This window comes from Grus americana, chromosome 22 (assembly GCF_028858705.1).
Source record: "Grus americana isolate bGruAme1 chromosome 22, bGruAme1.mat, whole genome shotgun sequence".
Taxonomy (NCBI): domain Eukaryota; kingdom Metazoa; phylum Chordata; class Aves; order Gruiformes; family Gruidae; genus Grus; species Grus americana.
In genome coordinates this window covers 5,736,231-5,795,381 of record NC_072873.1, presented here as the reverse complement: position 1 = coordinate 5,795,381, position 59,151 = coordinate 5,736,231, and the positions used below count along the sequence as shown (strand labels likewise).

Sequence of the window (59,151 nt, the reverse complement as noted above, 5' to 3'; positions counted from 1 at the left end):
TCCAGACCATGATATTTGAAAAATCTGTCATTATTGTAAAGTTATGGCAGACTGGTGAAGTTCCCACTGACTGGAAAAGGGGAAACATAACCCCCATTTTTAAAAAGGGAACAAAGGAAGACCCAGGGAACTACGGGCCGGTCAGTTTCATCTCTGTACCTGGCAAGATCATGGAGCAGATCCTTCTGGAAACTATGCTCAGGTACATGGAAAACAGAGAGGTGATTGGTGACAGCCAACATGGCTTCACTAAGGGAAAATCATACCTGACAAACTTGGTGGCCTTCAACAACAGGGTGACAGCATTGATGGATAAGGGAAGAGTGACTGATATCATCTACCTGGATTTGTGCAAAGCATTTAATACTGTCCCACATGGCATTCTTGTCTCTAAAATGGAGATGTGGATTTGATGAGTGGACCAGTTGGTGGATAGGGCATTGTCTGGATGGTCATACTTAAAGAGTTAAGGTCAACAGCTCGATGTTCAAGTGGAGATCAGTGACGAGTGGCATTTTGGGTATTGGGACCGGCGCTGTTTAACATCTTTCTCAGCAACATGGACAGTGGGATCGAGTGCAGCCTCAGCAAGTTTGCAGATCATGCCAAGCTGTGTTGTGCAGGCGACACGCTGGAGGGAAGGGATGCCATCCAGACAGATCTCGACAGGCTTGAGACGTTGACCTGTGTGAACCTCATGGAGTTCAACAAGGCCAGGTGCAAGTCCTGCACCTGTGTTGGGGCAATCCCAAACATGGATACAGGCTGGACAAGGAGTGTATTGAAAGCAGCCCTGCCAAGGACTTGATATTGGTGGATGAGAAGCTCAACATGACTCAGCAATGTGCGCTTGCAGCCCGGAAAGACAACCGTATCCTGGGCTGCATCAAAAGAAGTGTGACCAGCATGTTGAGGGAGGTGATTCTGCCCTTCTACTCCACTCTTGTGAGACCCCACCAGGAGTACTGTGTTCAGTTCTGAAGCCCCTAGCACAAGAAACACATGGACATGCTCGAGTGAGTCCAGAGGAGGGCCATGAAGATGATCAGAGGGCTGGAGCACCTCCCCTATGAGGACAGGCTGAGAGAGTTTGATTTTTTAGCCTAGAGAAGAGAAGGATCTGGGGAGACCTTACAGCAGCCTTCCAGTACTTAAAGGGGGCCTACAGGAAAGATGGGAAGGACTCTTTATCATGCAGTGATAGGACAAGGGGTAACGGTTTTAAACTGAAAGAAGGTAGATTTGTATTAAATATTAGGAAGCAATTCTTCCCTGTGAGGATGGTGAGGCACTGGAACTGGCTACTCAGAGAAGTTGTGGATGTTCCATCCCTGGAAGTGTTTAAGGCCAGGCTGGATGGGGCTTCGAGCAGCCTGGTCTAGTGGAGGTGTCCCTGCCCGTGGCAGGAGGATTGGAACAAGGTGATCTTTAAGGTCCCTTCCAACCCAAACCATTCTGTGATTCTATGATTCTATGTAATGTGGATTATCAACAGACTGCTGTCCCTTCAGGGTATATATACTACTTTGATTTTAGTGTCCTCTCCCACCCTACCCCCACCAAAAGTGTGTCTCCAGCCTGTATTGGCTGCTCACTCCTATTTTATACATTTGATAAGGAACACCATGTGCTTCTCTGAATGTGTAAAGTTTTGGTGTGCAATTCCCATGACCCTGACCCACATAGACCTGGTAGTTTGCATTGGTTTCAGAGCTGGGTGAAACATATTTTGACTGACACTTGATAGTTCATTATCTCCTCCCACAGAGATCACCCTTGCAGATAACTACTGATTAAACCAATTTATGCCCGTTAGAAAAACAGGCTTGTATTCAGAAGGATTCAGATGGGCCAGAGAAATGCTCTGAAAGAAATCTCAAATTTAAAAAATTCACACACAAAGTCTTATATCTGGGATACAATAACACTGTGTAACAATGCTGGGTGGGGGCTGTAAACAGTTACTATCCAGTTTTGCAGAAAAAGATCTGTGTGTCCTGGTGCACAAGCTACGTGTGTGTCTACAGTGTGTCCTTGCAGCAGCTAAGGCCAACTGCATGCTCAGCTGCAACAGCCAGAGTAGTCAGCACATCTAGGGAAGTGATCTTTCTTCTCTGTTCAACACTTGTGAGAGCCCATTGGAGTAACTTCCCCACTTGCCTCCCCAGTCCAAGACAGACATGGACTTATTGTAGAAGTCCAATGGAGGACAAGCTAAGAGAAATGATTTTGTTCAACCTTAAATGGAGAAGGCGAAGAGAACTTATTGCTGTCTTCCTCTGCCGAATTAGAAGGGTGTAGAGAAGACAACCAGATTTTTCTCAAAGGTGTACAGCATTAGGTTGAGGGGCATAAGACACAAGTTCTACCATGATAAAACCCAACTCAGTTTTAAAAAAACACCTGTCCTTTACCAAGAGTGGACAGGCACTGGAATAGGACCCAGAGAGGCTGTGGCATTGCCACAGAGATGCTATGAGATAGGCCAAACTTGACTGGATAGGTCCCTGAGCAATTTGCTTTAAACAGGAGGCTGGAATGGGAACTTTCAGAGGTCATTTCATCCTACATTCTGTAATTTGCTGATTCTGTAGTGGTGAGCTGACAAATGGATTATTATTACTAAAGTACACATACCATTAATCAACACAATTAATGAGCCAAAAATGTATTGATTAGTCAGGTTTTACCTATTGACTACCGATATGATCCTGGTATGTAACTGTACTGTAGGGAGTCACATAAAGTATTCAGGCTCATGGAGCTTAGCACAAAAGGACATTTGCTGAGCATCTTGCGCTTGTGGGTTTGCCATCTATGGGATAAAACAAACCATGAACTTTTTAATTCATTCACTTATGACACAACCCCTAAATCTCCCAAACAATACTGTTCTGCTTTTCTTTTTTTCTTGATACCATTAGTAAACCTCACAGAGACCCTCAGAGAGAGGGTCTGAGATTAACAGCTGGCATAGTGCAGTCCTCAGAAAACATAACGGAAGGAAGATTCAGAGGACAGACAACACCTTGTTCAGTATTTTCTCTCCATGCTTTTCTCCATAGTTTATGTCATAACTTGTCTGAGGAACTTCACCATCGTTGTCGCGGTCTTTAGTGACCCATGACTTTATAACCCCATGTACTTTCTGCTGGCCAGCTTGGCCTTTCTAGAAGTCAATGACTCCTCAGCCAATGCTCCTAATTTATTCACAATGACTTTCTCAGACTTGATGGTTCAACAGGTGCAGCAACAGGCTTTAAGTATCCTGACCTGTCTGTAACATCCTTCTTTGTAATCCTTCTCTGTTGTCTCTTCTCTCCCCTCTCCAAAGGTTTAGCTGCTTGTGTTCAAGGTCAGCACTGATATAATGTGGTTGTTTAAGCTTGTATCAATCTGGTGTGAAACATCTAAGTTATGAGAAGGCTGTGGGAAGCCTCATCTGGAAACTCCATTCTGCCAATTGGTTCAGTTTAAAGCTTAGGTCCGTGTCTTGTTTCTTGCCCTAGCTATGCTGCAGATATGCTGTGCGTGTGCTTGTATCTTGCTGGTTTTTACCTCACCTTGACTACTAGAGTTCCTGGCCTAAATTTCAACCTGTTTCACTACTATGGACTTGTCTAGCTGACATGAGAGTATCATGACCTTGTTTTGTCCAAGGGCCGAGTTGCAGTGCAAACAGGAGCTGGATGTAGTGAGCCATGGCAAACAGGACAATGCAAACAAGATGTGAATGACCTTGGATCAACAAGTGACAACAGAACAATGTCTGAAAGTGCTGGAATGATGTCATTGTGGACTTTCTGATTGGTAGCCTGTGCTGACATCTGCTGTAGTAAATATAGGAGGGTAACATTGCTATGGTGTGCAGATGCAGAGCACCTGAGAAGAAGCTGTCACATGCTGCTGCCAACCTGCCACCCAGGAACCCAGTCCTGAGACTGGCTGGAGAGCATCATCTTCTCCTGGGCTCAACTATGCTGGCTCACTGGAATGGTAATTTTGGTAAATCTCAGTTAATTGTGTGTTTGCATGTATGTATGAGTGCAAAACTTTCCCTCATGCAGCTTATCCTCCTCTTGGTCCACTTATCAGGTTGAGTTTAGCGGTGTCATGTTCCCTGGCATCCCTTTCCCTCTGGCAATCACCGGGCTGTTGGCTGACTGGTTACTGTCAATGATTTTGCTCTGATTATGGTTTTATGTGTACTGTAGGACTGCTGCCTTTGCTGGTGAAGTGGGCTGCTCGTGTCTGCCTCGCTGTCACTCTCAGCCCCTGGCTAGCCTTCCCTTGCGGAGTGGGCAGCTATTCCTGCACCCTGGCATCTCTGTTTTCAAAGGAAAGTAGCACACAAACCGTGACCAGCAAATTAAACAAGTACTGCTAGACACAGCATTTGTGAGCATAATTTTTGTTGTTTCAAATGAAAATCCCAATAGAATAAGGGAGGAATAGATTACTATAAAATCTTTATTGACACAGCCATGGCACAAGCCCAAATTCTCTGGCAATCCCTGATTTGGTTTATCCTATGATTTCTCTCTGAATGAACATCTGACTCTCCAGGCAAGGGGATGCACACACAAAGAGGAAATGTCCCAAATTCAGTCTTTGTCTATGCCAGCCATTCAGACAAACTGAGTCAAATAGGCTGACTCTGTAAACTTCAACCCCTACAAAAGAAAGCAAGCAGCAGCATGCAAGGCTTATTGTCCATAGCAAAAGAGAATCTGTCATCTGATTAGTACAGACAGAAACTGAGGTAAAAATGAGAGAAACATTTCATGAGGACAAGAAGAGTTCACAGGGATTCTGAGAAAGTGTGGGAGGAGTATAAATGATGCCTGGAGAACTGCACAATGCCTCACATTTTCAGATGGGAGAAATGAAGATTCTGCATGTTTTAGGGGGACATACAGAGAAAATGGAACAGGCATGAGGAACTTCTGCCTTCTAGTGGGTTGGAAACAGACTTGGTGAATGTCTGGCATGCTGAGTCACTGAATTTAAGAGAAAGAGAGAAACAGGGGCTAAAGTGCAGGATCCCTGTAGTGAGACTGAATGGCAAAAGGAAGTGGAGAGAAGAGAGGCTGATGTGAATATGAAATCTCTGAGATGTGACATGGAGTCCTCACAGAGACAGAAGGAACAGGGGGAATTAAAGGAGGTAGGGCAGAATAGAAGTCTTTCTGGTCCTGGAATGGGTGCTGGGCACCTAAAGGCTGTCAACAGTGATACTTGTAGGGTCAGGACATAGAATACTGGTCACATATCTTCTGACACCTGCAGGATAGGAATCCAGATATAAGCTAGCCTTTTGGGCTTCATTAGAGTCAGTGGTGAGGAACAGGCACTCCCAGAACATAGTTTGTCTCATCCTAGGGTAGGTATCAAGACTAGGACAAACTGATCACATTCTGCAGCTGCCATTTCCTCAAGAGGACTGCACAACTAGTTCACATACAGAGATTTAGGATGCTGAGGGCTGAGGTTGAGAGAGGTGAAGTTTGATGTATGCATCTAAAAGACATTGTAGGTGGGATCCAGGTTCCTAAATAGAAATGTCTGGAGCATGCCATCTGAATTCCAGCTGCCATACCTCAAGGGCATGTGTCACCCATAAATCATGTATGACAGTTTCCAATGCAGTGTAAATATCTTGGGTATTTTGGGACATATGAAATTAATTTGAACATTTACTTTTAGAAAGCCAGTCCCACTAATCATCTGTGGTGGGTTGAGCCTGACTGGGGCCAGGTGCCCACCAGAGCCGCTCTCTCACTCCCCTCATTCACTAAACAGGGGAGAAAAGGCATAACGAAATGCTTGTAGGTCGAGATAAGGACAGGGAGAGATCACTCACTAATTGTTGTCACGAGCAAAACAGACCAAACTTAGAGAGGGAATTCATCTAATTTATTACTAGGCAAAACAGAGTAGAGGAATGAGAAAATAAAATCAACTCTTAAAACACTTCCCCCCACCCCTCCCATCTTCCCGGGCTCAACTTCACTCCCGGCTTCAACCTTCCCCCCCTCAGCTGCACAGGGGGACGGGGAATGGGGGTTATGGTCAGTTCATCTCACGGTGTTTCTGCCGCTTCTTCATCCTCAGGGGGAGGACTCCTCTCATCGTTCCCCTGCTCCAGCATGGAGTCCCTCTCACGGGGTGCAGACCTTCAGGAGCAAACTGCTCCAGCGTGGGGTCCCCACGGGGTCACAAGTCCTGCCAGCAAACCTGCCCTGGCGTGGGCTCCCCTCTTCACGGGTTCACCGGTCTGGCCAGGAACTTGCTCCAGCGTGGGCTTCCCACGGGCCGCAGCTTCCTTCAGGTGTCTCCACCTGCTCCGGCGTGGGGTCCTCCACGGGCTGCAGGTGGAATCGCTACACCCCCTCATCCTTCCTCCATGGGCTGCAGGGGGACAGCCTGCTTCACCATGGTCTTCACCATGGGCTGCAGGGGGATCTCTGCTCCGGCGCCTGGAGCTCCTCCTCCCCCTCCATCTGCACTGACCTTGGTGTCTGCAGAGTTTCTTACATGTTCTCAGTCCTCTCTCCGGCTGCAAAAGTTCGCTCTCTAAGTGTTTTTCTTCTTCTTAAATATGTTATCACAGAGGCGCTGATTGGCTTGGCCTTGGCCAGCGGCGGGTCCGTCTTAGAGCCGGCTGGCATTGGCTCTATCAGACACAGGGGGAGCTTCTAGCAGCTTCTCACAGAAGCCACCCCTGTAGCCCCCCCGCCACCAAAACCCTGCCACGCAAACCCAACACATCATCACAGTCTGCTTAGAACCAACAAGAACTAGATTCACTCAGAGGATGATTGAATCTCAATTCAGGTATCTGAGATAAGTAGACCTGCATATGCTGGGTCCTCTCTGAATGTAAAGTCCAGGGCACACTCCCCTGCAGGATGTGATGAAGAGCCCAGTGGGCCTTGTAATAGCTTGTCTTTTCTCATTCTTCAGTTTGCTTGTCTCACAGTACTGGAGAGAAATTCAAGAAATGGGGCTTTCTTTTGTGTGCTGAAATGTTTTGTTGTTTGTTTTTTTTTTTTTTTTTCCTCAGGTTGCCTCAGCCCTGAAACAGATGTGCCTGCAGAGTAAAGACTGTGCAATACATCCTGTTTCCCTTTGGCTAACACAGGAGTAGCACAGTAAACACTACTACATCATAAAATACTCTAAAGTATTTATTTTCTTAATGGTTGCCACAGAAGGAATCCCTTAGTGGCTATAGCAAAAACATTTTTGTTCAGACCCAGGAAAGTTCGTATACATTTCATAGTAACTTTGTTCCTAGCACCTGCTTTGATGCTTAAACAGAATGATATATGAGTGGGGGTTTTTTATTATTTTTGTTTTTTCCCTTGGAGTCCTCTGTGGAGGAGAGGAATCAGGCAACTCTGAGACTGCAGACAAAGCAGTCCTGTATGGTATAAGGGCTCTTGATGTATGAATGGGAAAAGGTAATATTAGAGATAAGCACTGTAGCACCAAGGAGGGGCCAAAGCTTGCGTTACTGGGGAAACAGAAGTCTATTTATGAAGATAGCAACTAACTGTAAAATTACACAGGATTTTAAAGTTATAGATGCAGTGGAGCCAAACTGAAGATCAAAGAAAACAGTTTCCACCACTGTGAGGCTATCTCCACTGAAGAAAATTTCCACTGTATAGAACACGGATATAAGGAGGTTTCTAGGACGGAGGTTTCTGAGCCAGGGGAGGGGAAAGATCATCTCTCTTGGTGTTGAAAAACTTACTTTCCTCAGCCTCCCTTTTACATCGTTCCTCTCACAGGCACGCTCGTATGGTAACAAATGGAGCCACATAATGTAACCAATCCTGTCACAGAATTTGTCCTCCTGGGCTTCAACCACAGTCTTAAGATTCAGCAATTCCTCTTCATGATCTTCTTCATTGTCTACCTGATGACTTGTTTGGGAAACATCACCATCCTCACCACCATTATCACTGACTACCACGTGCACAGACCCATGTACTTCTTCCTGGCCAACTTAGCATTGACAGATATTACTGAATCATCAGTAAATACTCCCATTCTACTGTCAGGTCTCCTCTCCCAGAACAAAACTGTTCCATTCAAGGAGTGCATCCTTCACATGTTTAACTTCCATTTTATTGGTGGTGCTCATATCTTCCTTCTTGCAGTGATGGCAGGTGATCGGTATGTGGCTATCCATAAGCCCTTGCAGTACTTGACAATCACGAACCGTAAGGTATGTGTAGGTCTAGTGGCAGGGTCATGGGCAGGTGGATTCATTCATTCTGCAACACAGATTGCTCTGCTTCTCCCTTTACCCTATTGTGGTCCTAACACCCTTGACAATTTTCACTGTGATGTCCCACAAGTACTGAAAGTGGCCTCCATTGACACCTACATGACAGAGCTGCTGATGGTCTCAAATGGTGGACTGCTCCTCATAATAATTTTTGTCTTGCTGCACATTTCATACACTGTCATTTTAGTCAAGATAAGGAGGCAAGTCACCAAAGGAAAGCACAAAGCTTTGTCTACCTGCATGGCCCAGATAATGGCAATAAGTATAACATTCATTCCAGGAATATTCATCTATGCTCGGCCCTTCAAGACATTTGAACTGGACAAAGTAGCTTCCATCTTCTTCACTGTGCTGGTTCCAGTGCTGAATCCCACGGTCTATACCCTCAGAAACACTGAAATGAAAAAGGCCATCAGGAGACTTGTTTCTGTTCTCAGGAGAAAAGGGAATAGCTTAACTCCCTGCTGAATGGTCACCCTTCTTCTTTGTAACTATTGTAACTTAGTCATTACTGAAATACCTGAACTTCCAACAAAGGCACTTGCAGATGAGAAATCCATTCTGGAGAGCTAAGTCAGAGGAAATTCAACTTAAGTCCCTTTACATTAAGTGCAGTTCCCATCAATATGGTCTGTGAAGTCTAGGGCAAGTTGTATCTTGTTAACACTAAATAAGGTGTGCTGAACCTCCTCCCCCAAACCCCTGTTATTTCCAGGGGTAAAGAGATCCTGCTGGCTTTTCATTGGCATCATTTCTCCTTCTGTTACTGTGTCGAATGCTGCGTGACTTATCTTTTTTTGAAAACCAGTCACCTTACATCCTTGTCAGATAAGAACGTGTCCATGCTACAGATTGATTCTTCTTCAGGTCACTTAATTCTTAATGACATAACTCTAAGTTATACATGTACAGCCTACTTTTGTTCATTTGGAATATAGTATTCACAGCTTCACTGAGAAGTCTAATGTCATAAGAGATTCTTCCCAGGTTTAAAAATGCATCTTCCTACACTTTCTACCTTGCCTATGAGATGTTTGTTCTTCCTGCCATATTTGTTTTAGAGTCATATATTCTTTTCTTCTTTCCATTTTTTCCCCAGTAAGATTTTAGCAGTGTGTGTTGACAGTGTTTCCTAACGAATGTTTACGCCTGTAACTTGTGCCATCAGTAGCCACCTGAAATCCTTCCTTTGTATATTAAATAATACTTCCACATTTGGATGACTTTATTAAGACACCCAGAAATCTTTTGTTTCTCATGAACCAATTGTGACTGATTATCTACTAAGTTTTTGTTTACACTGTACAGTTATACTCTAAAGGAGAAATTAGTTCAATTTGACAGACAGTATCTGTCTTGTTTGTTTGTTCACACTTTGAATGTTATACTCCTTGTGTCTGTATCAGATGAACCACTATGGAAAAAGAAAAGATCAGTTTTCTTAAAGTAAATGAGCATGCTATGAGGATACATACTTATGGTCTACAGGTTAAGGAACATGAGGGTTTTAAGGTCACAGAAAATATCTGCTAGCCTGCAGCTGCCTCAGATACTGTCAGACTGATGGGATGAGTCAGAACGAAACAGCTATAACAAAGATAAAACTGTAACAGTCACTGAGTTGACTGAAACCAACCCTGTAATAAAGAAGTATAATTTATATTTCCGTAAAAACTAACTCACGAAATTTTAAAGATTTTGTTCTTTAGGGAGTGACCACAAGTAACATGTGTGGGCATATCCACCGAAAAAAGAAAAAGAACTTTTATTTTCTTTAGGTTCCACCACATCAACAAGACTCACCAAGAAATTTTAGGTGAACATATCTTATTTATGCTCTCTGTGCCATGACATGTGTCATCTTGACGAGGGTGATAGTATATGAGACAATAAGGATGCATGAAGATGTCTACTTGTGAGTTATCCCTACATTGCCATTGTAGTCAGGGACACTACTGGTTTTCCATTCAGTAGCTTTAAAATAGGCATTTAGTATCACTTGAGGTACTCCAAAGTCTCTGAGATATCCAGGTCTGAGATCTTCATCCTTCTGAGCTAGCAATTGAAGAATAGGCTGAAGTCTTATGAACTGGCAAATGAATCAAGCCAATGAATGCACTCAGTGTGATCACTGTATTTGATTTCCCAATTTTTGTTGTAAAATTATAGTTGTTTCTCTTTTGTATTAGAAAATAATGTTCAAAAATATGTACAAACGATGAGCTCTGCAAGAGGCAGTGTTTCAGAATAATAAAAAGCATAAATACCATGGAAATCTAGTTCATTAAAGAAGATAAAATACTACAGTGTTATTGAAAAAGAATAGTGTTCACAAATATATAATTAAGTCAAGAATCATCACTGAGTACCTATGGTTTGGTATTCAATTTATCTAATTTTGAAGTTCCAAATTGTAGATAGCTCCATTTTTCATAGAGACTCTCTTTAAAAATCAATGCAATGACATAAGCATTTCTAGGGTAAGCATCCTACAGTTAATATTTGAAATGCCTAGAGAAATCCCTTCCAAAAAGTGTCTGTTTGCCTTGACTCAGAAAAGAGATACAGAATGACTAGTTCAAGCACAGACATCAAACTACAGTGGTTTTGAAATTCAGGCTGCAGACTTCACAGACCGCAGAATCATAGAAGCACAGAAATGTTGGTGAGACAGTATCTCTGGAGGTCTGTCATCCAAATCTCCCCCTCAGAGGAAGATTGACATTAGATCAGGTCAGCCATGGTGTGTTTAGATAAGTCTTGGAAACTCCAAAAACATCCTTGGCAACTTGTTCCAGTGTCATACTACTCTGCTACTGAAGAAGTTATTCCTAATGTCCAAGCTAAATCTCCCAAGCCACAACCCATGCCCATTGTCCCCTATTATATTGTCTACTACTAGCAAGAAGAGTTTTATTCCATCATATTTGTAACACTTCTTCAAGCAGTTAAAAGCTGTTGTTAGATCTTGCTTAGTCTTTTCTTTATTGACAAACTCAAGTCCTTCAACCTCTCCCCAGACGTCATGTGATCTAGAACCGTGACAATCCCAGAAAACCTTTGCTGTTATTTACTAGATAATATTTGATTAAATGGCAGGTTAGGCACAGGCTTCATGTTGAAACATCTACCTTTAAGCACAGAAATTAAAGAAGATTCAGTTGTGCAAGCATAGTTATCTCAGTTTCATTTCAGAGGTGTCAAGGTATCCAAGACATACACAGACCATTGGCAGATCTGATACAAAGTCTACTATAGACTTACTTCTATCCATGGAATCTGTTGAAAATTGGGAAGGATAATCTACAGTGCCCTAAAATTACATGCTCAGTCATGCTAAGACAGCATATCACTCATACTAAAATTTCAGACACGGAGTGCTCTATCTGTTCTCAAGCTGTCAGTCTGTTTGAACAAGAAAACTCCCACAGGTCTTCTGCCACATCAGCCAAGGCCAACTGGACTACTTTGATATTCCAAGTGTACTTCAAAGAGGTTAAGGCACTTACGTATAAGCAATTGAATCCCATCCTAAATGTTTGAATCTAGAGCTAAAATCCACATGTACATTTAAGTGATCTCTCCTGCTCTCCTCCAACTTGCACTGGGTCTGGTCGGGATGGAGTCAATTTATTTCATAGCAGCTTGTATAGTGCTATGTTTTGAGAGGGCAAAAATGAGGAGAAGCTCTTGGGTTGAGACAGGAACAGTTTAATAACTGAAGGAAAAAAAAAACCCAAAACACAAGTGATGCAAAAGCAGTCTGTCACCACCAGCAGACCAATGCCCAGCCACTCTCAAAGCAATGGCTAATTTTGAAAAACTCCCTTCAGTTTTATTGCTGAGCATGATGTCAGATGGTATGGCATATCCCTTTGGACAATTTGGGCCAACTGTCCTGGCTGTGTCTCTTCCCAACCTCTTGCCCACCCTACGCCTACTTATTGTGGGGGCAGGACAGCATGAGAAACAGAAAAGGCCTTGGCAATGTGTAAACAGTGTTCAGCAATAACTATAATGTAGATGTGTTATGATGTTTTGGTCATCAGTCTAAAACACAGCACCATAGAGATTGCTGTGAAGAAAGTTAACTCCATCCCAACCACACCTAGTATATGTGTACAGTCTTAACTCTTGAGAAGAATTTTGTGTTTTGAAGCAATAACTATATTTTTATATTTAATTAGTAAATTGAAATTCAGTAGAAATCTATAAATAAAGAGAGGGAGGGAGGAAGGGGAAGGGAAGAGAAAAAGGGAGAGAGGGAGGGAGGGAGGGAAGAAGGAAGGAAGGAAGGAAGGAAGGAAGGAAGGAAGGAAGGAAGGAAGGCAGGAAGGAGGAAGGAAGGAAGAACGGACTTACATTCTTCTTTAAGGAACAATCAAAAATATTTTCATGTATATTGTGAGGTTGTATGTTCTGCATTTTTTTTATCCAATTATGAATATTCCACATGAAACATGAAGATCAGAAACATCCATACATAAATTCCCTATATTAGAAATCAGAAACTGGGAAATTAACTGAACCCTTAGTAGTGTGAGCTACCATAATAGACAAAAGGAGCCTTTTTGTTGTTGTTATTGCTGTTGATTTTTTTATAATGCATGTTCACTGTTTTATTATTCACAAACCATTTTGGTTCCTAAGCAGTTATTACCTTGACAGACAGCACTGTCATTCTAGTTGCATGCTAATTATTGTTATTTAGATTTCCTTCTTTGTCAAAAAACAAAAGTCAATTATTAAGTTGACAGTATCTGCTTTTTTTTTTTTTTTTTACATTTCTCTGTAAAAGAAAACCACCACCTAAGAAAGGAAGGACAGCTGTGAATTTCTCATTCTGAAAAAGATGTTGTTGAGTAATCTGCTAATGGCATTCTTCATCTCTGTGTTCCTCAGTGTGTAGATTATGGGGTTAAGCATTGGAGTGATGACTGTATAAAGAGATGACATGGCTTTGTCCACCACAAGCTTTTGGAACGGACGTGCATAGATGAAGATGCAGGGTACAAAATGGATGCTCACCACTGCAAGCTGAGCTCCACAAGTGGAAAAGGCTTTGTGCTTCCCTTCTGTGATATGCGTCCTGATTTTGACCAGGATGACAGCATATGAAACAATCAGGACAATGAAGATGAGGATTGTAAGCAGTCCACTATTAGACACCATGAGTAGCTCAACCACAAAGATATCTGTACAGGCCAGTTTGATTATCTGTGGGACATCACAGTAGAAATTGTCTAGAAAATTGGGTCCACAGAACGGCAACTGAGTGATCAGTGCTACCTGCACGATAGAATGAACAAACCCCCCTACCCATGCTCCTGCTACCAGCCCGAGGAGAACGTTGTGATTCATAATGTTTTGGTACTGCAGAGGTTTATGGAGTGCCACATAACGATCCAGAGCCATCACTATGAGGAGGATGGCCACAGCACCTCCTGTGAAATGGAAGAAAAACATCTGTGTAATGCATCCCTGAAAACTAATGGTCTTAATTTCAGACAGAAGGTCCCATAGCATCTTGGGTAGAGTCACTGAGGATTCACTGAGGTCTATGAAGGCTAAATTTCCCAACAAAAAGTACATAGGCTTATGGAGCTGTTGATCTGTGATTACTGTGGTGATGATGGTGACATTTCCAAGCCAAGTCATTGCATAGATTATGAGGAAAGTTGTAAAGATAATATACTGCAGCATGGCACTTTCAGTAAAACCAACAAGGAAAAATTTTTTCACAGTGGTGGTAGAATTCTCCTGCTCCATTGGTACCCTGTAACATACAATAAACAGAGATAACAACAGATGAACTAGTTGACCTTTTTATTCAGAAGACACTATTTGATCTATTGTTATTCACCAAATATGATAGGTCATTGAATTTCTTCATCTCTTTTGCTTGCAAAACAGTTTGCGTCTGTAGAAATCCTCTTTGCACAACATCTTCCACCATGTACTTGAAGATAGTCAGCCATAAGATGCATCTCATCTGACTCAAAACAGGAGGATTCAGTTCAGAATTTCTACACCTAAATTTAGGTATCTGCATTCTAGGTGTCTTCATGTAAGCTATGCTTCTAATTGTTCATTGTAGCCAAAACAGGTAAGCATAATTTGACTAAATGTAGGGACTCAGTACCATTTTAGATGTCCATGCATAATCCATCTATAGTCACAGAGCTGAGAGAAGTGACACAGCATCTATGGAGCCAGCAGTGTGCTCTTATAGCCCAGAAAGCCAACCCTGTCCTGGGCTACATCAAAAGGAGTGTGACCAGCAGGTCGAGGGAGGTGATTCTGCCTCTCTACTCTGCTCTGGTGAGACCCCACCTGGAGTACTGCATCCAGCTCTGGGGTCCCCAGTCCAAGAGAGACATTGAGCTGTTGGAGCGAGCCCAGAGGAGGGCCATGAAGCTGATCAGAAGGCTGGAGCACCTCTCCTCTGAGGACAGGCTGAGAGAGTTGGGCTTGTTCAGCCTGGAGAAGAGAAGGCTCCAGGGAGACCTAATTGCAGCTTTCCAGTACCTGAAGGTAAAGCTGGTGAGGGACTGTTTATCAGGGAGTGTAGTGATAGAAGAAGGGGTAATGGGTTTAAACTAAATAAGGGTAGATTTAGATTGGATGTTAGGAAGAAATTCTTCCCTGTGAGGGTGGTGAGGCACTGGCACAGGTTGCCCAGAGAGGTTGTGGATGTTCCATCCCTGGAAGTGTTCAAGGCCAGGTTGGATGAGGCTTTGGGCAACGTGGTCTAGTGGAGGGTGTCCCTGCCCGTGGCAAGAGGGTTGGAACTAGATGATCTTTGAGGTCCCTTGCAACCCAAACTATTCTATGATTCTATGAAAACCTTTGCATCGTGGCTTTTTTTGAGCAGCAGCTGGAGACAGTTGGCATGTATCACCGTGAAATCTCATATGGCATTAGACATATGTGTTTAGTCAGCTGAATCTCACTCTGGGGATTTGTCAATAAAGTCAAGCAAAGACTAGATCATGACAATGTTCTCATAAAATAAACCACACTCCCTCAGTTATCCATGTTACAGCAAATATTCAGTCTATGGAATGGATTCAACTGGAATTTCTCCAATGTAGAGACAAGGATGTCATGCAGCATCCTTCCTTCCTTCCTTCCTTCCTTCCTTCCTTCCTTCCTTCCTTCCTTCCTTCCTTCCTTCCTTCCTTCCTTCCTTCCTCTCTCTTCCTCATTCATTCATTCTAATGATTCTCCGGGCCACTGCAGACCTACTCGATTTATGCCCCATCTTGTTACATAGCTACCTTTTTAATCACACCAAGAAGACCTCAAAAGGGCTAAAGAACTATTTTGATCCTTGCATTTATGTCATTAGGAAGGCTGAAATGACATACCTAGCAGATTCTGGAGATTCTTCTTCTCTGAAACTGGCCTGCTTCCTTGCCTGTGATATGGATGATGAACATCTGTGATGGGAAACCTTCTCTTGGTAAACCTAGCTTTGAAATCAGCAAAGATGCTGTGAGGTATGGATTTATCAGATACAAAATACCCATTTGTATTCTAGAGATGTTGGTTATTCCTTGCAGAATTTTTGTGAGGCTCAAATTTCTTGCTGATTGCTAAAAAAAAAAACAAAAAAAACAAAAAAAAATTGATTGCATTACATATAACACTTCACTTTTATGTAATACATTAGACACTGAAATCAACAATACTTTATCTTCAAGGACTTTATGAATATTGTGGAAGCTGGAAGTTATCTGTCCACTGGGTTACTTGTTCTTACTGGAAAATCAGAACTGTTTCTTCAGTCTCCATGCTCAATATAGATGTGCTGGCATTCGGGATTTTACTCCTGTCTTTAATGATGCAATTTGCCTGTCAGTATTTTGATACATGCAATGTACAAGCCTCAACTTAACTAGCTGCCTAAACTGCTTTCACGCTGAACACAAAGAAACAGTTATTTTCACAGAACAATGTTTTAAAAGTCTTTTGGGTGTTCACCCCAGAATAGTATGAAATCAAGCTCAGTAAGTATTGCTTTCTCCTCAGACTGAATAATCCCACCTGAGGACTTGTCAAAAATTGCAGAGGTGCAACAGGTAGCTGTCTTGCTTAGTAAAACTGTCAGAATTGAATATGTGATTGGCTGGTTAAAGGCATCAGGAAAGGGGGTGCATGCCACATAACTTAAGCGCTTAGCCACTTAAATTAGGAGTGCAGAGGGTGAGCGAGTGAGCAAGTACACAAGCAAGCAAACAAGCAAGAAAGAAAGGTTGTTCACTGAATTTTTTTCCAGGCAATGAGATCTGCTAGGTAGCACATTTAAATGCAGAGAGATAGGATTCATCTCGCTTACTTAAACTTAGGTGCCTAGAATTTAGTTAATAAAGTCTACTCACATTGTCCAGATTCAATGGGAGAAGACAGTTGTCTGCAAGGAGACTTTAGCTCATGACAGTTGTCCAAGACAGGTCAGATGAATCACAACAGCTACAGAAACAAATTCGAAAAAGGGGAGTAACATCCATTTATCAGAGAAGGATTAAGGGGGTTGGAGTTCAAATTTCTCTAGACCTGGTCTCGGAGACAAGCTATTCTTTATCTAGTGCATAGGACAGCAAATATTGGATTTACCTCACTGTCTTGAGGTGTTTTAACATTTTTCACCTTAGGCAATATCTACAATTTGCCAACTGAATTACCTGTGTGATTTGCCTCCAATGCCTCTTTCCTGGGATTACTCATGCTTCATGATCCAAGTCCCTTCTCGGGTGGGATGGTCTGAAGCCTGATGCAGTTCTGAGGAAAGTTCATTCCATTTTCAGTTTTGTACTGGAAGTAAGCTTGACGCAAGCTTTGACTCTTCCTCAGAAACAATCTTGCAAAGCTATGCCAGCTTTTGCTGCACTCTCAAACACTCCTACATGTCTTTGCAATATGTCTTGGACAATGGCACTTTTGTATTCAACATCATGTCTGAAACATATTTCTGGGTTGTGGTTCATACACTTTGAGACAAAAACCAATAATACCAAAACAAAAAACCAAACCAAATTTGAGCATATAACAATAATTATTATGCTTTTAAAAGCTATACGGGGCTCAGACGAAGATCTAGCTTAACCGGACATAACATGAATACAGAGCAGTGAGCACGAGCTGCACTGCCACATTTGTGTAGAAGGAAAAAAATAACTCCTTAGGACAGATCTTTATGTTAGAGGTAAATACATCATGCTGTCTCTGACAGCCCAAGTGAGGTAAGGATGATGCAGCCCTTTCACCTTGTCGAGTGCTGCATTAATTGCTTCTATCCCAAGGTCACATACATGCACCTCCCCACATATCAGTGAAATGTCCATACATTGAAGAAAATTTCCTCCAAACCACCAAATGTAGGAAGGGTCAAGGTTTATTCCACATAGAACAGGTACCTTGGCTTGGTTAGTAGCCTGGGCCTCATCCTGCAACATTCAAATTACAGTTTCCATATTGAGGTCAAGCAAAAGAAATCTTCACTACCAATGTGGTCATGCAGATCTTTGAAGGCTGTCTCTGTTAGGAAACAGTACAGGTTTCAGCTGACTCAGTTAACTGACAGTAAAGGCAGTAAAAAGGGGGGGGGGGGGGGGAGGGAGGGGATGAGATTTTTCTGTATAATGTTCATTTTTTTTAGTTTGCTTATTAAAGAGAAAGGCAATATAAGCCATCTCAGCATAAATACATTGCCTGACTTCAGAAACTTCACAACAACTAGTTAATAGCAAAGTGGTTAATTACATTTTGTAATGTTGTGTTTGTTTAGACCCTCTAGGGTGTTTAACTTACTTGTGCTTCATTGGAAACCTTTTTTCTTCATAATTAAAACAGTGGAGAACCAGAGTTAAGGAAGCTTCATTTAAGCTTCTACTGACTTTGCTTCTGGGAGCTGATTTATTTTTAACCCCATGAAAAGAGTTAGAGAATTTTTTCTTGCTTTATTCCTTGAAAAGGCAGGACTGAAACAAACCTTTCTAGAAATTAATTACTCAAATACAAAAACACTACTGTGATTAGCCTCAATCACTTTAAGGCACATTGCATTTAAAATGGTTAAAGCTTTGAAATTCATGCCTCATTTAAAGATGTTTCAGACTGTGGTCCAAGAGGAGACATCCAATATCATTCATCCATTTAGAATAAACCTTTTTTATAACTGCTGTAGGGCCCTCCCATCAAACACTACCAGCAACATACTGTGTTCCCTGAATTCACCCCTTCTGCTCCTTATTTCCATATGCCACATGTGCATGAAAGAGTCCAAAGGAAGAGCTGATAGAAACAGGAACTGGTGTGGTAGACAGCAAGACATGTCTTCAGGTAGTGTAAATCAGAATTTCACCTTTAGGAAGGAGCACTGTTTTTTGGTATCTAAGAAACACGGCCATTCACTTTTCTAGAGCCTGTCTCACGCTTATGCCATCCTGTTTCCTCTATAAAGAAGGGGAGTTCTGGTTAAATTATGCCATTTAGTGGACCACAGCTTCACAGGCTGTAGTCAAAATAGACCAAGGGAGCAGTTTGTGGCTGGATTCATCTCCCCAACCCTAATACATGAACTACTGATTCTAATATGCCTAACCTGATTTCAAGCTGGTATTAATTTTATTTATTTTTCCTGTGCCTTGAAGAGAAAAGCATGAGACTCTATAGTGGACATTCCCTTCATACATGTAAGGTTGATCCAAACTCCAGCATACAGTATTGAGATCAGATGAGGAAGACAGAGAAATTTTGGTGAATATGTCACAGAATGCAATATGGGCATTACCCTCAGGTAGCGCCCCCCAGAACCACCATAGCACAGACCTTGAAAAGATGGGTATTTTTCTTTGGATGCTGCTGTCCCACAGATAGTCTCAGGCCTCTCATGAACCTAGACAATGCCCATAGCTGTTTTCTTAGGTGCCTATCACCTAAGGAAATAATTTGAACCATTAGTTTCATTCAGAGTTCATGATAAGCTGTAACAGAGCCAAACTCTTGCTATGGACAAGAATAAAGAAGAAACATAAGTTGCAAAGGCATTTTGTTGGCTTCTCCCCATTCTTTGTATATTAATGCATATGTATGCATGTATGTATGTGCATCTGTGTGTGTGCATACACACAAAACCAAGCGCAGCACACTATCTAAAGTAAATAATGTACTGTATTTGTGATTTGTTATATAATGTTTGTAATGAATACAGTAGCAGATTTGGTTTAAAGAGACACTTAATAAAAGCAAAAAATAATAAAAAAATGTAAAAGGTAAGAAAGTCAATGTCCTTACATTACTAGACTGTATCTTAAAAATGTTTCACTTCCTATGAATGCATTTTTATGAAAGAATGCATTTTAACAAAAGAATACATTTTAACATTTCTTTCCATTCATTATTTTCAGAGATAGGAGAGAAATTATATCTAATTAGTTATCTTTTTCTGACAATAATTGGTACTGATCTAAATGATATGGTCTTGGGGTAAGGTTAACGCTTTTCTCAGGTTTCCTGCTAGATAACTTTTCAATGATTGCACACATCTTTTTCTGATTGTTCTTTTGTCTGTAATTTCTTTGAGTCCATGTATAGGCAATGCAGAAAGGTTGGTAGAAAAGGGAAATTCTACCCTGTAATATAGAAGGAGTTGAATTATAGTGTGGAGGTGCACATTTCTCTCTACTGAGGTTCTTACTGCTCTCCTGGGATCCAGTTAAAATTAGTAGGATTTTAAGTGTTTACAGAAGAGGTAGGTGTCTGTGATCCAGATCAAAAACATATTTAAGAAATCATATCCCACCATTTCCAAATGCCTTTGTTGATCTGGGCTGCTGAGCTCCTGATGTGCTGAGACAGTTTACGGCTCTGTCAAGATCACCTCCTTGTACCCTGCCGTTGGAGTAGAAAATTTGTCTGGGCAAACTTTGCACCTGTGTGAGCACAACCAGTGTCAAGTACAATGAGATCCTGTTCCTATGATTCCTTTTAGATGTTAGCACTGGTTTAGGCACTATAATATGAATCAGTAATAATTCACCAGTAATAATTTACATTCATAAGGAAAAATATCTGCTTTTATAAATAGATAACAATATTTGGCATCCAACCTTAGTTGTAGTGGGATATCTGATTAGCTGATTGAAGCTTCTTTTTTTTGTCCAGCTTTCTCATTATACCTCATTGTCACCACCATCCTGTTTTTCTCCTACAGGCAGTAGACAAGCAAAGTTTCCTGTGCCACAAAAATATTTCAGATTTTAAGCACTTCCCTACTCTATATAGACCAAAAACTATGTGTAAGTATGCATATCTATATATAATACAGTTGTTTAATAAGAGATAATGAAATAAATAGTTACATTTTAAATGTGAATCAAAAAAGAAACAGGTTGGGGACCACTGCTTTATATGTCTGCTGAACAAGTCCTAATGTGTTTGTGGGGATGGGGAGGAAGCTTAAAAGGGGTGGCTAGGCACTGAACAGGGTGGGGATTCATGAGGATTGAACATGTCTGCAGGTCAAGAGACCCCCACCTCACGCAAGGAAGAGCTCAGTCCTGAGTCTGACCAAGAGGCTCCCTGACATGGCCTCAGACCACAGGAGGACCATGCAGTATTACTGGGGCAATCCTTGGTCTTTGTGCTGTGCTGCAAGGTACAAGCATCACTGCCCACCCAAATGGAAGGCCAGGAATAAAAGTGAACTTCATAGAAATATATACATGGGGACAATAAGGAGTGTTAGTCTTTTCTAAAAAACACCAGGTGCCCATGAAGGCTCTTCCTTCATCATTGCAGGTGCAGAAGGCCTGGCAAGTTTCAGCAAAAGTGCAGCAAAATGGAAAGAATAAATTGGTGTTTACCACCATGGGAAGGATAGAGGGAAAGAGTGCTTGAGAAAACTACACTTTTCTTTTGGCCATGCCAAAATGGGCCATCAGGCTGTCAAAATTCTCAAAGATTTGGGATGTCCAAGAGGTTATTGGATTTTTTTTTTTTTTTAATGAATCATAGAATCATAGAATGGTTTGGGTTCGAAGGGACCTCAAAGATCATCTAGTTCCAACCCCCTTGCCACGGGCAGGGACACCCTCCACTAGACCACATTGCCCAAAGCCCCATCCAACCTGGCCTTGAACATTTCCATGGATGAGGCATCCATAAGTCTGGGCAACATGTTCCAATGCCCCACCACCCTCATAGAGAAGAATTTCTTCCTAACATCTAATCTAAATCTGCCCTCTTTTAGTTTAAAACCATTACCCCTTCTCCTATCACTACATTCCCTGATAAACCGTCCCTCCCCATCTTTTCCATAGGCCCCCTTTAGGTACTGGAAGGTGCTCTAACGTCTCCCTGGAGCCTTCTCTTCTCCAGACTGAACAACCCTAACTCTCTCAGCCTGTCCTCATAGGAGAGGTGCTCCAGTCTTTGATTATCTTAGTGGCCCTCCTCTATACTCGTTCCAACAGCTCAGTGTCCAGAGGATGGGGTCAGACTCTTTTCAGTGGTGCCCAGTGACAGGGCAAAGGGCAATGGGCACAAACTGGAACACAGGAAGTTCCATCTGAACATGAGGACGAACTTCTTCACTTTGAGGGTGACTGGAACAGGTTGCCCAGAGAGGTTGTGGAGTCTTCTGTGGAGACATTCAAAACCTGCCTGGACGCAATCCTGTGCAACTTGCTCTAGGTGATCCTGCTTTAGCAGGGAGGTTGAACTAGATGATCTCTAGAGGTCCCTTCCAACCCCTACCACTGTGTGATTCTGTAATCTGATTCCTAGAATCATAGACAAGTTGGAAGGGACCCATAAGGCTCATTGAGTCCAGCTCCCTGCTGCTCCTGTATGATATGCAAGGCTCTCTCAAAACCTTGGCAATAGAAAAAGACAAAAATCTTCTCCTAATTGATTGCATGTTATAGCAAAAATTTCTCCTCAAGCACCATGCCGTTCACCATGTAATATTCTGGTTTTGTATAAAGTTCTACATAATTTTGATTTGCAGCAGTGTTGAAATAAAATGGAGGAAATAATGTTTGCAGCTGAAAATCCCAGTGCTTGGGAAAAGCTGCTTAATTTCATTGGGGGGGGGGGGGAATAATTTAAAGTATTTATGAAACATATATTCAGGCTGGGAACTTGCATACATGTGCACTTTCCACCTTGGGTGAAAAACAGCATATCCAGTCTTTCATTTAGAAGCTAGGAAGTAGCCATCATGGCCTTTTCATTACTACAATAACATCAGCCAGGAGGAAAGTCTGGACAGAACACAGATGAATTACTTTTTTTAGGAGATAATTGACCCATTCTGAAAGTTTTCCTGTATTCATATTGCTTACATTGACAGTAACTGCTCGTCAATAACGAAAACATCCTTATGTATTCTAAACAACTATTTTATTCATACCTTTCTATGAATACATATATTAAGTTTTAAATATACGTCTCAATATATTTGAACACAGATGTAAATGTTATGTGCATGCATGTGTACATATTTATATCCTGGCTCCAAGAAAATAAGCAACCAATCACAGGGCATTATTTTAAAATCATATGGGGTATAATAGCATCAAAATCAGCAGCCCTGGAGGCAAGGAGCAGCAGGGTTACCCAGCCATAGGACTGAAAGACGGGCAGGACTTCCACATCAGGAGGGGCACATGGCTGTGAGTGTGGGGTGGGGTTTCCACTCCAGGTCGTGTCTGGACACCTGTCACTTCTCATCCTGGATAATGGTTGCATTTTGATTAATCATGCAGACAGGGCAAGTTGTACTGAACTGCCCTCCATCTTAAAGGAAGCCTCAGAAACCCTAGAAAACAGGTAAATGAATCATTTGACATGTGTTGCTGGTGCAGTATTAGATGCTTCACTACAGAATCACAAAATGAATCTTTAGCATTGTTGGATTATGCTGCTTATTTAATTTAGTTTCTAACATTGACCTTTTAAAAGTCTGTGTTGAGTTTAATTTTTTGTTAAAATTGCAAAGGGTTTTAATTAATATACATATATATAGTATATAATGTATAATATATATTAAGTAATGATATATAAATATAAAATGGAATTAATTTCACTTAACTGAAGCCATGTAGATGGTATATTTTTAAGTCTAAGCTACCCATTCTTTGTAGGTAGTGAAATGAAATAAGCACCTCTGAGTCCTGATTCATCTGACTCCTTGATATACTGCCAACACAAATTAAAAGAAACATTTTGGGGAAAGAGATAAAAAGAGAAAGGAAGGAAAGAAAGAAGTGGGGTGGTGGGAGATGGAAGCTGTTGAGTTTTACTCATCTTGAAAGTATGTATCTGTCAGTGGACTATGGAGAAATCCTGAATACTGATATAATACAGAAAATTAAGTGATCAGGAGAATTCTAGGTGATGGTTTTCCATCCTGTGCATTCCCAGATGAGAATGTCTACAGAATATTGGAAGTCAGAGGTTGTGGGTTCATTTCTTTCCCAGAAGCAAAGAGGTTGTCTAGATGACACCTGGTCCAGGAATAATACATGTTAAAATAAATAATAAATACTAATGAATAATTATAAGTAAAGTCATACACCTTAGAGCTTTTATTCAGACCCCTGGGCATCTGAGTTAGCACTCCACAACTACAGCTGCTGCCACAACTCTGTAACCTTCACTCTGGGAACCAGAAACAACCTGCACGCTCTGAAGAGACAAAGCAAGCATAATCTAGAAGATGCAAAGGGACAAAATCTTCTCCATCCACTGACACACCATGTTCTCCCTCTGTCATCAGGTGGTGAGTGAAGCAGCTAAGGTCACAGGCAGTCTGGTTGCAGTCTCTGGTGCGTGTGCTGATAATTGGGCTATGAGTGGGTCTGGCATGCAAAAGAGCCAAACCTCTGGTGCATGCACAGTGGTACTAAATACATGGGTGTGTGGGAGAGGATTCATGGGCAGAAGAGCAAGATTTCAGGTCAGAATGATGTGCTACCAACAGAGCTCTTGAAAGGGAGATGTATATTTAAGTTGTTACCTGTTGTTTGTAGGATTTTAAAGCTGGGGTTGCAATAAGTTTCAGAAATACAGAGTCTTGGCGTGAAGTGAAGCCAGGTACTTGGGAAGGACTTGGGAAGAGTGGGGATAAGAAATGTAGGGATTAGGGAAGTTGTCTCATATTCATACGCGATTCAGAGAGGGCTGATAAAACCAGTGTCAGTAAGAGTAACTTTGAGAGAGGAAGAAAACCACCCTAGGCAATACTGTACTCTTCTCAGTAGAGGGACTTGAGATATTGACTGCTCACCTTGCCTGATGAAGGACACTTGGCTTTGAACTATGGACAAGAAGGATGATAAAACTTCAAGGAAACTCTTTTCAGATACTAATTTCTACTAAGTTTATAAATAAAGATCTTAAACAGAAATTGGGTGTTAGTGTTACTGTGATTGGACTAGTAATGAGTGATTGTTATATTTTACTTAAACTTCTAAAACATTTATGAGACTAACAATGAAATTTCTTGGATCAGCACGTATTCTTTGATGCCCATGTCCAAATCGTGTAGGTAACAGTGGTTAAAAGCCCAGAATCTCACTTCACTTAGATCCACAGGTGGACATCAGTATTGCCCTAAAGAATGGTATGCCACCCTCTACGAGGATGTTAGCAGATCCAGCAAGGGTTTAATCATCATCCTCCTAGCAGCAGATGAAATTTGTTTCTGTAGTAGTTACAAAATCATTTAGGTTCAGGAATTCCCTATTAGTCAGAAATAACCAGGGGATAAATTCAGAGATTATAGGTACAATTAATCTGTCCAAAGATAAAGATATGATTAAAAGTCTGAGCTAGACATGTACAGCAGAATTCAAATAGTCAAACATAGCATCAAGTGCCATCAGAGTGGCATTAGAGTATCTCAGAGACCTCTACCAGATCAGCTGGTGAAACACAGGACCCATCCTTCTAGACCAGACACTGGAGGTCAGGCAGGTTATTCTGAAGTAGGTAAAATGGACCTGGGTTCCATTCCTACACTGCCTAAGAGGAACTGTATCTTTCCTTCCACTCTATCCCTCAGGTTGCTATGTCGACTTAGTCAGATGTAGCTATCTACACCAGCAGCGTTGTAAATTATGCAGTATGAACATCCCCATTATTAACTCTTGAAAAGATGGCTTCACTGTAGAAAAGACCAGAATGAGTCATCACACAGATTGTGATTCTTAGGTTTCCTGTAAGCTGTTTCTTCTTGAACGAAATCATTTAAAGGACTGAAAAGAGACAAATGAAGAAGTGCATTATGTAGCTTTCAAGTAAATTTGTTTCCAGTACTGAAGACAAAAATGCAGCAGGGAAAATAAGAAGAAGGAATAGAACTAAGTTGAGTAGCCAGTATTTTTCACTGTAGAATGGAGACCGGATAAACCACAATCTGCTGCTGAAGCGTGGAGAGAATCTGGACATAGGCAGACTGATAACATCAGGGAACTGGGTGGGAAAAGGGGGAAATATTTACCACCTATCTAAAGTGGTGTGGCAAGACACAGCAAAGAGAGAGTAACCTCAATCGGTTCTTTGCTGATTAGGACTGAACAACCTAGAGAGCAGTAAAGACTGAGCTATGTGGGAGAGTCATAGACGCAAAGCCATGGAAGTCAAGTGCGTCCACTGAAGTCTCTATACCCAAGTAGAAGTGAGGGGAGTGTTGTTTCTGCATGCACTGGATGAGTAGGATACGATACGATACAGGACAGCAGAGTGGAGTGGTAGGCTCCTGCAGGAATCTTTCTGTTGTGAATGAGATGGGAAGAGACTGGAGCTGAACAAGCCACTTAGAGGGAATTTAAAGAAAGGCAAAGAGAAGCTCAGGTCCAGATGGATAAGGATTCACAGTCAGCTGAGAAATTAAATGTTGGGCAATTTATACACATATCCAGCACAATGAGCCCTTCAGCTGTCCATTAAAGAAAGGAAGAGATGGAGAAAACAAAGAATGTAATGATTTTTTTTTTTCATTTCAAGGCATGATATAAAATTTTGACTTTTGACAAAAACATCAAAAAGTGACATAAGGATTTTTTTCTCTTACTTGTTTTTATTTCTTTCTTACTTTCCTTTCTTTTTTTTCTTTATTCTGAATTTTACTACTTTTTACCACTTTCTCACCCTCTCAGTTGTTTTTATTTTTTTTTAGTTTCCACTATCAAGAATGATTTCAGTTCTCACTAGTCTCAATAAGGGAACTCAACTAAGGCAGTTCTAAAACTAAGCAATGCTTACAGGTCTGAGCATTTTCTCTCATTAAAGCATTTTCATATTCTCTACCTCAACATTGCTGCAGCAATCTGCAGACACTATCATGCAGACAAATATACCATCTTTGTAGCAAAACGGAAGAAAAGTGTTAAAAAAGCTGGAGGCAAAAACTCATATAACTTTCTCCTGACCCAAAAGAAGAAAAAGAAGTGGGAGGAATGAAAGAACTTAGACAAACAGAAAGACTTTTAAAAGAAATATGACCAATTTTTATGGTTCTATTCATAAGGGATGTGTCAAAATCCACAGTTCCATTCAAATATATGTAAATGAAATTATTTGATACATTCTATGAAAAAATTTCAGTTTGTTTTCCAGACTGCTGTCACGCTGATTCATGGTGGATTAATTTCATAGAGATATTTAGATAATTGAGTTTTCTTTATGTTTCCAATGTTCTGTTGACTTCATTGGAAAATTAGACATCACTGTGGGATTTCTCTGGAGAAAGGTGGAAGTATGAATGTGATCTACACATCCTCAGCTCCCTTGAAAAATGATTGGGAAAAATGAAATATTTTGGAAAATACTTGAACTGATATATGCTAGAGAAAAATTAGGATGGAATTATTCATTTCCTGGGCTGGCTGTATTGACATCATTAAGTATAAATGGATTTTAAAGTGTTTAATGGCAAACAACTTCACAGCTGTCAGATTAATTCACCCGAGGGATTAATAAACTTTCTTCCAGATGTGAGTGATCTATACTTAGTTTCATTTTATAATCAGTGGATGTGATTTAGGTTAATTGTGTAACTTTAGCATGTATTTCATCTAGGTTTGTTTAGCTGTCTACCCTAGAATTTAATCTGTCTTCCCTGGAAGGACCTACTTTTGTTGAGAGAGAGCAGACGTGACTAGCTCAGATAAAGGCATCTACACCGTAAACCAGAAAAGTCAGCCTGTCCATGGAATAATGGACTAATACTTTGACCTATGTTCCATCCAGGTGCCTGTTCCCAGGGCCCAGGGAAAACAAAGAACATATGATAAAATGTGGAGATTTCCAGTTTACATTTCCAGTAAAATGCTCAAGTTAGTGGGAATCTAAATTACTGGCTTTCAAGTATTTCACCATTAGGAATTCCCTAAAACTAGAAATGTGAAAAGGGCATGCATTTTAGGCAATCTAAATAATGCCCCGGGTTGTTCAAACTTTTCTGGAGATTTGCACTGGTGTTTGGTTTTTTTCCCCTGACTACTGTCTGTTTTTCAGGGTTCTGCAGAGTGTAAATGGAGCATGAGAACTACACAGTAGTTACAGAGTTTGTTCTGTTGGGATTGTCCCAAAACCATGAAGTCCAGATGATTCTCTTCTTCTTCTTCCTGCTCTTCTATATGATCATTTTGCCAGGCAATGTCCTTATCATTCTCACAATTCGGGGGGATTCCCAACTGGGGTCACCCATGTATTTTTTCCTGGCTAATTTGGCATTCTTGGATATTTGCTACTGTTCTGTGACCCCACCCAAAATGTTGGCCGACTTTTTCTCACACCCTAAGACCATCTCCTACAGTGCCTGCATGGCCCAGCTTTTCTTCCTCCACTTCCTGGGAGCAGCTGAAGCTTTCCTGCTCATGGTCATGGCCTATGACCGTTATGTAGCCATTTGCAAACCTCTTCACTACACCAGGCTTGTGAACAGGGGTGTATGTTGTGTCCTGGTTGGAGCTACATGGGGTGGGGGCTTCATCCATGGCTTCATTCTATTTGCCTTCAGCATCCACCTCCCTTTATGTGGTCCCAACATCCTGGACAACTTCTTCTGTGATGTCCATCAGCTGGTCATGTTGGCCTGGGACAACACTTACATAGTGGAGCTTTTGATATTCCTCAACAATGGAGTTGTTATCATTATGGTTTTTACACTTCTCCTAATCTCCTACACTGTCCTGTTGCTGAAGTTCTGGACACAGTCCTCCAAGGTAAAGAACAAAGTAGCCTCCACCTGTGTTTCCCACATCATTGTGGTTTTTCTTATGTCTGGCCCAGCTATGTATATCTATGGTTTACCCTTCCAAGCTGTCCCAAAGGAAAAAGTTGTTGCTGTTTTCCATACAGTCATCTTCCCCTTGACTAATCCCATGATCTATACGTTACGTAACAAGGAGATCAAAGGCTCGATGTGGAAGCTGGTCAGCAAATATATACTTTGGTGTGGAAAATAAAAACAATATTTTGAAGTAAATAAGCAAAAGTTTTTTAATTTTTGTTTGTTAATACAATTTTCTTAGGAATAACTCTATAGTGTACATTATGTAGCAACATAATATATATTAAGCTAGCTTCAAATAATTTTCTTGTCATTATCAAAAAGCCTTAGAGTGACACTAAAACCTGCATGGAATAATTTAGAGGAGAACTATACTGTGTAAAGGAATTAACACAGTTGTGCTATGAAGTTCTACTGTTAAAATTCTGTATCTCTACAGACATTAACTGTCAGGTGTGAAGCATTTATAGAATCATTACTGAACTTCTGGTCCAGCTGCAGATAGATCAAATCAGGTAGCAAGCACGTTAGTTCAAGATTTCAGCTTATACTTGAATCTCAGACTGTTGACACTGACTGCTGTTTGACTCTCATATGACTCTGCTCCTGAATGAGTCAATTGCTTCTCCACAAAGGGAGAATGTGCAAGTCACTGGATGATCTAGGTTGTAGTCAAGCTTTGCCTTTTCATACAGCATAGGTAGGCCACTGAAATCAGACATCAGAAGTCAACTATCAAGTAAAAATCAAAGGCAATGTGCACATAACGTTATGGTGGGCACTAGCAACAGGATTTTTCTATCCAGGTATAGACATCTACAGCATCAGAATTAGTCACCTAATGATTTCTGCATAATCGATTGGTGTTTCTAGTGAGCGATTCAGTTCACCCATTTTTAATGTCTACTTTGGGAAGAAATAAACGATGACTTAGGCATTTTTATCTTGCCCTTAGTACTTGCTCTGTAATCTACTTCTCAGTTTGATTCCAAGGTGGAGTCATAGGCTATCTCAAGTTGGTAATAGACCCGTAAGTCCAACTCCCTGCTCCTTGCAGGACTAACTAAAACTAAACCACACACCTAAGAGCATCGTCCAGACACTCCTTGAACTCTGACAGGCTTGGTGCTGTCACCACTTCCCTGGGGAGCCTGTTCCAGTGAGTGGCCATCCTCTCAGTGAAGAACCTTTTCCTAATGTCAAATCTGAACTTCTTCTGATGCAGCTTCATTTAATTTCCTCATGTCCTGTCACTGGTCATCAGAAAGAGGAGATCAGCACCTCCCCCTCTGCTGCCTCCATTTAGGAAGTTGTGGACTGCAATGAGGTCACCCCTCAGCCTTCTAATGTCCAAGCTGAACAAACCAAGTCAGTCTTGCCCTTGAGGCCTTTCACCATCTTGGTCACCCTCCTCTGCACGCACTCCAATAGTCTGATGTCCTTCTTAGATTGAGGCGCCCAAACCTGCACACAGTGCAGCATAGAGAGGGACAATCACCTCCCTCGACTGGCTTGCTATGCTATGCTTGATGCACCCCAGGACATGGCTGGCCCTTTTGGCTGCCAGGGCACACTGTTGACTCATATTCAACTTGCCATCAACAAAACCCCCCCAGTCTCTTTCTGCAGGACTGGTCTCCAGTCTCTCATCCCACAATTTTTTTGTATAACCAGGATTATACCATCTCGGGTGCAGAATCATAGAATCATAGTATGGTTTGGCCTGGAAGAGACCTTAAAGATCATCTAGTTCCAACCCCCCTGCCATGGGCAGGGACAGCCTCCACTAGATCAAGTTGCCCAAAGCCACATCCAACCTGGCCTTGAACGCTTCCATGGAGGGGGCATCTACAACTTCTTTGGACAATCTGTTCCTGTGTCTCACCACTCTCACAGTAAAGAATTTTTTCCTTATATCTAATCTAAGTCTACCCTCTTTCAATTTAAAAGGGTAGATTTAAAAGGGATTCTTTCAGAACCCAGCACTTGCTCTTGTTAAATTTCATATGGTTGGTGATTGCCCAGCTCTCTAGTCTACCCAGATCTCTCTGTAAGGCATCTCTACCCTCGAGGGAGTCCACAGCTCCTCCTAGTTTAGTATCATCAACAAACTAAATGTACATTTGATTCCTGTGACCAGAGCATTTATAAAGCCATTAAAGAGCACTGGCCCTAAAATTGAGCCCTGGAGAGCCCCGCTGATGACTGGCCACCAGCCTGATGCAACCCCATTTACTATAACGCTTTGAGCCTGACCCATCAGCCAATTGCTCACCTCTCGTATTATGGACCTGAATCAGCCAAATAATTCCTTTTGAGGGAAAATCAGGATTTCAGAGAGGATGGTTTTCTTACGTTAGTGCATATTCTGTAGACAGGGTAGGTGCAGAGTAGACTAACTATGGCTTCACCCACAAAATCTTCCAATAGTAGCCCAGAAAGCATTGCACCCTCACAAATCACAGTATTCTCAGTCCTTGTGAAACCCTTTCTGTTGCATGCTATAAGAATCCAAATATAGTTGCACACGAAGTAGGAGTTTTTGTTCTTTATCCCCTTTCTTAACTGTCCTGCCTATCTTCTGGCAAAAGAAAATGAATGCCTTACAAAGAGTGCCTTCCTCCTGTCAAAGGCCACAAGCACCCAGCAACCCCCATCCCAGGAGTCTTCCTTACCACTCAGTAAAGTCTGCTCTCCAGCTGTACGTTCTTCATTGCTGCAAGGGACTTTGGCTACTGCTTCTGCTCTGTCTCTTCTTGCAATGCTGTTCTGGTTTTCTGGTGCATAGTCTGCTCACCTTATCCCATGACTCCTTCGCCTGGCAACTCGGTACCTTGACCATGGCTTGTTTCCCACACATGAAACTTACCATCCCTCTAAACCCAGTAAGAGGCACCTGCACCTGGACAGCAACATCCCCACTCTGGAATGGTGTCCATGATCAAGTCTTTGATGTACTGGGGGACTTTCTTAGCTAGGGCTGGCTCCATGATCCTCAAGGAGCATGGTTACCACCATTCTGAGCAGTCCCACACATTCTGGAGCAGACTTTCTGTCCCTTTGAACTCTTGTCATGTAATTGGCCCTGAAACCAGTCCTTCAGCACTCCTTCAGCAGTGAAAGACAAGTAGTCTTTGTCTATGTCATCTAAGAGATTTACCTCAGCCAACAGACCAGAAGCATTCACACCCATACTGCCCATAGCTAGCCCCTTTGAGGGGAGTGTGGCTGCACCCACAGTGTACAGAACCTTCATCATCACAGTACCTACCCCACAAACACTTTGCAGGGCCTCGTTAGCCTACCATGTGGGGCAGATAGGACACTTCTCTGACTTTGAGATCCAAAGGACTATGCTAATTTTGAGCGTGAGCCTCAGAATAGGTCACTTGTAGGTTAGGTGGTTTGATGCTCAGCAGCACTTTCTGGGGCAGTTCTAGAAACTTCTAAGGTTTCTCCTCCACTCAACATCCTCAAGGTGACATCAGATATTCCTGCAGACAGAATCTCCTCTTCTCTGACACTACTATAAAGACCCTTTGTAATTATATGACAAGCAGAAATAACAAACAAGTTTACCAAGCTAGCTTTCAGGTGTGTTAACCTAGAGATGAAACTACACTAGATTGATTGCTAAATAGAAGTGAGGAGAGAAAAGGAGAACAACAGTGGCATGGTTAGGGCCCCTAGCATGGTCAGTATCCAGGAGTGCCATGGTACTGTCTTTGCAGGTGATTTATTACAGAAGACTGTAATAACTGTAATTGGGCCCTACGAATTACACCATTCCGCACACTCCATGGAGAACAGGAAAACATGTGACTGACCTTCCTAAGATGATGTGAGGGGAATGTTGTCCCCATCTCACATTTAGAAATTTGCTTACTTACTAAATGAGCAGGAAACTCAGTGGTAAACACAGTTTTCTCATGGAAGCATTACTGTGGTGGGTTGACACTAGCTGGATGCCAGGTGCCCACCAAAGCCGCTCTATCACTCCCCCTTCTCATCTGCACAGGGGAGAGAAAATATAACAAAAGGCTCATGGGTCGAGAAAAGGACAGGGAGAGATCACTCACCAATTACCATCACAGGCAAAACAGACTCAGTTTGGGAAAATTAATTTAATTTATTACCAATCAAATCAGAGTACAGTAATGAGAAATAAAACCAAACCTTAAAACACCTTCCCCCCACCCCTCCCATTTTCCCAGGCTTAACTCTATTCCAGCCCATATCCCACCACTTTGGTGATAAGGAGGCTATGGGAGACTATGTAATAAAGTCAAGGTATACAACATTCACTGCCCTGCCTTCATCCACAGTTCCAGTCACCTCATCATATGAAGTTCGTTGGACATGACTTGTTCTTGGGATGCCCATTGTAACTCTTCCCAATCACCTTCTTGTCCTTCATGTGTTTAGCAATGAGCCCATAATCTTCCCAGGTGAGACTGATCAGCCTGTAGTTCCCTGGATCCTCCTTGCCATTTATGAAGATGGATGTGGCATTTGCCTATTTACAATCATCAGAAATCTCCCTCAATTGACAATTTTAAGATGAGAGAGTACAGCTTTGGAGTGACACGAGCCAGCTCTTTCAGCACTGTAGGATGAATCCAATGTGGTGCCATTGACTTGTACAGGTCTAATTGACTTACGTTATCTTTATCTCCTTCAACCATGGGTACTGTTTCACAAATTCAGCTAGAAAGCTCAGGGACCTAAGAGGCCTGAGGGCAAAGCTTACTATGGAAAACTGATACAAAAAGCCATTTCCACATTCCCTATCACTAGGTCCCCAACCCCACTAAGCAATGAGCCCACACTCTGCTTAGTCTGCCTTTTGCTGCCAATGTACTTTGAGAAACATTTCTTCCTGCCCTTCACCTCCGTTGCAAGGCTCAGCTCCAGCTGAGTATTGGCTTTTCCTGGCTCAGTTCCTATATGGGCAGACAACGTCTCTGTGATCTGAAGTACCCTCTGTTGGTGCTTCTACCTTCAGTGTAGGTCCTTTTTGTGCTAGAGCTGCCAGGAGATCTGTGTCCATCCATGCTGGCATTCTTTTGCACTTGCTTGACTTACTGCAAATTTGAATGCATTCTGTTCTGAGGAGGCTGACATTAAAGAACAGTTTTCCTGTGCCTCTTTACCCTCCAGGGCAGTTTTCCTTGGGATCATCCCAAGAAGGCACCTGAACAAGCCAAAATTTGCTTTTCAGAATGCCAGGGATGCAATTCTGCTGTTTATTTTGCTCAGTCTTCTGAGAATCTTAAACTCCACTGTCCTATGGTCACAACAGTCAAGGGTACATTCAACTTTCATTTCTTAATCCAGTTCAGTGTTCTTATTTCCCTTCTGAAATGACTCATCAATATATATATATATCATCAGTTCCTAATAATAATGCAATGGTAAATATTGCTGTGGAAATTCTTTCTGTTTGCTTGTGCTAACACTTTGTATTACAGTATCTTTCTTCACGTCTTTTTTAACACCCTCCCTACCCTGTTCCTGGATTGCCCTGACCCAGCTGCAGCACCTTGCAATTGGCCTTGTTGAACTTCATGGGGTTCATATGGGTTCACCTCTCTAGCTTGTCAAGGTCCCTCTGGATGGCATCCTTTCCCTCTAGAGTATCAACCAGCTTGTGCAGCAGCACCTCTGCCTGGAATACACCTCACCTAGAGCAATTACTTGAAGTTAAGCTGAGCTGAAGCTTGTTCATGGAGATGCAGGGATTCTCTGTCTAGAAATAGACAACAGAGTCACCCACACAGGACCTGCTTTCCCTAAGCTCCCACTCTTACAATTTGGGCTGGTCTGACATATAAGTTCACTTTAGGCTAGGTGGCCTGTGCGCTATCAAATAAAGGACGAGTGAGGTGGCTGTTTCAGTTCCCATCAGTCAAGAAATCTGGAGAGGGAATCTGCTCACCCTAAAGGGGATAGCACTGCGGTCAGGCTGCTCCTTGTTAGACTCATTGGACAGTATGGTTTAGCTCAGTCCCAATCCCAATTTCTTTCTAATTTCTGGTATTTCCTTACATTAGATGACTACAAAGATGCCTGCATCACAGTCCTTTTTCAAGCTTCTTTTCAGTCAAATAAATGGCATGAATTAAAATTATGGAGATAGTGCGTAAGGTTTTAGAAAAATAATGTTATAATATCCAATGAGTTTGGAGACACTGTGAGGAAGTTTTAAGAGAAGCAGGCAGCTGCCTACCCCCCTGCCCCCAGCCCAAGATGACTGGAGCCATTTCCCTGATGGGCAGTTACTGCTTCTATTTGGAGGGAAAAAAAAAAAAAAATATCTAATTTCTTACAAGGAAAAGACATATGCAGAATAAACCAGGAATTTTTTCTTTTCCCCTACAAATGAATAATTTATTCCGAAAATGGAATTTCAGAGAACTGTAGAGACCAGAACTTTCTGTATAGAGACTTTGTTTTAATTTTCTGTAAAAACAGAATATTTTTGCACAAGTATGGGGGGAGAGAAGAGAACACAATCTGCTTTTAATTAAAACACAAACTTTCTCTTTTGCCTCAGTAATCTCCCTAGCATAAGACTGAGTTCTGGTAAAAATCTGAAAGACAGAAATATAGTGTATATATAATATGTATTATTTTTTTATTCATGTACATTTGAAATATTTTTCATTTTTATGTAGTTCCCCAAAACTGAAAGGCAGGGATTCAAGATTCAGTACAGAATAAATATAATTTTTAACAAGTGAAAATATTTTTAATGCAGTCATACTGTTTGTGGTGAATTCATGCCCACTTTGTGTGCAGTTTGGGTTAGGGAGTGGTATCTCCACACCTACATATCCTGTTCAACAATGCCAATGCTGGTAATAATAAAAACAATCTATTACTGTCATGGAGGAGAAGTCACTTTCCTGTGAAAAGATATTTTTCAAATACAGGATGAAATCGTGCTTGGTTTTTCTCTATTTTTCCCCAGGAAGTTATTGCTGTGGGACATTTCAGGGGATCTTAACATGCAGAAAACTTGTTTTCTCTTAAGAAAAAGTTCTTGTGGTCAAATTGTCCCATTTCACTGCAGCAGTAAGCCTCCAAATGTTTTTCTGACCTTTGTCAGTTTGTCAGTGAGGTCATTCCAATAAAGATAGTTTGTTTAATTCTTCTCATGATTAAATACACTGAATAATTAGTTAGGCATAGAAATTGCAAGTGTAAGATCTGAAGGGGTTTTTTTTAATGCTCTCCTATTTTATTTCTAGGTGGTTAAAATCCCATAGTATCACAACAAATTTCCCAGCAGCACCTATGTAGGCAGGAGCTGGGAGTCTCCGCTGGAGCAGCAACAGAGAACTATACCTCACAAAACTCACTTCCCTGCAGAATGGGGCACAGTGGTGTGTGACAAAACGTGTCGTGGGAAAAGCAGTGAAGCTAGGTCTTCATTAGGCAATGGAAACCATAAGTACATCTTCCCCAACAACTTAGGGAAGTGCAGTTTAATCCTGAATAATTCTTCTGCAAAGCAAAAATAAGAATTTCAATGAGTCAATGATAGCAGTGTAGAAAAATGTAATTTTATTAATTATAGCAATGATCAGACATTTTTGGCAATGATCAGACTCTGTGATATACTAGAAAGAAAAGTTTAGACCATTTCAAGTGGGCAAGTTTCATTTCAGAGCAAAAACTAATATTTAGAAACTAAGTTTACAATAGAAAAGAAAAGAAACAAAAAGAAATGAAATGAAATGAAATGAAATGAAATGAAATGAAATGAAATGAAATGAAACAAAAAGAAATGAAACGAAAAGAAACGAAAACAAAAAAAAACAAAAAAAGAAAAGAAAAGGAGAAAAGAAAAGGAGAAAAGAAAAGGAGAAAAGAAAAGAAAAGAAAAGAAAAGAAAAGAAAAGAAAAGAAAAGAAAAGAAAAGAAAAGAAAAGAAAAGAAAAGAAAAGAAAAGAAAAGAAAAGAAAAGAAAAGAAAAGAAAAGAAAAGAAAAGAAAAAAGAAAAAAGAAAAAAGAAAAAAGAAAAAAGAAAAAAGAAAAGTTTGGTTGTAAGGGACCTATAATGATCATCTAGTTCAACTGCCTGACCACTTTAGGGCTGATCAAAAGTGAAAGCTTGTTTTTAAGGGCATTGTCCAAATCCATTACAAACATTGACAGGCTGAGGGCATTGAACACGTCTCTAAGAACTTTCAGTTTGACCACCCTCTTGGTAAGGAAATGTTTCCAAATGTCAAGTCTGAATCTTCCCTAACACTGCTTTGAACCATTCCCAGGCATCCTGTCCCTGGGTCCCAGGGAGAAGAGCTCAGCACCTCCCTGTCCACATCCCCTCCTCAGGAAGCTGCAGAGAGCAATGAGGCCACCCCTCAACCTCCTTTTCTCCACAACAGACAAACCCAAAGTCCTTAGCTGCTCCTCATAGGACATGCCTTCCAGCCCTTTCACCACCTTTGTTGCTGTCCTCTGGATGCACTGAAGGACCTTCATATCCTTCTTAAATTGTGGGGCCCAGAACTGCACACACTGATTATCAGAGGATGTAGAAACACAAAGACTATTGCTGAAAACCAAATACTGCAGAGGCAGAGGGCCTCAGAACCTGGGACAGAAGTTCAGCCCGATCCTTCTCATCTGCTGTGTGGAGCTTCTTGTCCTTTTCTGTGGTTGAAGGAACTCAGATTGCTCAGTGGAAAAGAGAGGTCAGAGAAAGTTGACCATGCATGGGATTCAGGTCCTTCAGCCTCTTGTCACATCCAATGGGCAGGAGTTTCTTCACCATACCTTGCATCTCTCCGCAATCATTTCCCACATTTGGCTTAACCCCAGGATCATTTAAAGCCCAGAAGAGTCCAAAACTCCAGCAGCACAGTTGCAGATCATCTCACAGTGACTCTTGCTAATTGCAAGTGAAGCTAAATATGGGAACAGAGCAGCACCTTCACATGCATGACTTTAGGACTCACTGCAGCTATTGTCCCCTCCTGGCCCTTCAGAGCTCATGTTTCTACACCATGGCTTTTCTGGGGATCAAAATACCTTCCCTGTCATAGTGCAGGTCCAAAGATCCTCTTTTCCACCGCTGAGGAGCCCTGCCCTGCTGAGGTCAATACATACACCAGCTTTCTGACTCTTCCTCTTGCAGATGGGTGTAAGATAATTTTAGGCTACAGTCAGATTTCTCTTATGAAGGGTAGCAGAGGATGCTAACATCTTTAGGGGAAAAAAGGAAAAAAAATCCAGAGTTGGGGCTAATGAGCCTGCACAAGCTGAGTGAGCTCTGGGGACCTGCACAAGATGCCTTCCACATTTAACAACCATACAGAATCACCGAATCGTAGAATCCTTAGGTTGGAAAACACCCTTAAGATCATTGAGTCCAACCATTAACCTAACAAGTCCACCATTGTCCCTAAGCGCCACATCTACACGGCTTTTAAATCCCTCCAGGGATGGTGACACAACCACTTCCCGTGACAGCCTGTTCCAACCCTTTTAGTGAAGAGTGCCGAGTACAAAGGGAAAATCACTTCCCTAGTCCTGCTGGCCACACTATTTCTGATACAAGCCAGGATGCTGTTGGCTGCCTTGGCCACCTGGGCACACTGCTGGCTCATATTCAGCCGCCTATCAACAATACCCTCAGGTCCTTTTCTGCTGGGCAGCTTTCCAGCTACTCTTCCTCAAGCCTGTAGCACTGCACGGGGTTGTTGTGACCCAAGTGCAGGACTTGGCACTGAGCCTTGTGGAACCTAATACATTTGGCCTTAGCCCATCGATCCAGCTTATCCAGATCCCTCTGTAGAGCCTTCCTACCCTCAAGTAGATCAACACTCCTGCCCAGTTGGGTGTCATCTTACTGAGAGTGCACTTGATCCTCTCATCCAGATCATTGATAAAGATATTAAACAGAACTGGCTCCAGTACTGAGCCCTGGGGAACACCTCTTGTGACTGGCCACCAACTGGATTCACCACGATTCTTTGGACCTGGCCATCCAGCCAGTTTTTTACCCAGTGAAGAGTACACCCATCCAAGCCATGAGCAGACAGTTTCTCCAGGAGAATGCTGTGGGAAACAGTGTCAAAGGATTTACTAAAGTCTAGGTAGACAACATCTACAGCCTTTCCCTTATCCACTAAGTAGGTCACCTTGTCATAGAAGGAGATCAGGTTAGTCAAACAGGACTTGCCTTTCATAAACCCATGCAGACTGGGCCTGATCACCTGGTTGTCCTGTGCATGCTGCATGATGTCACTCAAGATGATCTGCTCCATAACCTTCCCCAGTACTGAGGTCAGACTGACAGGCCTGTAGTTCCCCAGATTCTCCACATGGACACAAACAGAGACAGAGACACAGATGACACCCACAGCTGGTCACAGTGGGACAGCCAAGGTGCTGCATCAACAGCACCCCCACACAGGACACATATAACGCACAAGCACAGACAGCCACATCCCCTCCTCTTCTGGGTCTGGCAGAGACAGGAGGCCACTAGTGCAGGTACACACACGAGACTGTCAGGCTGCACAAGCACATGCACATTTGCAGGTCCCTCGAGCACCAGCATAACCTCTTTCTCCACCCAGCATCCCTACCTGGGCCTCAGCCCTCTGACCCACCCCACAGGTCCCCTACTCGCCGGCTGGTCCAGCTCAATCCACCAAACACACAGCACTCACACACTCGTCCCACAGGCACCCCACACTCACAGGTACCCCTGGATACCAGGATGGACCCTCTGCCCACCTGATGCCCCTGCCCAGACCTGGGGCCTCATACTTGAATGCTGGTCCAGCTTGAAGTTTGGTGGTGAATAGAAACACAAACTCCACACACATGGTTTGTGGGGGATACAGACACTTGCTCTCACAGCAGCCAGGCACACGGGCTGTCACCCATGGTTCTGCTCCAACTGCCAGCACTGAGCCCCTTGCCTCACTTACACAGGTAAGGGTATGTGAAAGGAGAGTATCTGCTGCTTTAAGGGTATCTAGTCAAGGACCTTCTCAATGCAAAAAAGGATAACAAGGAATGGAGAAAGCCGTAAACAAGAACATACAGGGACACAAACCTGACTAATAAGGGAGGCAGCGATGAGAACCAAACCTGGTCAGCCACACTAATTGATGTGCACATGCAGGAGTGTGAGAATGTTTACTCCAGTGAGTTTATCTGACTGGGGACATCCTCAAATGGGATGATAAGAAATGGACACAATAACCAAAATACAGGCACAAACCTCATAAAATAGATGGAGATAATGGAAAGAAACAAACCTTGCCGTTCACACTAATTGATAGCCTATCAAGAAACCACAGGTGCCACTTCCAGGAAGATCAACATGGACTTTGCGACAATTAAGTGAAACACGGGAGACCCTGGATGCAGACACAGGCTGGAAGAGGTGTGAAATAGATAGAACTGTACAAATCCATGAGGGATGTACAGGGGAAGGGGACACAGGGTGTTGATGAAAGGGGTATAAAAAGGGCCGGTCAGGTGTAAATTGCAGGCAAAATGGCTTTGGGAGTACAGAAAGAGGAACAACATATATGTCCATGCTAGCCTTCACCAAAGACTCATAAACCATGAGGGCAGATTAGCATGTTACCCAATATGAAAAGTCAGTATCCTGAAATGTTGTAACTAATGGCTTTGTTAGGGCCTTTGGATTTGTCTTACAAGTAATCCTTTGAAGAACCAGAACTTGAAAAGGAAATAACTGGATTGAATGACAGACTTGTCCTTGACAGTAGCTTTTCTTTCCCTTCCCAGCCCCCAAACACATAGTCTGCCATTTTCAATTTGGAGTGATGTGCATGGCTCTGTCCATGTGTTTCTGTGAACACATGGGGCGGGTGGGGTTGAACCAACACATGGTCCCTACATGCAGGTCTGGCAGAGGCGGGTGTGCGTATGTGGTTGGAGACTACATTGAGGAATTTGGGAGGTACATATTTGTCTTGGATTCCAGCTTCTGATTTACAGTTCTTTAAGTCGTGAGATGGGACATTTGGGTTAGACCAGGATACCTATAGGAGAGGCAGTCATAACATGCCCCTAAAATCTCAGAAAATTGTCCCAGGCAAGTCTGAGCCATGGTTCACGGGAAATGAAAGGGTATGGGAAGAGAAATACCAACCTTAATTAGGAAAACAGCAATGTCTTACCATTTGTGAAAGAACGTGTAACATGGACTAATGTTACAAATAGTGCAGAACTACCACGGGTTCCAAAAACTAAGAATTAAGCCTTGCTGTCTTTGATCACAGAATCATAGAATGGTTTGGGTTGGAAGGGACCTCAAAGATCATCTAGTTCCAAGCCCCCCTGCCATGGGCACAGACACCCTCCACTAGACCACATTGCCCAAAGCCTCATCAATCCTGGCCTTAAACACTTCCAGGGATGGGGCATCCACAACCTCTCTGGGCAACCTGTGCCAGTGCCTCACCACTCTAACAGTAAAGAATTTACTTCTAACATCTAATCTAAATCGACCCTCCTTCAGCTTAAACCCATTACCCCTTCTCCTGTCACTACACTCCCTCATAAACAGTCCCTCACCAGTTTTCCTGTAGGCCCCCTTCAGGTACTGGTAAGCCGCAATTAGATCTCCCTGGAGCCTTCTCCTCTCCAGGCTGAACAATCCCAACTCTCTCAGCCTGTCCTCACAGGAGAGGTGCTCCATCCCTCTGATCACCTTCGTGGCCCTCCTCTGGACTCGCTCCAACAGCTCAATGTCTCTCTTGGACTGGGGCCCTGTGTTGGGTTTTGTGTGGCAAGGTTTTGGTAGTGGGAGGGGCTACAGGGGTGGCTTCTGTGAGAAGCTGCTAGAAGCTTCCCCTGTGTCTGATGGAGCCAATGCCAGCCGGCTCCAAGATGGATCCGCCCCTGGCCAAGGCCAAGCCAATCAGCGCCTCTGTGATAACATATTTAAAAAGAAAACAAAGGAGTTAAAGGAAGTTTTTGCAACCAGAGAGAGGAGCGAGAAGATGTAAGAAACTCTGGAGACACTAAGGTCAGTGAGGAAGGAGGGGGAGGAGGTGCTCCAGACACCAGAGCAAAGATCCCCCTGCAGCCCGTGGTGAAAACCATGGTGAGGCAGGCTGTCCCCTGCAGCCCATGGAGGAAGGATGAGGGGGTGTAGAGATTCTACCTGCAGCCCGTGGAGGACCCCACGCTGGAGCAGGTGGAGGCACCTGAAGGAGGCTGTGGCCCGTGGGAAGCCCACACTGGAGCAAGTCCGGGCCGGACCGGTAGACCCGTGAAGAGGGGAGCCCACGCCAGGGCAGGTTTGCTGGCAGGACGTGTGACCCTGTGGGAGGGACCCCACGCTGGAGCAGTCTGCTCCTGAAGGTCTGCACCCTGTGGGAGAGACCCCACGCTGGAGCAGTCTGCTCCTGAAGGTCGGCACCCTGTGGGAGAGACTACGCTGGAGCGGTTTGTGAAGGACTGTAGCCCGTGGGAGAGACTCCATGTTGGAGCAGGGGAATGTTGAGAGGAGTCCTCCCCCTGAGGACAAAGAAGTGGCAGAGACAATGTGTGCTGAACTGACCGCAACCCCCATTCCCTGCCCCCTTGTGCCGCTGAGGGGGGAGGAGGTTGAAGCCGGGAGTGAAGTTGAGCCCGAGAAGATGGGAGGGGTGGGGGGAGGTGTTTTAAGACTTGATTGTATTTTCTCATTGCTCTACTCTGTTTTGCCTAGTAATAAATTAGATGAATCTCCTCTCTACATTCAGTCTGTTTTGCTCCTGACGGTAATTAGCGAGTGATCTCCCCCTGTCCTTATCTCGACCCAAGCCTTTTGTTAGACTTCTCCTCTCCCATCCCGCTGGGGGAGGGGTGAGTGAGCAGCCGCGTGGCACCCAGCTACCGGCTGGGCCTAAACCACGACAGGCCCCCAGAGCTGGACGCAGTACTCCAGGTGGGGTCTCACAAGAGCTGAGTAGAGGGGCAGAATGACCTCCCTCGACCTGCTGGTCACACTTCTTTTGATGCAGCCCAGGACACAGTTGGCTTTCTGGGCTGCAAGCGCACACTGCCAGCTCATGTTGAGCTTCTCATCAATCAATACCCCCAAGTCCTTCTCCTCAGGGCTGCTTGCAATACATTCCTCGCCCAGCCTATAGTCGTGCTTGGGATTGCGCCGACCCACATGCAGGACCTTGCACTTGGCCTTGTTGAACTTCATGCGGTTCACATGGGCCCACCTCTCCAGCCTGTCAAGGTCCCTCTGGATGGCATCCCTTCCCTCCAGTGTGTTGACCGCACCACACAGCTTGGTGTCATTGGCAAACTTGCTGAGGGTACACTCGATCCCACTGTCCAGGTCGCCGACAAAGATGTTGAACAGTGCCGGTCCCAGTACCGACCCCTGAGGAACGCCACTCGTCACTGTTCTCCACTCAGACATTGAGCCGTTGATCACAACTCTTTGAGTGCGACCATCCAGCCAATTCCTTATCCACCAAATGGTCCATCCCTCGAATCCATGTCTCTCCAATTTAGAGACAAGGATGTCATGCGGGACAGTGCCAAATGCCTTGCGCACGTCCAGGTAGATGATGTCAGTTGCCCTTCCCTTATCCACCGATGCTGTAACTCCATCATAGAATGCCACCAAAATTTGTCAGGCACAATTTGCCCTTAGTGAAGCCGTGTTGTCACCAATCACCTCCTTATTTTCCATGTGCCTGAGCATAGCCTCCAGGAGGGTCCGCTCCATGATCTTGCCAGGTGAGAGTGACCGGCCTGTAGTTTCCTGGGTGTGCCTTTTTACCCTTCTTAAAAATGAGGGTTATGTTTCCCCTTTTCCAGTCAGTGGGAACTTCGCCAGACTACCAGGACTTCTCAAATATGATGGAGAGTGCCCACTTCATCCGCCAGCTCCCTCAAGACCCGCGGATGCAACCCATCAGGTCCCATGGACTTGTGCACCTTCAGGTTCCTTAGGTATTCTTTGAACCTGATCTTCTCCTACAGTGGGTGGTTCTGAATTCTCCCAGTCCCTTCCTTCTGTGACCTGGGCAATGTGGCTCAAGCACTTGCCGGGAAGACTGATGTTGCGATGCGACTCCGCAGTCAGCACAGAGCTAACCCTGAAGCAGGTCACCAGTGCGGATCACTCAGCTCTGCCGGAATGAGACCAAAACTGCAGGATCCACCTGGCCACAGACATCCCATGAGTGGGTGCCTGGAGAGATGCAGATATCAAAGCCAAACAACTGGACTTGCCTATACAAACTGTTACACTTACAGAAGTGTTACTGATCTTAAGTGCCTCAGTAGGTCTATTGCCTCTGATGGGGCAACCACAGCCCTTCACATGCACCCCCCGCCACAGTCAATGTTCAGAGGAGTCAGGCTCCTGCCCTAATGCGTGCAGCCCACAGCAGGGCCCATTTATGGGAGTGAGGAGTGGTGCAGCTTCTGATACGGAAGGAGCATGTCTGCTTTTTTAAGGCTATCTGGTCAAAGGAGCCATAAACAAGAACAGAGATAAACCTGACACATGGTCAGGAAGGTTGTGATGAGAACAAACCTGACCAGACACCCTAATTGGTAGGATGTGTGGAGCGAATCTGAGAACATTTATTTTTACAGTTGGCAAGATAAGCAAGAGGAGGGAGACACAGAGTCATAAAACCTGACCAATCAACATTAACAAAGACAATAACCTGAAACAAACGTTGCCAGTCACACTAATTGATGAGCTCTCAAGAAGCTATGGGCAACCAGAACATTGCAATTGGTAAGGATGCAAACCTGCAAGTTCCAGGATGTTGGATAGAGCCAATGGGACTGTGCCAGCTGTTGAGGGGATGTGCAGGGGAGGGGGAGCTGGAAGCAACAAAGAGGGCGGTAAACAGAAAAGGGGTGTAACAGAGGCTGGTCAGGTGTGAACCCAGGCCAGTCAGTGCTAGTCTGACTGAGCTCTACACTTGCCCACCACAGCCTGTCCTGTCTTATTAAACCTTTTTCATAACTCTCTCTGCATAATCTCACTCTACCCCATGTATGTGTGCTGCAGGGACTAAGTGCCAGCTAGTGGGGGACCAGTGCGAGTGGATTTGGTGCCAGCTACTGAAGTCAGAGTGGGGGAGCCGGCACCCCTGGCCTGTGGGGTCAGCTACTGGAGACAGTGCAGGCCCACCCTACAGCCGCTCTGGGGGTAACTCTGTGTGTCCACAAAACCAGTTACAGGGGAGACCAGAAAGTGGGGGGGAGCGAGGGGCTCCACACCAGCAGCTGGAGTAGGACAGCAGCTCACAGCTTGGGTGCCTGGTGCTGGATGCCAGGGGAGGCGTCCGTATCTCCCACAAACCAGGTGTGTCCGTGTATCCACCAGCAAACTTCAAGCTGGACCAGCTGTCAGGTAGGAGGTCTTGGGTCCAGGCAGTGGCATCGGGTGGGCAGAAAGTCCATGCTGGTACCTGGGGGTACCCATGAGTGTGGGGTGCCGTTGCGATGAGTGCGCGAGTGCTGCGTGTTTGGTGGATTAAGCTGGACCAGCCGGCAAGCAGGGGACCTGTGGGGTGGGTCTAGAGCCTAGGTAAGGGTGCTGGGTGGAGAGAAGGGTTTTGCCAGTGCTTGAGGGACTCATGAGTGTGGATGTGCTTGTGAACCCTGGGGGTGTCATGTGCGTCTGCCAGCCCGAGTGGGAAGGGACATGGCTGGCTACACTTGTGTTACATGGGTCCTGTGCGGGTGCTGCTGACAGAAGCGTCTCAGCTGGGGCCATCTGTGTGACCAGCCATGTCAGTGCCATCTGCCTGTGTGTCATTTCCCCGTGTGTGTGCACGTGCCTCTGATAGGTGCTCAGCTTCAGGGTTCATTGAACCTGCCAACAGGAAAGAAGCAGCTGTGTTCCTCAGCTGGCACCTGGGCACCAGGCTGGGCGGACAGCGGCCAGGCAGGAGGATCCTGGGCTGGGGCTGCTGAAGGCAGCAGCCACTCTTGACATGTCTTAACAATTATAAGCATTCACCTCTAAAAGAACAGAGAAATTTGCCCCAAGTCAGAGTAAATCTTCAAAGCACAGCTGAAGTACTGCAGTCGGCTCAGACATGCTTGCAGAAACACTCTGCTGTCACTGAGCTCTACAGACCTGGCTATGCCTGCATCGGGACAGCACAAGACCTATACTTAAAATCACAAAGTCTTGCAGCCTGGGGGCCAGGGTTTGTTTACGGTCGTCAAAAAGAGACAGTGGTCCAATCTAGATCTCAGCTTGCTGTCAGCCTAATACAGATGTTTTCTGGCAGCACAGTAGACAAAGGGGCATGGTGTGTGTGTGAATTTATCATGACGGAAAGTCCTAATTGCACCCAGCAGCCAGTGTTTTCAGCTCCCATACTGGGATTCAGTGTCAGCAGCTCATTTAAGTGTCATGTGTTTAAGCCAAACGTCATGCAGAGACAACCCATCAAGATCCTGAGTGAGTTACCCAACCAGGCAGGGAGTGTGAGGCCTGGGAACTCTGCTTAGTAGTGGTCTTTCATGGGATATGCAACCATCTTTTAGAAGAGCTGCAGGTTGCCAGTGCTTCTCCAGCCATACTTGTCTTTATTTCCAATCACAACCCAAAGCTGCTGCAATCATCAAGGTACATACATGTACAGAAACAACCTAATTGGGCTGGCTAACCAGCTTGCCTGACAGAAGGATGCTGTAGCCCACATCTGGGGAAGCAGACTGAAGCACAGGACTCTAAAAAGGTAGCTGGAGTAACTGAAGATGAAGCACTGCTGACTGTCCCCACAATGAACTGGGCCTGTAACTCAGAGTAGGTCAGCCCACTCTCGAGGACAGGAAATTGAGGCACATGGGACGGTGACCTAACTCACAGGAAGCACAGACACAAGCACAGGGAGTATCTCAGGCAATGTTAGTTTCATAGCTATTCCCAAAGTCCCAGCTCACCTGGCTGTGCTCACACTGACTACACTCACACTGACTGCAAGGACTACCTCCAATTCCAGGACAGTCCCACTCTAATTTTTCTGCCTGGCAAGTCAGCAGATTGCCATTCTGTCCCCAGCTTGGACTGAGCAAACAGGCAGATGACTGGGGAGTCTAGACTCCACCAAGATTGCCCCTTCAGCTACTGCGACTACATTAACCTGGCATAAATCAGAAATATGTGGACAGCTCTTGTTCTGGATGGTTTCTTATTTCAGGAGTAGAATAGGTCTTTTTAACTGCCTGAAGTGCTTTTTAATACATTTTTCTAGTCCCAAATTACTCCACACTAGGGATATTTCTCCAGAAGCAGTGCTATAACGAACTTAACTGCTCTGTAGACTTCACATCCAGCAACCCCCTTAGGCATATGAAAATGGGTTAAAGGAAGCATGTGAACATATTTCATGAGATGATGAACTTGCAATGTTCTCCAAAAGAGAAGAGGTGCAGCTTCCTGAGGCAGCCCAAGCAGCCTGGATATTCTCACTGCCCAATCAGTGGGAAGTCCTTGAACACAAGTACCACCTCATGGGATGAATAAGGGAAAACAACCCAATCTGGTATAACTACAACGAAGGCAGTGGCTGAAGTGTTCCCTGTAAACTAAAGCAGTGCCTTGCACTATCTCACACCAAGATGAACCACCCAGTTTCTCACCAGCATGAGCTCAGATGTAGTGGACACTTATGCAAGGCCTCAAGAGCAGTCCAGGGGCAACAGTCCCATGCCATCCTTGTCCCTACAGGCTAGCAAAGCAGTGCCCTCCTTCATCCCCATCACAGCATCAGGGTTATGCAACCCTGGAGGGGTGCGACTCTTAGGCCTAAACTCAGCTGGAAGTTCTGACACAGCAACTTGATACCAGCACAGAGCAACCACAAGAAAGGAGATGGCAAGGTCTCCAAGACATCCATATCCAGCAACATTAGGATCTTCGCTCAAATGGATCAACAGATGGATCACACAACCACAACTCCATTCCCTTTAAGACTGAGAAAAGCAAAGCAGAAGAGCATAACTAGGTCTCTACATGACCATGGGGAAAAGACATGGGAAAAAACAGGAAGAGGGACTTGCAGTAACATGGAGAATGGCAACACTTGAACACCTCTTTCCTGCTGCCACCTCTGTCTCTCAGGGCAAGAGACATTATACCTTTCAGCTGCTCTGCAAGCAGCTCACATGCACACTGTGGAAAAGAGAAGATGGCAGATTCAGCAGTCAGAATCCTTAGAGGGGCTTGTGCCCTTCCTCAAATGCAGGTGATGTGGAGATTGCAACTGGCAATAAGAGGGATGACTCCTAAACTGGGGATGCACAAATAGAGACAGAAGGCTCACCCTCTCTGTATGGGGATGGGGAAGTGTCAAGAAGTGGCAGGGCTACGCTCTTTGACCCAGGGGCAGGCATGTGAGCCAGGGAGCTCACAAAAACAAGACCCAACCCAGCCCAACTGAGGGATCCTCAAGCCACAATGTCCTTCAGAGCTCCAGTCAGGTCAGGGAAGATGAAATGGTAGCCGCTCTCCAGGGTGCGCTTTGGCACTACCCGCGGGCCCTCCAACAGCATCACAGCCCGCTCTGCCCCAAAGACAGCCCGCACAGCCCAAGCAGGCACTGGCAGCAGTGCTGGGCGCCCCAGGGCTGCAGCAAGCTCCTGAGCAAAGGTGCCATTGGAGGTGGCAGAGGAAGATGGGGAGACACCGTTGAGGACACCTTGCAGACACTCACTCTCCAAGGCATGACACACGATCCCAGCCAGGTCCTGAACGTGGATCCATGGGAAAGGCTGGAGCCCAGAGCCCAAGGGGCCTCCTAGTCCCAGCCAGAAAGGCCAGAGCATTTGAGAGATTGCACCACCACCTTGGCCCAGCACTACCCCTGTGGAGAGAACAGAGTGAGACCAGGACCATCCACAACAAAAGACAAAAGCCCCCTTTGCCCCCAGATCTACAACCAGGAGACAATCCTTAGAGGACTGGACTGGAACAGTACCCCAACAAGGAGAGGCACAAGACCTGATGTTCTTTTCCCTCCTCTTCCCTGTCTTGCCCCAGCACCAAAGCAGAGCCACCCTGAACAGGCATGATGCCCCATCTCACCAGATCTCACCACAACACCACGAGTTGGGCTCCCAGGAATGACAGCTGCAGCCTCCCAGGAGCTCACCAGGCATGAGAAGAAGTCAAAATCCCCCCCAGGGCTGTCCTCAGTATACTCAGCTGTGGGACTAGGGCGATAATAGCCTGCGGGTGTAAGAGCAGAAAGGGGTCAGGGTTGTATCATGACAGCAGCCACCCCCCTTTCCCAAAATGGACCCTCTTCCCTGCCTCCAGGAGCCCAGAACTCAACAGGGACATCCTCATATCAACAGCACAATGTCTCTCTGATGGCAATGTTGACGAGTTTTTGAACTACCAATGCGCTCTGCAAGTTCAGTGGAATACACTAATACACTGAGCTGGCAGCCCCAAGAACCAAATATAACAGCAAGCAATGCACTGAGCTGGCTGCACGGAAAGGTGCTTGCTCTAAAACTGGGCATCACAGATGCTAAATTGTGGCAGCTTTAAGAGCACGAAGAAATGCAAAGCTGGAGAAATGCAGGTGGATTCAGCTGAGGCCCTGCTTCAACATACTGGTTCTACAGGATATCTAAAGGCTTCCACAGGAAAATGGAAAAAAGGTCCTGTCCTAATGACATCAAGAGAAAGCACAGGGACCCAAATTCCTCTAGCAGTTCCAAAAAGCTTGATCAGCTTGCCTAAACTTTAGGCTTGCCTAAACACAGTGACACTGATAGCAATAAAGCTGGCATTTCAAGGCAAGATGTGTACCCCCATAAGTGTGTTTCTGTCTGGAGGTATACCACTCCAGGTCAGCATGAGTCATGCCTTGGCCAGGCCAAACCAATACCTACGCCGGTGACAAGGACCCAAGCACGAGGTGGCTGTTCAGCATCAGCAATGGCTTTCGCCAAGGTCCTGGTGGTCTCAACCCGGCTGCTGATGACTTCCCTGCAGAAGGCATCATTCCATCTGGGAAAGGGAGTGTCACTGATTATTGTCCCCACAAGGACATCCAAGGAAACAACAGCCCTAAGCTAGGGGGGGGGGGGCCCAGCAGACACTTGCTCACGAGCATAGCAGAGGTCACGTGAATTTCCTCCCCCATCCCAGAGCAGGGAGAGGACATAGCATCTTACTACCTAAATGCATGGGGACTTTGGGAGATGGTGGCTCTCCACTTCCCACAAAAGGCTGTGGGTTTTGGATTGCCTTAGGACAAAGGTAGCAGAGGAGCTGGACACCAGAGCTGGGTGTGGTGAATTCTTCGCAAGCATCTGGTGGAGGCATTTCCAAAAACACCCTCATAGAAGTCAAACTTTGGTTCTGATTTTGCATTATCTAAATGCAGGCATCCACTGTCATTTTGGAAACATGGAACTACTTTGCCTGGCCTCAAACTATCAATCCAGAAGAGAACCTGTCTTCCAAAGGTCTCCCAGAACTTAACAGGCCCAAAATGTTTTGGATACTTGAGGACCCAGATGTCAATGGTTAGGTAACCCAAGTGCTTCCTGGACACCCTGTTTCCTCCCCAGATCCCTTCCACATTCTGTGACAATACTGGGCTGTACTGCCTTCACCTTGTCCTAGCAGCACTATGGAAGATCAAGTTACCTGCGGAAAGGGTTGAGGACATTTTCACCAGCTAAGTTCACCACAGCATCACACAGGGGCAATCCTGAATAGGACAACTCTTCCTAGGAAGGGGTAACAGAGACATCACACGCCCAGCCTCCCCTCTGCTCAAGCCCTTGCAGCAACCAAGCAGGGCTGGCTGCTAAGAACTCCAGCCAGCTCCTTCCCAACCACTGCAGGAAACTGCCTGGAGCACAAGCATGAATGGAGAAGGTTTTGCTCCTTGGAGCTACAGCGGTCCCCATCCCAATGACTATGACCCATGGAGCACCCAGGAGCCCAAGAGTACACCCACAGGAGCCAGATTCCCCACTGCAGACTCCCTGCATGCCATGGCAGGCCAGGGCAAGCGGGCTTGTTCCTAAGCCCTGACACATTCTCCCTCCTGTGACCGCTTTCATCTCATACCCAGCTGATCCGACCCTTGCCCCCTTGTCGTGAGACGTGGGTCACTTCATGCCCACGGCTCCGCAGCAACTGAGTCAGGGCTCTGCCCACAAAGCCAGTCCCACCACCTAGGAGAAAGACAGGACATTACAGATCTGGTACGCTGATTAGCACCCCAAGGCCTGCACAGGCACCCCCATTACCATGGCCAGTGCCCCGGGGACATCACCCTGGGCCCAGACGCCCGTGCTCAGCTCCCCCGTACCACAGCCCAGCCCTGAGGGCCTCCACTCCCCCGTGTCCGGGCGCCATGGGCCATGTCCTACCCCTAGCCCAGGGAGGGGACAGACATACACGGACAAATGGCCCCAACCGCTCTCCGCAGCGCCCTCAGTCCAGGCCCGCCCCCCTTTCCCAACCACGGCCCCCTCAGAGCCCCCGCACGCAGCTGCCGTGCGCAGCGCCCCGCAGCCCGGCTCAGCACTAGTCCCCTCCGCCGGGCGGCCTCCCGCGCCCACCCCGGTCCCGGCAGCGGCCTGGCCGAAACCCCGTCCCTGCAGCACAACGCGCACTGCCGAGGGGGCTCCGCGTACCGACCGTGCGGACCCCGCCGCGCCCCCACTCACCCACCAGCACCCTCATGGCCGTGCCAGGTGCGCATGCGCCAGACAGCGCGATTGCGCATGCGCCTCCCGAGCCCGCGCCCCCCCGCGCACACTGTTACTCCCTAACCTCAGAGGAGGGCGGGGGGGGGGCGTTTAAAGAGGCAGCGCGGCCCAGCGCGGTAAGTCCCACGGTGCGAGCGGGAAGGAAGGAAGGAAGGAAGGAAGGAAGGAAGGAAGGAAGGAAGGAAGGAAGGAAGGAAGGAAGGAAGGAAGGAAGGAAGGAAGGGAAGGAAGGAAGGAAGGAAGGAAGGAAGGAAGGAAGGAAGGAAGGAAGGAAGGAAGGAAGGAAGGAAGGAAGGAAGGAAGGAAGGAAGGAAGGAAGGAAGGAAGGAAGGAAGGAAGGAAGGAAGGAAGGAAGGAAGGAAGGAAGGAAGGAAGGAAGGAAGGCATCCTTGTGTCTAAATTGGAGAGACATGGATTCAATGGAGGGACCACTCGGCGGATAAGGAATTGGCTGGATGGTCGCACTCAAAGAGCTGTGATCAATGGCTCAATGTCCAAGTGGAGAACAGTGACGAGTGGTGCTCCTCAGGGGTCGGTACTGGGACCGGCACTGTTCAACATCTTTGTCGGCGACCTGGACAGTGGGATCGAGTGCACCCTCAGCAAGTTTGCCAATGACACCAAGCTGTGTGGTGCGGTCAACACACTGGAGGGAAGGGATGCCATCCAGAGGGAACTTGACAGGCTGGAGAGGTGGGCCTGTGCAAACTGCATGAAGTTCAACAAGGCTAAGTGCAAGGTCCTGCATGTGGGTCGGCGCAATCCCAAGCACGACTATAGGCTGGGCGAGGAATGTATTGCAAGCAGCCCTGAGGAGAAGGACTTGGGGGTATTGATTGATGAGAAGCTCAACATGAGCTGGCAGTGTACGCTTGTAGCCCAGAAAGCCAACCATGTCCTGGGCTACATCAAAAGAAGTGTGACCAGCAGGTCGAGGGAGGTCATTCTGCCCCTCTACTCAGCTCTTGTGAGACCCCACCTGGAGTACTGCATCCAGCTCTGGGGGCCCCAGTACAGGTGAGACATTGAGCTGTTGGAGCGAGTCCAGAGGAGGGCCACGAAGGTGATCAGAGGGCTGGAGCACCTCTCCTGTGAGGACAGGCTGAGAGAGTTGGGATTGTTCAGCCTGGAGAGGAGAAGGCTCCAGGGAGATCTAATTGCGGCTTACCAGTATCTGAAGGGGGCCTACAGGAAAACTGGTGAGGGACTGTTTATGAGGGAGTGTAGTGACAGGAGAAGGGGTAATGGGTTTAAGCTGAAGGAGGGTCGATTTAGATTAGATGTTAGAAGTAAATTCTTCCCTGTGAGGGTGGTGAGACACTGGCACAGGTTGCCCAGAGAGGTTGTGGATGCCCCATCCCTGGAAGTGTTTAAGGCCAGGATTGATGAGGCTTTGGGCAATGTGGTCTAGTGGAGGGTGTCCATGCCCATGACATGGGGGCTGGAACTAGATGATCTTTGAGGTCCCTTCCAACCCAAACCATTCTATGATTCTATTATTCTATGAAGGAGGCAGGCACAGGTTGCACCTGCTGCATGGAGAGATGAGAAAGCAACTCAGAGGAATTAATTCTTAATCAGTTACTTAAAAGTGCTGAAATTAATGCCAGTAATACTGCTGCAGCTGAATAAATATGGTCTTGGTACTGCAATTGGCAAGCCATAGATTTTTTGTTAGCACTGCAGGCCTCAGAACTTGTCTTGTTCTGCTTGGAGAATGACTCAGTGATTATTACCTAACTTATTTTTAGCATTGGTTTTGCTTTGGGCAATGGAGTGATGCTTATAATAATGTTGACACAATTCTGTAATGAGTAGATAATAGCAACTAGTTATTATTCTGCATAGACTGAATTATTTATGACCCTGCAATAAAAATGAAATGGAGTGTGTTGGGTTTATGTGGCAAGGTTTCAGTAGCACAGGGGCTGAAGAACAGCCTTTGTGAGAAGAGTCCAGGGGCTGCCCCCATGTCAGACAGAGCCAATTTCAGCCAGCTCCAAAACAGACCCACCGCTGCCCAAAACTGGGCAGCGACACTGGTGGCACCTCTGTGATAACATGTTTAAGAAAGAGTAAAAACCACTGCAGCAGCTGTGCAAGAGAAGGGTGAGAAAAATGTGACAGAAACAGCCCAGCAGACAGTGCAGAAGGAGGGGGAGGAGGTGCTCCAGGCGCCGGAGCAGAAATTCTCCTGCAGCCTGTGGAGAAGACCATGGTGATGCATGCCATCCCACCACAGCCTGTGGAAGACCATGGTGAAGCAGATATCCACGCTGCAGACCATGGAACCACCATTGGTTAACTGTTCACTAAAGAAATGCAGACTTTTGGCTGCTTGCTACAAGAATCTTTGTAAAATCCATCCAGTTGTAAGGGAAGTTGTCAGACCTGGGCAGATGGTTGCAGGAGAGGGATTCATCAACCCCGACTGAAGAATCCTTATGAAGATATCTTTATTTTCTGAGTTGCTCAAATGCAGCACAGTTGGGACCTTACATTTCTTTAAAGATCTCTACAGAAGACACAAGGATCTCTGTAGCATCTTGAGATTAAACCACTCCTTTCCATGACCAAAATGCATTTCTGTCTGCCATCCTCATCTCTTTCATGCCTGGACTGAGGCTTAAACATAATGAGAAGCAATGAAAGTTATCTCATGAAACTTTGGACAGGTTTGGTGGTCATTGATAAACACGGATGTTCAGTCTGGGCTGATGAATCCTTTCTGAGATGTCCATAGCAGAACTAATCTCACAAAATTTAGATGACTACAAAGTCAATTTGTACACCTGGGTCAGTCCCCTGTCTCCTATATACAGTCACTGGAGAGCAATAGATGTGGTTCACCCCATCCTAAGGTTAAGATTTAAAGTAGGGCACTCCAGTTTCTCCTCTGGAAGTGTCTGGTTTTCTACATTGACTACTAAGAGACATGACTCGCTCAGATAATCACAGCTTTTCTGGAAAAAAACAAAATAGTCCTGTATTTCTGAGACATTTGAAGTATAGAATAAACACTTCCCGAAGACTGCTTCATCTCATTTTAATGGAAATGACTAGGGTTAGATGAAATACTTTCTTGACATCTTTCCTTCACCAGAAGGGAGTCAGACAAGTAACTCAGGCTTAGATATCCGTGTTTAGTAGTCTAAATTTAGGGATGAAATACACCCTAAATCTCTTTGTTTATAGGCATGTGGGATCTGGTTCTGTTATTCATCAGGAGAGTGAGCATGGCACCCATCAAACCCATCATGTAAGTGAACAAGAATGTCCCATATATCCTTAGATGGATATAGAGCATGAGCTGCTGAAGAGACACAGCTTTTCAACTACTATGAGACTGACTTCCTACCTTAAATAATGGGATTCATGGGTTTTAGCTTAAAAGAAAATAAAATTAAGACATTAAGTGATGAAGGCAGTGAATGGGACTTTACAGGGACTCTCTCCATTCCATGATGATTTGAACTACGGATGTGTATATAGTGATAAACTAAGTAGCCCCCAGACGTGTTCCCCAGCTAAGGCCAGCTGACATGGTCTGGTCAGATCCATGTAACTAAATTGTTACTTTTTAAGTAGAGTATTAATGCCTTTTGGGACTTATCCCTAGCCTGTTCTAACTCCTGAACAATGCCCCAGATTAGTCTGGGACAATGCTGCTGGTCAGAGTTCTGACCATGCATAGCCAGTGATGTACAGGAGAGCTTCTTGTCACTGTTTAATATGCTAATGTAGCTGAGGAGTCCTGATTCTTTGCTGGAGGAGAAACCCAGTAAAGAAAATCTAAACAACTAAGCCAGAGGGATGTGCTTACTGTGATGGGTTGACCCTGGCTGGAGGCCAGGTGCTCACCAGAGCCACTCTCTCACTCCCCTCATTCACTAAACAGGGGAGAAAAGGTATAACGAAACGCTTGTGGGTCGAGATAAGGACAGGGAGAGATCACTCACTAATTATTGTCACGAGCAAAACAGACCGAACTTAGAGAGGGAATTCATCTGATTTATTACTAGGCAAAACAGAGTAGAGGAATGAGCTGTCCTAAAGGACAACTCAAAGCCTTATTCAGGTGCATTCTTACAAATGTAGATCAAATGGAATGGAATTGAGACAGTAGGAAGTGCATGGCAGAGCTGAGTGGAAGATACCTTAACCCTTCTCTACTCTGCTTCAACCTAAGAGCTTCTCTTCTGTTCCCTGTAGACACTTTACCTAAGTATGAACCTAAAGTGGAAGACATCTACTTTGACTTACATTAAAGATAGATGTAAGTGGTAGATACCCTCAGATACCTGTATGTTCAGTGGAAGAAAATGATACTTTAGAGGGGAATACATCCCTATGATTGATAATGATAAAGAGGTATAACCCTCAATTAACCTTAAATGGGCTTGGATAACTAGTTCAGAAACTGGAATTTATTGCTTAGATAACTATAATTAGAAAACTCTTAGCTGTGCTGTCCTTACCAAATTACAGAGGCAGCATGAAGAATTGTTTGCATTCAAGTCAGAAGACATCGTGATGCTGGAGACAACTTCTACCTAGTCAGTCCAGCAGCTTCTCACAGAAACCACTCCTGTAGCCCCACCCTCCACTACCAAAACCTTGCCACGCAATCCCAAAACAAGTATAGATTTATGTAAACAATAATTCAAAAGGTAAATTATTTACAAGAATTTCTTCAAGGCATTTATACAGTGTTACATTTAACATGTTCAGCAGTTACGCTATGAATTAGACTAACAGGAAGGTATTAGAGGAGAAATGCATGAGGAATGAGTGATTAGATAAGTTTTTCCATTATCAAAAGTGATGAAATCAACTGCAAACAATAAAAAAGTTATAGCCATTTGCCTTTTGTAGTTTAAGCTATATTAGTGGTAATATGCCTTAAGAGGAATTCTGAATGCTTGATCATGCACAGGTTCCCCTTTCTGATTCCACATGATATTTACAAGAATTTTGTCAATTTGCGATAAGATGGGTAAGATTTTTTCCTTCAAATGCTGGCCACCATTAGTGATCTTTATGTCATTCTTAATAGAATTATCATGTATAGGGCAAATTTAGAGTCCTCCAGTGTATACATCTAAATATGGATAATCATGTAAGCTTATATACCCAGTGGAGGCAGTTCACTTGGAGAAATGTAGTCTATTTTAAGATGGCATTAATTGTTCCCTGTAAGTGACTCTGTCCCTCTGTTGACTGCCTAGGGAATGTAGGGCTATTATCTAGGATGTGGAATTTATATTTTGCCATTCCAGAAGAGCACAGATCTACCATTAGCCCTATGTTATACTTACTAGCTATGTCTGGTTTTCTTGGGTTTTCTAAGACATGTAAAATAGTGTGGACAATACCATTAAGTGAGTTGAGGCTCCTGAAAGTCTTCTGTCCTGTGTTTCAGGTCAGATAAATCTATTTACTTTTCCCAGATTACTGTATATCAACTTGTCTTCTAATCATTTGTAAAGGATGTATAATTGAGGAACTAGAGGATTGGATTCACCTCTTTATCTGTATACAACACTGGCCTTTGAACTGGACTCCTCTGTAATCAATGGGGAGAGAGAGGTGAGTTAAAGAGATGATGCATATAGGCTATTTTATAAATATATTCAGATGGGAAGACAATCTGGAGGTGTCTATTATTTCGCATCCCACCTAGATGGAATCTAGAGGATTCTTATCACCTAGACTCTTAATTCTGGGATAGCTGAAGTTAGATGAGGTCAATGTGATCTGAAGAACTGAAGAATCAGCTTGTTCCTTGATTAACCTGAAGTTTAATTACCATTCTGTTGGATGAGGTCTTTAGCAAAAACCTGCCTGCTTTTTTCTTTCCAATGTCACTTCTTCTCCTGACTCTCTTTATTGGCTTAAACAGTAGCTTTCTTATTATTTTAAAAATCTCTGTACTGTAATCAAAACTTTTACAAATTTGTTTTTGGGAGAATTTATCTCTTTAAATATTTGTCAGACATGCTTTACTTCCCTGGAGCGTTAAAGGTCTCATTAATTTTTACTGTCACAGGGGAAAAAATCAAACCACACAGAGCAGGATGCCTCTGACTTAAAATATCCACAATGTAGGTACAAGTCTTCAAGTTAATTTAGAAACAAGCATTTCTAGAGTGAAATATATCACCACCTGAGGTAGACATTTAAAGTAGGTCAAATAAATTGTGGTCTGCTAATGCACCTTCTTTCCTTTGCCTGTACAGGTTGTCTGGGCAGCTAGCTCAGTTTGCAACACCTACATTGTAAATGCCTAACATTCAGACATCTGAATGTAATCCTTAAACTCTTGTACACAAAAATGGTGAGATTTGTGAATCAAGTGTAGATTCTGCAAAGGTGTGTCTAAGTCTGAGCCAGTCACTCTCTTTAGAATAGATCATGACAAACATCTGTGTGAAGATGGGAAGTCATGAATGAATTCCTTATTTTGCTTTTTCTGTGCGTGCAGCTTTTGCTTTACCTATTAAACTGGTTTTATGTCAACCCACAAGTCTTCACACTTTTACCCTTCTGATTCTCTCCCCCATTCCACTGAGAAGGGAGTGAATGAGCAGCTGTGTGGTGCTTAGCTGCCTACCAGGGTTATGCTGCATCTCACAGCTATGTGTGTGTGCAACTTTACTTACAGCGATAGCATTTTAGATAGTATCTAGGTATCAATTAAAAATATAGCTACAACACAGATATTACTTAGTCTGTGGAGTAATATTTTGGTTTTCATATACATTTTTCCATCTTTTTGACCTTTCTTAAACTAGTCAGATTGTTATCCGAACTTATGATTAGAAGTTAAATATTTTGTTAAATAATAAATAATTTTTTTTAAATAAACAGCTTTACAGAGAATGCAGGAGGGAATCATCTCATTCACCTTTAGATATCTGTGCTATAAAATCCATATAAATGTTTTTTATAATTGACGAAGACAAAGCGCTATCTCTGAGATTGAAGTCATCTATTTACTCGGAGACTGAAAAGAGAAACCATGCTACTATCTTAAATGTATACGCATCTTATATGTCTACATCTAAAAGCTGCCCTCAGATTCTTTGCTCTACGTAAAGAGCTGAGTATAAATATGATCACAGCAATTATCTGATCAGACAGACTGACTTTCTGCATTGTTTTGAAAAGCTACCCAGAACTGACTTGGCTTAGCTCAGCTTGGAAAATTAGCATTTATTCTTGTGTCCATTAAACCAGGATACTCACAATAACTGTTGAATTCATTAGATATAGCTAAAATAAATCATAAAGATGTATCTACACTTTACAGAAAACAATAGAAGCAAAGCATATTTGTATAAGCGTTATAATGGAACAAAACCAGAAATGCCAGTGTTTATATGTGAGATACAAGACTGCATAAAATAAATGTCTGATGGCCATTTGCCTTACCATTTCAAAGGGAATGAAATTTAAAGTTTCTAGTCCTGAACATTTTCTAGTCAATAGTAGGCACTTGATAGGGACTCTGAAGTTAGGCACTGGAACAAATTTCATCCCACCTAATTTAAGATATCTACAACATAGACACTTACAACTGAGCTAAACACAATAGGTTTCCTTTGTAGTCAGCAAAGACAAGTAGGTCCATTTTTGGTATCATTTTTCTGTGTTACTTGAGATAGAATCATAGAATCACAGAATATGCTGAGTTGGAAGGGACCCATAAGGATCATCGAGTCCAACTCCTGACTCCACACAGGACCAGCTGAATCAGACAATGTGACTGAGAGCATTGTCCAGATGCTTCTTGAACTCAATCAAG

General features: G+C 44.1%; 4 protein-coding genes across 5 annotated transcripts; 2 read left to right on the top strand and 2 right to left on the bottom strand.

The window, feature by feature from the left end:
• The first annotated feature begins 7,819 nt into the window (after nucleotides 1-7,819).
• On the top strand, nucleotides 7,820-12,710 carry LOC129195216 (olfactory receptor 4D1-like). Its single transcript, XM_054801054.1, has 2 exons — nucleotides 7,820-8,725; nucleotides 12,615-12,710. Exons 1-2 carry the CDS (start codon nucleotides 7,820-7,822, stop codon nucleotides 12,708-12,710), a joined length of 1,002 nt encoding a protein of 333 aa, XP_054657029.1.
• Nucleotides 12,711-13,111: 401 nt separating this feature from the next.
• On the bottom strand, nucleotides 13,112-14,071 carry LOC129195215 (olfactory receptor 4D1-like). Its single transcript, XM_054801053.1, has one exon. The coding sequence runs from the start codon at nucleotides 14,069-14,071 to the stop codon at nucleotides 13,112-13,114; it is 960 nt and encodes a 319-aa protein (XP_054657028.1).
• Nucleotides 14,072-20,567: 6,496 nt separating this feature from the next.
• Nucleotides 20,568-28,785, top strand: LOC129195214 (olfactory receptor 4N5-like). Its single transcript, XM_054801052.1, has 2 exons — nucleotides 20,568-20,604; nucleotides 27,833-28,785. Exon 2 carries the CDS (start codon nucleotides 27,850-27,852, stop codon nucleotides 28,783-28,785), a length of 936 nt encoding a protein of 311 aa, XP_054657027.1. The 5' UTR covers nucleotides 20,568-20,604; nucleotides 27,833-27,849.
• Nucleotides 28,786-44,180: 15,395 nt separating this feature from the next.
• SDR39U1 (short chain dehydrogenase/reductase family 39U member 1) lies at nucleotides 44,181-51,358 on the bottom strand. Of its 2 annotated transcripts, none has more exons than XM_054801775.1 (6): nucleotides 51,307-51,358; nucleotides 50,698-50,804; nucleotides 50,269-50,351; nucleotides 49,502-49,623; nucleotides 48,688-48,831; nucleotides 44,181-48,466 (listed from the first exon to the last, which is right to left on the bottom strand). In XM_054801775.1, the coding sequence occupies exons 1-6, from the start codon at nucleotides 51,335-51,337 to the stop codon at nucleotides 48,051-48,053; spliced, it is 903 nt and encodes a 300-aa protein (XP_054657750.1). In that variant the 5' UTR covers nucleotides 51,338-51,358; the 3' UTR covers nucleotides 44,181-48,050. The 2 variants fall into 2 exon arrangements, with proteins under 2 accessions (XP_054657750.1, XP_054657752.1); XM_054801777.1 differs by having other exon boundaries at nucleotides 51,303-51,355.
• Between the last annotated feature and the right edge of the window lie 7,793 nt (nucleotides 51,359-59,151).

Bases quoted from the DNA above. Each gene is read 5' to 3' on its own strand.
- LOC129195214 (XM_054801052.1), top strand. From the start codon at position 27,850: ATGGAGCATGAGAACTACACAGTAGTTACAGAGTTTGTTCTGTTGGGA.
- LOC129195216 (XM_054801054.1), top strand. From the start codon at position 7,820: ATGGAGCCACATAATGTAACCAATCCTGTCACAGAATTTGTCCTCCTG. The intron at 8,726-12,614 runs GTTTCTGTTCTC...GAAGGAAGGAAG, and splicing joins AAAAGGCCATCAGGAGACTT to GAAGGAAGGAAGGAAGGCAG.
- LOC129195215 (XM_054801053.1), bottom strand. From the start codon at position 14,071: ATGGAGCAGGAGAATTCTACCACCACTGTGAAAAAATTTTTCCTTGTT.
- SDR39U1 (XM_054801775.1), bottom strand. From the start codon at position 51,337: ATGCGCACCTGGCACGGCCATGAGGGTGCTG. The intron at 50,805-51,306 runs GTGGGTGAGTGG...TCTTTCTCCTAG, and splicing joins GCACGGCCATGAGGGTGCTG to GTGGTGGGACTGGCTTTGTG. The intron at 48,467-48,687 runs GTGAGATGGGGC...TTCTCTCCACAG, and splicing joins TGGTGTTGTGGTGAGATCTG to GGGTAGTGCTGGGCCAAGGT.